This window comes from Ricinus communis, chromosome 10, assembly GCF_019578655.1.
Source record: "Ricinus communis isolate WT05 ecotype wild-type chromosome 10, ASM1957865v1, whole genome shotgun sequence".
Lineage (NCBI taxonomy): Eukaryota > Viridiplantae > Streptophyta > Magnoliopsida > Malpighiales > Euphorbiaceae > Ricinus > Ricinus communis.
The window spans coordinates 5,075,837-5,147,925 of record NC_063265.1 but is presented as its reverse complement, the minus strand read 5'-3'; the positions used below and the strand labels follow the sequence as shown (position 1 = coordinate 5,147,925).

Here is a 72,089-nt window from a genome sequence, read left to right as displayed (position 1 = left end):
CTTATAATTTTGAGACTGTCTATTGCCATGGATTATGACATGTGGATAATTTATTTCAATGGCATGACATTGTTGGTAAAGAGACCAACCTTGACTGCACCAAAATAGAACCAACTAAACCAAAGTGCTCTAGTTAGGTATTAAGTTGTCTCTTGTTCCAGTGCTACTTCATTATGATCACTGGGACAAGCTGCAATCACATTTGTAGCTAGTTTTGCAGCATAAATACTGCCCACAATAGAGGCTCCACTTCAGATGCTGTTCTGCCTTCTGGATTGATTGTGCTTGTGAGCATTGTTGGCAAGGTTGAGAAAAATCTTCTCCAGATAATGATCATTTGAGCTAGCTCCTTACGCAGAGACAGCGCAGAATGAAAAAGCTCTTTGTTTCAGACAGCTGCTGCCTCAGGTAAAGAGTGTTCTCTTATTGTGCTTAAGGCATCTGGAATCAGACCTGAAATTGGCATTACCATTTGTCAAGCTATGCAACGTTGCCAATCGTCCTGTGGGTTCAAGTACCGAGGTTAGTAGCATGCTTCCTAGTTTATGTAGTCCTCCTTCAATCTTCACAACCAATCTCTTCTTGATGACTTCACACTCAAGAACTTCATGGCTTTTGCAGCTTAGACACTTGCATAGGATTACACGGAAAACGGGTCAAACATGTAGCTAGTAGCAACCAGGTTGCTGGATAGTCTTCTATATTCAGGACAAGTTAGCAGCTTGAATGTATCTATCCTGAATGGTGAAAATTACATTAAGAATCTTAATCAGAACGTTTAACATATTTTTCCTTCAAATTTTGTTGTCCATCTCTCTTTCTTGGTAAAGCTAATGGATAACTTGCTAAGAATTTAAAGTTCTAAAAAAAAAAAAACCCTAATTGATTGAATATACGGTGTCAAATTGAAAATGGCAGAATAAAGTGGACCGTCCAAGATATGAATTCTATGGAACATCAAACATCAAGTTCATCTTTACGAAAAATGTGGCTGCAGAATCTTTGTCATTGGCTTAGAAATCTTCTTTAACGACCGGACCTTTAACGAACCTTTGAAAAGGTGTTGTCAAAGAAAACTGTGGATAACTGTGGGTCTCATTTCTGATAGGAACGAGAACAGGAATTTGACGTTAGGGCGAGGATAAGAAACAGACAAGACAGCTAAAAGACGAAACAGTTGGACACATTGCAAGATAATTTATGATACTGGTCCACAACCCACTACGGGTCTCTAGCCAGTTTCTGGTGCGTGGCCCTAAGATGAGGTTAACAATGATGAGAAGGGAGAGAGTTAAGAGCTTTCAGGGATATTCATCTGCTGCTCGAGAACCAGAATGTTTACTTTGAAAATATCATCTTCATTGATGAATTTCATGTACATTCTTTGGCCCTGTCACAGGAAAACAAGTCTCTATTGAAGCATTAGATCGTCAGGGAATTGAATCGAGTATATAAGAGAAGATCTAAATATGAAAAGTCCAACCAAAGTTTTGGGTGTCGCAAGTTCATAATTTACAGTAGAAGTAAGAGAATGCATATGAAATATCCATTCAGGGTGCCTCCTAAAGAGAATATCACTTATGTTACAAAAAAAAAGTTCATCATCCTTTACAATATAATAAAAAGAAAAGGAAGAAGCAGAGAGTTGATACATGTTATGATATATAGAAATATATCTTTAGCTGGAGGATATAACAATAACCAGCCATCTGACTGCCACTTCCCATCTTACACAAAACAAAAGGTAAATTTTTAGGTGCTACTGCTGCCCTATGTTATATACGTGCCTGCAAATGATAGATGGAAAAACATCACTAAACACAAAACCGACAAGTAGTTAAAGGAGCATAGGACGGAAGAGCAACTACATGAATCTAACAGAAAAATAAGGAAAGCAACAAAGGCAGACAACAGATTATTGGGTGTTCAATCTTCTGTTACTGCTCCAAATAACTTTTATTTTTTCTATCTGTCAATAATCTTCAATTCCTCATTCATACAGCATTTCTACGATTCAGGAGAAACACAGAGTATTAAAGTTACAAGGCATGGCATTGCCAGTGTTCATCACACCTCATTTACCAAACTCAATGCAGAAACTAGGAAAGTCTGATCTCCAAATAAGTTGAGAAATCACTATATGCTTAATCATCAGTTTAAGAAGTAAAAGAATCACTCATGTTATTTAAACTATATGATCTCACTAACTAAATTATGCCAAGCAAAGAGGTAACAGTTTCATAATATGTATAAAGCTGGAGCAAAATTTTACCTTTATGCATAAATTTAAAGGAAAAACTGTTATGTAAAATATATCTATTCCAGTAGGTCCCTTTTAGAGATAAGTACCTAGCTGAGTATGTGTCATGGCAGATGAGATCTCAGTAATACAGAGACCCTGCAGAAAAAAAATATTAGGAACACATTAACAAAGATGTCAGAACCATAATAGTAGTTTCCTTGCTGGCCAATCAAATATAGTGCTGTGCATAGAATCTTACCCTGCCACCAGTTTCCTCTTGAAGCACTTCCAGAATCGTCTTCTGTCCCTTCTTTCTTGAACTGAATGAGTTAATAGAACATGTCAGAAGTTCCTCAATTTGATCATGAGGCATGAGCCAATTTACAAGATGATGCTGAGAAAACCAGCCATGATACTGCAGCCAATATTCTCTCTTTTAAAGAAATGCATGAAACACGCAAGATAATTCCTTTAACTAGCCTGATCCTAAACTAATCCACACACTTAGTAACAATATGATAGTTGAGCTCTCTGCTAGAAGAGAATCGTGCATCATAATTTATATGTTAAAAAGGAAAAAAAGTATCAAGCTGTAATTTCATTTTAAAGTACATCCAAAGGCAAATCCATTGTGGATCCCGAGTTAAAGCCATTTTATTGAAATGCATTGTTCATAGAGAAGCTTCCAGAAAAACAAGGTATTGCTTCATGATAATGTAAACAGTTAAATTTTGCTGGTTTATACTAACCATTGAGTGACTAGAGCTCTGGCTATTCTGGGGATGATGATAAATGTCTTGACCACCATAATAGATTGATGAACTGAGATGGCATGGTTGCACTTTCTGATCCTGATAAAAGGAACCTGTATCTCTACTTGGAATGTTCTGACCTTCACTCTCGTTGCTTTTAGAAGTTTCGGCTAAATAAACATAAAGATTAATCAGATTCACTATTTCAGGTACTACATGGGGAATCCTAAAATATAGATTTGGGGAACAAAAGCCCTCTGCAATTTAATAGCTTTTTCTCAAATATTTTTGAAATTGGAGGAAATAGTTAAGAAAATGAATAAAATAATCAAGCACGATGGTCAGCATTGCTGGTTAAACACTCCTCATCCCTATTAGTCGAATATACTAGCAATTGATTCTATCTCTGTTACGAAAATAAGGAAATGAAGAAGGCTTCAACATGGCAGGCTTTCAGAAGCATGTTAAATTTGATTCTTAACAGGAAAATTTCCCCTTCACAATAATGGGGTAGAAGAAATAAATTTCCTCTTGGGCCCAGCTCAAGGTTTAACTCAATAGAGACCAGTAAACTGCTGAATAAAACAGTTTGCAGTATATAATCCTGTAATGGGTTTTTCTTTTTACCTTTCTAATAATTATAAGGGGATTATTAAATACGAGAATTACAAGGTAGCATAACTATAATCCCATAAATATTAGTGAACTACCAACCTACAAGCTTAAACTTTTATTTAAGTCCAAGACCCAGTTCAAATGTTCTGTGACATGCTTTAAGCCCTTCGTACCAGAATCTAATCTTTCTTTTATAATTTCTACTAAGAGCACACTCATCACCTTGATGCTAATCCATGCAAAATAATTCAACTACAAACGATAAGGTGGCAAAAAGGGACACCATATTGGTGAGCCATAAAACCTTAAAGCTTAAAATTGCAAGTTAGAACATAAGAATAAGTTACCATAGGAAGAACAATATGGTTTAACTGAATGAGACAGCAAAAGCATATACAAAATACAAAAAGAGAAGAAAAACAAAATTAAATGTACAAGTGCATAAATCATTTAACCTGGAGGTCCAGGTATGGTGTTCCAAGAACCATTAGCAGAATCCTGCTTCTTGCCAACCATCTCAGATCGTAGTGACCCTCTCCCCAACACCTGAAGCAACCACCATAAGCAATAGACTCGAGAATAATAATCCATAAAAAATTTAGCACAAAGGTAAATGAAATAACATAAAAGAGCAGCCAAATACAACAAAAAGAGGATATAAACAACGCGATGAAGGGTAAAGTTATCCATTCTTAGCACCTATTAGAAGCATGTCAGGTCCCCTTGTCAGACTTGGTCTTCCTGTTTGTTTCTTAATTTAGCTCTACCTTAAAAAAGAAATTGCCCTTCAATGCTCTCTATCAGTCGTCCTCAACCAACTAGACAAACCTCGAGACTTCATAGTTAATGAAACTTTTGAAATCCTAATTGCCTTAAACCCCAAAAGAGGACATGAGATTTTATATATATCCATAAAAAAGAATTAATAGTAATGGAATGTAGAAAATCCAACTAACATCAAATGAAAATCAGAAATTAATAACAAGAATAATAATTAAAAAAAAGTCCAAGAGGTGAATTATTTACCTTAGGAGGAGGTGCAAAAATAGAGCCAAAAATCCCAGAGGAAGAAGAAGAAGAATCTTTAGAACCAAACAGTTCAGAAGTAAATGATGAAGAAGAGGAAGAACCCAATTGCTGCTTCTTTCCTTCCATATCTAATCTAAAGCCTTTTTCTTTAAACCTCTGTGTAATTCTTTCTCTATTGGTATTACTGACTCGCACTTTATTTTTGCCTACGTGCTAGCTTGTTATCTATCAAAGACCACCGTCAAATATTACAAAGAAAACAAGAAAGACGGTGATAAGTTTTGCAAGAAACGAAGCCGAAGGCGCAGAAGAAGAAAAAAGAAGAAGAAAATAGACGCAAACGAAAAAAAGCGAGAGATAGACACGTGAAGATCCAAGCGTTAGTTTGTTGCTGGTGCAGAGGGAAAAAAGAAACCGTCGCTCGCCAATTTATAAGGCAATATAATTTTTTCTTTTATTATTTATTTATTTTTTTGAAAAAAAAGGAACTTTTATTTGTTCAAATAACTAAATATATAAATAAGATATTGTGATTTGTGTTTGTTGTCGCCAAAGATCTCTCTTTCTTTTCCTTTTCCTTTTCCTTTTCCGTTTCTGTTTCAGTTTCTGTTTCTCTCCTCTCCTGTTGACAGAATGGCAGATTTGTGCCACGTGGAACTATCAGTAGCCCCGCGTGGGTCCTACTTTCTTTCCCAACCTTTTACTGCCACGAGTACCTTAGTGGATGATAACAAGCCTAACATCCTCAGCCCCCTTCTTTCACTTCCATCCTCTTTTATGCTCCTTCCTGCTTAAAGTCATATTTCCCATAATAAATAATTGGATTATCTAATATATATATATAATAACATTAATTTTTAAAATTTAAATCTTTTCCACAATGCATGTTTAATTTTATTATATAAAATTTTTATTTTTAATATATAAAATTTAATTTATATATAATTTTTATAATTTTTTATTAATTTATTAATTCATAAATTATATTCATAACTGATTTTAACATTCAAAATAACATATTAGGTATATTTTAATATTATATTAACTAATAAATTAATTTTATGATTAAATAATATATTAATTTTAAAAAATAATATTTTTAATATTATATTTAATATATATTTTTAATTATAAAAATAATAATTTTAATTATATTGATATATTAATTTATATAATATTAAAATTAATTAATAGATAATTTTGTATTATTATATTAAAAAATTTAAAAATTTTAAAAAATAAAAACATTTAAAAATATTTAGTTTACTATTATCTTTTAAAATTTTATAAATTAATATTAAATATTACAAATTTAGTTTAACTTATTACTTGATTTTATAATTAAAATAATAATAATTGTTGTATAATGCATGGATAAACGATTAATACATATTAATATTTAAGACTCACTATTTTTTGAGATATACTTTTTTATATATAAAATTTTTATTTTGATAAATATATATTTTTTATTTTTTAACATAAAATTCAAATTTATAAATAATTTTATAATTTTTCTATTAGTTTATTAATTAATAAGTTATATTTCTAATTAGATACTAATTTTTAATTAAATAATAATTATCTATTGAATATATTTTAATATTATATTTATTAATAAATTTAATTTTTAATTAAATAATATTTAAAAAATAATATTTTAGATATTATATTTATTAATAAATTAATTTTAATTTTATGGTAATTCTTAGTTCAGAAAGTAGTAAAACTAACGATATTGATAATACTAATTTATATAATTTAAAATTAATTAATAAATATTTTTAAATAACTTATATTAATATATTAATAAAATTTAAGATTTTAAAATAGTAAAAATTAAAAATAATTAAATTTACTGTTATTTTTAAAATATAATAAATATTAAAATAAAAAATTATTAAATTTTTATTAATTTTATAATTATTAAATAATAATGTCTCTAAAATTTTTATCAAATTTAATTTGAAAAATATTTATAAAATCAAATATAGTTAGATCAGGCGAATCATGATTAAGCAAGCTTTAGTATAAATTAATTAAAAATCATTATCAAATATGAATACCAATCCAGTTACCATAATTAATTCGATATATTTCATATATATTTTATGTTCCGTTTATAGTTTGAACTTGACTTTTAAATTTATGTTAGTTTGAATTGTTCTCTGACTTGAGTTTCATCATCTTATCTTGTCGATCTCTCTTTAATTTTTTTAACAATAAGGGAGCTCACAAGAATCACCGTTTTATGCTAATTTCATTTCCTCAAAACTAAACTTTTTATCTTTTCTTTTTTTTAAAGAAAACATCGTATACCTTCCCATTCACAAACGTTTATAATTACACATTCTAATATATATATATAAATTTATAAAATATAAATTATTTTTAATATATATATTTAATTTATATCGTATAAAACAATTTGTTTTGAGATGTGTATTTACTTTTAACACATAAAATTTAAATTTATATATAATGTTGTGATTTTTTATATTAATTTATTGATTAATAAATTACATTCCTAATTAAACACTCATTATAATTTTAAGAAATAATAAATTAATTTTAACAGTTTATTTTAAACAGATTATAGTTTTCGAATACTATATTAAAAGTTTTGAAAAGAGGAAAAAAAAAAAGGCTATTCTAACAAACATATAATTTTTATTTTCAAAAATAAATAACAGACACCTCCTAAGATATTAATACATAAACGGACGACTGCCATCAATAATCAATGGTGACCAAATAGTAAAATATAAAAATTATAAGAAAAAACAAAATATTCGATAGAGATACTAAAGGAGAGAAGAGGAAGAAAAAGGAAATTTGTGATTTTTCCTTTTAACTACCAAAAGAATGTTTAACTGCCAAGTAAGGTTAATGTTGTTTCCTTACATAGTATAACATATATTTGTAAAGTTATATATATAAATTTTACTATATAGAAGAGTATTTTCTTAAAACGGGACTTAAAAAATTTATAACTTATTAGACTAAAGAGTTTATTCTTATTTATAACTAGTTCAAATTGAGATTGTACTTTTTATCGTTATATAGAGATTATCCTTATATAGAGTATCACTGTAGAAAAGTTTTATTATATTAGAAATTTACTTACAAAAGAGACTTAAAAATATTTCAAATTACTATAATTTCTAAAATATAATAAATAATTATAAAATATTAGAAATTCTATTAAATTTCATTTTTAAATTTTTCTTATATTTTTCTATAGCTAAAATAATAATAGCAATCATGCAACGTACAAGTAAATTATCAATTTAAAACATACACACGCACACAATTATATATAAGAGTGGGCTGAGTTTAATCACAATTCAATTAAGATAATGAATGTCAATTAGTAGATTACAAAATCTCCATTGCTGGGAATTCAAATTTAATATCCTCCCATACTTCACAAGCAGCAGCTAATTCAAGACTCCATTTGCCAGCTTCGCGGATAATTTCATTACCTTCGCAAGCAAGATCACACCCCTCATTACGAGCTTGTACATATGCTTCTAGAGCTACTCGATTAGCTACGACACCGGGTTCCTCAAGGATGCCCTAAAGTTCCTCCACCGAATTGTAGTACGGAATCATTTTTGAAGATCTCAGTCAGAGCATGCATATTCCAAACGTGAATACCCCCTGAAGCTGCCAGTAATCTCTATACTCTTTTTTCTATTAGTCTTTATTTAGCAGGCTGCTGTAGTTTTTAATGAGATTTTTAATGTTGTCCTAAAATAATTCATGATTTATTCGAGAAAAAAAGTTATAGCAATTGATAATATCATATAAGTCTTATAGCATAAAATATAAACTCTTAATTAAAATATTGAAGTTATTGTATAAATATAAATGTCAGAGTTATGGATCACCCTATTTCCTTTTCATTCTAAACTTTTTTTCTATTGCAGGTTCTTTTAGAATCCTTTTTGTAGTTATAACAAAAATATCTAATTTTCAATATGAAACAAAAACTTTAGCAATTAAAAATTTGACTTTTATTATAAATGAATTTTAAATTTAGAAAAATCATTTTCTATTTCTAAAAAACGCTCGAAGGAAAATTTTTCAACAATAATTTATCTATTCTCTAATGTTACTGTGTTAATTTTCAATTTTTGCTTATTGAGATTTATGGATGATAAGGATTAATATTTAAGGATCGGTATTATATTTCTTTCGTCTCCCCAAGTCATAAAGGTCATTGTTGTTGAACTTTTATTTAATTATTCCATATGTGGGAATTAAATGAACACCGCTAAATCTCATCAAAGCCAAATCTTTGGATAAGAGCTATCATAACTAACTAATACTCTATATTTAGTTAATTTAGTAAAAAATTTATTTTATTTAAAAAAAATAAAATATATATAAAATAGAAATGATAAAATTAAAAAAGATATTTTAATATTTAGAATATATTAAAAAAATAATGTAAATTTTATTTGAAAAATCTATCTATTTTATTAGAATTTAAATTTAAAATTTAATTTAGCTCTAATCATTTACATACATATTTGATTATGTAGAACATTCACTTCATTCAAAGTATATAAACTCTGAATTTTTTCAAATAAATTTCATAAATTTTATAGATTTCAACCAAACAAAATATCTAATTTTACCCTTGAACTAATTTAAATAATCTCTAGCCCTCCAAATCTTTATATTTATCTATTACACACTTTAGTTTCTACTATTTTTGCCCTTTTGCATCTTTATACTCTTATTTTAACCTATTGTATAACTTTCTTTTGTGTTTCTCAATCTGATCTATTTCCTTGTCTTGTGAATTTCAAATTTTGTTATATAGCATCAGAATAAAATAAAAAAAAATAGAGAGAGCTGAATGAAAATAGACTAGAAATTGTTTTTAAAGAAATAAAGAGATAAAAGAAAAGCGCGTGAAATGAAAGACATTAAAAGAGTTTAATTAAATATAAAAAATATAAAGATTTTTTAGATATTAGAAAAATAGAAAAATACAAAAGTAAAAAAAAGTCAAAATAATTATCTTTATAGAAAAGAGAATTGGCAACTCATATAGCTGGAATAAATATTATTCTAATTTAAAAGAAAAATTAAGGAGCCAAAGAACAATACTAGGAATCAATGATTTTCATTATAATCTTTACTCTATTTTCTCACGAACTAGATGAGTCCTAAGTGTAATTCAAACAAAAGCGAAAAGAATGGAGTTTTGTTTTTGAATCTTTTGTAATTGATAGTAGAGAAGAGAAGACAGGTGCCGACATGGCATGGTAGCAAAATGACAAAAATAAAGAGGGGGGGAGGGGACCCAAGTGGGAAAATGTGGAGTCACTGATTAGCCACTGTGGGTCGCCGCAAGACGTGGGTGTGTCCATTTTGATGCCACATGGGGTGTCGACGTCCCATTAATTTCACTCACCTCTTCTGTCCCTTTCTTTCTTGCTTGCCTCTTTTCTCCTTTTCATCCAACCTTAACTTGTAAAATTGAGGCTCCTATTCAAAGGATTTCCTTTCCTTTCCTTTCTTTTTGTTTATTGATGGCAATTTTGATATGTCTAAACATCCTTATATTTATTTTCTTTTACTCTACGCCATCAGAAGAGCTGTTAAAATGATAAATATGTAGAACAAATACAAACTTAGTTGAGGGGTAAAAGCAAACTTTCACTAAATAAGCTAAAAGAAGTGATAAATAGTTGATATGTAAACACTAAGCTAAGCTAAAAATGTAAAGTATTTGTTAAAAAAATTAAGAGATTTTAGATTCAAAAACAAAATGATACCAAATCTTAAGGCCAAGCTCAAATATAAAGAAATTATTTAAAAAAAAAAAAAAAGAATTCTTTGAAGGTTGAAAGGCCTTAGAACTAAACTTTAGGGCAATCACAAAAACACTCGTAAAAGTATAAATTCTTTGAGAGGCTGGGGGCCGTGGCCCCTACTAGCCCTCCTCCCTTTGCCACTGACTATAGGGTGGAAATAGAATAGTTTTATATCTCTTATTTAGCATGCATGAAAATGGGACATTGGTGAAAATTGGCTCATTACCCTTGTTGCCATTCCTAAGACTTATTTTTTTTTTATAATTTATTTATTTTTTCTTTAAAAAATGTTATAGCAACGTTTTGTCTTGTTAGCGGATATATCATTCATTTTCCTGACCTCTTGCAATAATCTAATTTGCTGACTATACAGCCTCTAACTAGGGGGAGGAGTGATTTTAAGAATCTAATTTCTTTTGTCTATTTTATATTTTATGAAAAATGAATTTTGTAAAAAATGAAAAGAAATTTTAAATTCGAGACCTCTATCTCTAAAAGCCATTACCAATCTAACTAGATCCGAATTGATTATAAACTATGAATTAAACAGTAAAGAAAAAGGTATAAACATTAACAAAATGTGTAGCAAAGGAGTTAAAAAGGAAATCTAAAAGTCTTTAGGCATGAGAGGAATTATCGTAACCAAAAAATGCTCTCGAGCAACAACAAAAAAAGGGTCAAAGTTTCTATGATGAGAAAAGTATGGACAAGTTCCATTTCAGCACGATAAGGCATCCACACAAACCACCCATTTCTTCTTCTGTGCTATCAATTCCTGAATTGATTAATCTTTTTCCATTTCACTTCATCTTCCCCTTCTCCTCTTTCAGTGGTTTCTATTTCAGGTTTGAGTCCACAGGACTTTCCATAAAAAGAATGAATTTGTCATCAATATATTTATAGGAAAGGTCCACCCCACCATCTATGTATACGTGGTCAAACTCAAAATCCATCAATATGTTTTCCTCCTCATCATAATCTTTTAAAAGTTCAGTCCAAATGTCCAAGTAACATAATCTTCAGTACTTCATTGATGGCATTGTAAATGGTGCGAGGAGCAAACAGAAGTGGAGAGAGTTTAGTCCTTTCTTGTCAGTACTTATTAATGATTGAAAGGAGAATCCATCAAATTTTATACTGACATTTCTTCAGAGGAGAAGATCAATTATTAAAGGGCAAATTAAAATTTTTTCCAACGAGTTCTGATAACATTAACAGTAATTTATCATTTATAATATAATTATTTACTAACTAATCCTAAATTTATTCTTTTTCTATTCACAGGCCCACACTTTCTCTAACCGACACTTTTTCTTTTCTGTCATCCAACACCCACACTCAAATACCGCAGCCACCACTCACTAGTGCACCACCGCCACCAACACCACCACTAGCTAGTCAGCCACCATTCTCTTTCATGCCTAACTGTCGTTGCTGTGCTCTATGTTCCAGTTAGCAAAAAGTAAAGCCATCTTTTCAGAACCACCAAGACGGTTTCTCTTTTTCAGTTGTTGTAATTCTTTTTTTTTTGTTATTTCTTTTATTTGATGTCTATTTTAAAGTTATCAATAATTGATTGAATATATATGATCGTACATGTTTGTTTTAAGACAAAAGAATTATGATTACAACCAAACGTATCTTAAAACAAAAGAATCTAATTGTGTAAAACTGATAAGATTATTTTCTTAATTTAAGATTATTTAATATTAATTATTATTTTAAAGAAGTTAAAATATGGTATATTCTTAACCCAAAACCCTAAACTGAACCGATATATTCCAAATTAATTAAGGTTTTTTAAATGTAAAGGATTCTTTTTTGGTATTGGGCAGATAATATTGAACCTGATACATAAAGAAAAGTTAGATTAATATTATAGCTGAGAAAGAGGCCATGTTGATAATATAACAGAGGACTGAAAATGAACAGAAGAGAAGGGATGGATTTTGGCGGTTCGATCTCTATAACTTGGTGCATGAATCTATTTCTGAAATTGATACGTGCATGCAACTGCTTATGCAAAAGCAACAAAAAGAAAGTCGTATAAAATGCGAAACTTCAAACAACGCAGTCGCAAAACGGCAAGCCACTTGAATACATTCACATTTTCTTTAATGTATTTCTATGGTACCTATAAGGTTTCTGTAAAAATACTGCTATAAATAATTATAAAACCCCCCAAACATTCTTAAATTAAAGTTCGCCCCTTTTTATTCAGTACAAATAAATGTAGTGAAAAAGCAATAACTAATTTAACGGATAAAAAATTAAGAGCTAGTTTGATTCGGTCCATAATAAATTAAATTATTTGGTAAGATTTTATTAAAAATTATTTTTATTAATATTAAATGATCACTAAAAATATAATCTATTATTAAATATATTATATTATATAATATTATATTTAATGGTATAAATTAATAAAAATAATTTATAAGAATTAAAAATATAATAGTTAATTTTTTTGTTCAATTGTATGTATTGTCAAAAATATTTATAAAAGTTATTTTAAAAGTAGAAATTTAAATTTAAATTTATTAATAAAAACTAAATTTAAATTTAAATTTATTAATAAAAATTTCTAATTTCAAATATTATAATTATTTAACTATTAAAAATAATTTTAAAATAATAATAATTTATTATAAAATATAAAATATAATTATATGAGATCAACTTAAAATAAAATATTATTAATAAATTTTAGTAAGGATAATAGTGTCTAAATAAATAAATAAATAAACAAATCAGATATTATCTAATAAAAAAAAACTTTAAAATAAAACTGATAAAATCATAGGCTGATCGAGACTAAATCAGCTATCAGCTGTTATTTCTTAAGTCTTGATCAAACAAATTAAATGAGAAACAGTTATCAGCTTATTGAATCTCTAAACTAAATATCTTTTGACAATAAAATTAGACTTTATAACAAATGTCTAATGAGTAGTTTGTAGGTGGTTAAACATTTTAGCAGGAGTTATCAAAAAGAAAATAAGGGAGTTATTATTAATAAAAATATAAATTTTTTTTTGTTCTCTAAATTTTTATTCTTCATTCTTTTAGAAAGAAAGAAGCTTAAAAGAATACTGATTGATCTTTGATTGAGAGCCATTTTTTTATTTTATTTATATTTTAATAATAATATTAAATTTTTAGATCTAGTTTAGTTTTTAAGTCTTATTATTATGATATTGATTTTTTATTAAGTGAATTTTGTAGGTGTCATTTTTTTATGAGAATTTTATTATTTTTCATTGTGGGAGTTCTATCGTCTTTTTCCATGAAAATTTTATTGTCTTTTTCAATAGAAATTTGAATGAAAAATTCTATTACAATTCTTCTTTATAAATATAGAAATTTCATTTAGTTGATCGCATACAAAGGAAAAATATTTCAAAATTTTGTTAATGCGATCGAAAATTCTTAGTGGAATTTTTTTTTAATACTTTTTTACCATTCTTTTGTAATATAATTCTATATCAAAATGTAAATATTTATTTTTATGAATAAGAAATATGATCTCTTTAATAAAAAATATTAAAAACTATTTCTTTTATACTTTTTGAGTTTGACAATAAGTTTTATAATTAATTTAATCCTAAAAAGAACTTCTTTGAGATACCCGCTGATTAAACTGTGTAGATCTGTTTCCTTTTACTTTAATTCTTGCCGTTATCTTCAAAACAAAATAATCATTGAACTCCACGAAGCATCGATTACCAATGGAGGGCCCAATATAAAAGTCTAATTAGAGAAGCAAAATAGTTGTGGAGATTTTGGAGGCCGATAGCATTCAAATGAAAGAAAAATTTATAAAAGAAATATTTAATTTATTTATATTTTTAATTAACACTTTAAACTAACTATTTTTAAATATTAATTCTTTTTATGTGCATACAGTGTAGGTGACTTCTAATATTATATTAAATTTACTAAAAATTATAGTTACAGTGACCCCTTTATTCAACTATTTCAATCATTTTTTGAACATCTCATAGTATTTTCAGGACCTTTGAAGCTTCTATCATTTATGCATATACATATTAATTACTTGTGTTAGTTATTACATTATATATTAATATATATTATATAAATATATACTTATATTTATTAATCTTTGATTTTTTTTTAGAATTTATAGAGCATCTAATATAATAATAATATTTTTATTGTTATAGAATAAGAAGCTTTCGTATTTTAATATCGATATAGTGGAATTTTATTACTTTTATAGTGAGTCCAAAAAATAATTATTATAAAAATAACTAAAAGATGATAAATTATAATATTTTTATATAAAAATATATACAAAATAGTATATCTTATAATAAAATAGAATATATTTTTAAAAATATTATGAATCATAAATAATATATTACAAATTGATTTTATATCATGTTGAATTTATTAAGAATATAATTTATTTTACATATATATAAATTATATTTTAAAAAAATTAAAAAATAATCATAATTTTTTTATAAATGTACAATAGAAAATATATATTAGGTATATGTTTATTATATTTTAATCAAAATTTAAATTTTAAATTTTTTTCCAATAGCAATAGATATAATACAAGTGTTTATTCAACACGGTGGAATATATTCAATTTGCTTTAATATATGTTATTTATATATAATATACTTACTATATTTATATCTTTAAGATAATAACAACAAAGATTACAGTAAGCGATATATATTTTACAGATTTATGTATATATTTTATATATTTTTGGCATATAATTAGTATATAATTTATTTTAAATATACAGTAAAAGGTATATATTAAATATATATTTATAATTGTATAGTATATATATTAGCATTTTGATATATAGTTAGTATGTATCTCGCTTTTATACACAAATTAGAATTTTTTTTGAAAATATTATGAATAATTAATGTTAAGTTATAAATTGAATTTATATCATTTACTTGGAATATAATTTATTTTATATATATGTCGATTATGTTTAAAATTATTATATATATATATATATATGTAATTTCTATTTAAAAAATTAGATATAATTAGAAAGAGAATTTTTTTTCAATAAATAAATAGTAAAAATAAATGTTAGTTATATATTTAGTATATGTTATGTAAAACTTCTATTTGTTTAGTTAATATATTTTAATGTTAAAAATCATTTTTCAATTGAAATAGATATAATATCAATTTTAATTGATTGATTTAGTTAAGGTTTGTTTATAACAACATTAACTATTATTAGAAATTAAAAGTTTAATTATAACAATTATGTTATTATTCTATATTTTTATAAAATTATTAAATATTTTATTCTCTTACAACATAATATAATAAAGAATGATAAAAGCAAATGGAATTTATTCGACAAAATATGAAATATATATTTAGTATCTCAACTAATATTTAGATATATATATATATATATATATATAATTATATATTTGAAATATAGAAAACTAAAAAGATAAATTCTTAAAAAATTGGTATATATAACACTAATTTAGTATCTATCGAACATATTTATAATATTTATAATATACTTTAATATTTACACCTTTAAAAAAGTCAAAAGTAGTAGCAAATAGTATACGCTCGATAAAATATAGTATATATTAAATATATATTTCGTATCTGCAACTATTCTAATTTATATAGATTGTAAATTTATAAAAAAAATCTTAAAAAATAGTATATATTGCACTTATTTTATTATATATTGGATATAAAATGTATATGCTAGCTATAGATTATGTATATATTTAGTAACTCTTAATCAAAATTTCAATTTGTTTAACTTATTTTATTCTGAAATTTGTTTCTTAGTAGCAAGGGATATAATACCAATCATTTAATATAATTGAATTCATTTAATTTTTTTTTGATATATGTTTCTTATATATAAAGTACTTACTATATCTATATCTTTATAAAAACACAAAAAAAATTATAGTAAATGGTATACGTTTCACAAATTTTGGTATATATTTCATATACATTTAGTATATATATATATATAGTATATAAATGGTATTTAAAATTGTTTTTTGGTCTATTGGTAAATGCTTACATGTAAGGTTAACAATATTTAAAAGGTGTTGCTAATTTCTTAGAACAAACATATTATCAAACATCATTAAAATATAATCTCATTTAATACAATTTATTACCCAATTCAAATAATCTTATCATTGTTTGTCCATACATAGATAGCAACATTACAATAAAAAAAATCTAATTAAATAGAATAACTAGCTAGCAAGTCTGGAATTAATGCTTCATATCATTTCATTTCTTTGCTAGTTATATAATAATCCACACTCTTCATTTAATCGTCCTATAAATGCATTTTTCTCATTCTCTTTATTTACTATATATTTCTATATAAAAATGAAAAGGAAACAAAAATATCCGCATATAACACATACAAATTTATAGTATATCAAAATAATAAAGTTACAAATAATTTTTTTTCCTTTTTAAATTTGTATGAAAAGATAGTTACTGTATTTGTTTGTAAATATACAAAATATTTATATTTTTTAAATATAATATCAATCTAATCAACAGTGTGCACGTTAAAACCATCACCAAAAGCAAAAAAAAAAAAAAAGAAAGCAAAAGAAAGATATTGTTCGAAATAAATTCATTAAACATATTAGATGCGTGTTTAAATATTATCATTCATTTCTCTATAGATAACAGGTATTTAATAATTTAATAACATTTTTGTGTATAAAAATAGTTTATGGACCAATATGCTCTTGGAATGCACCTTTTCCCTGTAATAGTATTTATTTTTAACAAAAGATATTTTGCATTTGTTATTTTTTTCACGCTAAAAATAATAGAAAACACGGTAATTAGATGTCAACAGTAAAGAAAATACTTCATGCTAAAACAATAACCAGATGTGGGCAATAAAAAATTTTAAAAAAAAAGGTTTGCAAGAATTTTTATAGATAAAAAGTATAAAAATGTCTTTAAACTTATTAAAAAAGTCCAATTAAGTTTTTATTTTATTTTAAATCAATTAAATCAATTAACTTTTATAAAAGGTCCAATTAGGTTTCCATTCTAATTTTTAGCTTAATTAAACCCATTAACTTTTATAAAATGTGTAATTAACTCATAATACTAATAGCGTCTAAAATGTAGCTAAGTGCAAGGGTCTCATTATTTTGAGAGCGTGAATAATAATTGTTCTGAATATTTTAAAGTCACGCCTATATCAAGTAAGGGAGAGAAAACCACTTTTTCTTTTGTATAGTTAGTATTTATAAACCCTAATTTACAAAAAAGAATAGTGATTTCTTTCCTCACTTGAAATGGCAGTAACATTTTCGTCTTCTTCACCACACTCATTTGTAAGTAGAGAGTGAGTGCAAATTATTGAGTTAGATTATATCCTGCCACTTCTAATAATTTTTGCAATAAAACCACAAAGATGTACACTTTATAAAAAAAGATCAATCCTGAAAGGAGGTTCCACGGTTGTAGGAGCGATGATGTAAATTAAACAAAGAATTAGTGACTTTCTATCCCTTACGTGATATATGCTGACTTTAAAATATTTGGAGTGGTTATTATTTGCACTCTCAAAAATAATAAGACTCTTGCACTTAACGTCATTTTGGATGTTGTTAGCATTAAGAGTTAATTAGATTTTTTATAAAAGTTAACGAGTTTAATTAGTAGAAAAAAGATGAAAACTTAATTAGAATTTTTATAAAAGTTAATGAGTTTAATTAAATTAAAAACTCAATTAGACTTTTCTAATAAGTTGAAGCACATTTTTGTATCTTTTACCATCCATCTAATAGACAGCAATATTAACTAGATATGAGCAATAACCGAAATTTGTACCCTTAATAAGATAAATACCAATTGCTTATTGGCCTGAGTGTTTCCTTTTCTTTTATTTTATTATATATATATATATAATTGTTATGAGGTAGATTCATATAATGATTTGAGCAACCATTTTCCTTTTTAATCCAATATCATTGTCTTGTTTAAGTTAATGACTATTAATTTTTATCTAGAATTGTTATTAAGCATTAAAAAGGTAGATTGAAAAAAATATAAATAATTAAATAAAGATTCCGCTATTTTTTAAATCTAGTTATTAATTAAATGATGAATTTTACAGATTTTAATAATTTTATTTAATTATTTTAAAAATTTAAAATAAATAATTATATTTTTAATTTATTTTTTAATTTTTTAATAATAATTTAAAAAATAGTGTGAAAAATTAATTTTATTTACTAAAATAATAATAATTATAAATCAGTAAAGATAATTTATTTTAAATTCAATAATATGATCATTAAAAGTTTACAACGCATCGGTGCAATAAATTTTTACGAGTTCATTTATTTTTTATTTTAATAAATAAAAATGATTTGCTATATTATTTTTTAATTATAAAATTTTAAAAATTAATATTAAAAGATATTTTTAGAAAATTTAGAAATATAAATATTTATTTTAAAATTTTAAAATAATAAAATTATTAAAAAGTATAAAAATTATGATTAAATAAATAATTAACCTCTTATTTTAGAAGACGAGCCCACTATTTTAAGCAGTGGGAATCATTCCACAATGCAACCTGATGCCGGAAGTTCCTCGGTATTTCAGTCTCTCAGGAGGACTGATACGAACCTGGACAGGATTGTATGAAGCCTAGTAACGCACTAAAACCTCAACTGAAACTTAGACCATTCTTGAAGATTTAAGGCCCTTTATTCACAACCATCTTCCTGAGGTTAGGACATATTTATAAGTTCAACTCTTACTTTTCAAAAAGTGAATATTCTTCCCCTTTTCTATTGGTTAATTTTACTACTCTAAAAGTATCATCTTAACCCAATCAAAATATTATATAAAATTATTAGGAAAAAGTATGCAGTTTCACTTTTTAATAAGTTTTTTAAATTTTAGATAAAAGAGATATATGATTAAGAATTGTGATAAAAGTATGTATTTTACTATTCATAAATTCCGGTCGGTAAGTATTCAACCACTTTTACCTCCAATCAATTATCATTATCATATTTTCTATGTATTTAATAACTCTTAATTTTGTTATTTGATTGTCATATCCTAACAAAAAGTTAATGATTGGATGAGATCGAGCTGACAAACAACAACGTTAAATATTATTAAACTTTAAACTCATGTTATCAAATAAGAGCAATATAATAATATTGACTAATTAGGGCAAAGAAGGTCGAATTCTTGCGAGTCAAAATTTTTTAACAGTGAGATATATATTTTTATTACGTTTGTAACTACAATTTTTTTCAAAAAAAAAAAAAAATGAAATTATCAAAGTGAAACAACAAAATACTATTTTGAGTGTTACAAAATCCATAAAATAAAAAATTTAACATAAATCAAATATCATAAAATACAACTCCAATCAACTTTTAAAGTAAGATGATGAGAACAATAAAAAAATATATCTATTTTATTTAATCACTATATTAAAAATGTGTTTGGGTGGCATTTTATTTTAATCTATAAATTTTAGAAATTGCTCTTACAGAAATTAATAAATTAATATTTTTCACAAAATAAATTTGAGAAGTAATTTATAAAAAATTAATATATAAAAATTAAAAAGAATCTTAAATATATTTTTCCAACAACAAATGGTGATACCAAATACACTGATAATTGTGCGTCTTTATGGAAGTCTTCAGCGAATGACCAAATTGGTAGAGAATTAAGACACAAAGACCTGTAGAAGGGGTGACCTTGTAATTACAAAATGGTCGGCAAAGCTTACTCAGTTGTTATGCATCACACAGCTTTCCTTTTTGCTTCATTAATAACAATAAATTTAGCTCTCTCATACAAAGCAATGCTCTTCTGCAATTCCCAGCCACAATTCGCATCAACAGACACATGGCAATGCCGGAGCCGTTGGTTCATAAGTTTTATAGTCAATCTATAAATCAACACAGCTTCCTGTTTCCGTACTGAATTGAATTACACATTATAGAAATTCACAGCTCAGTTTTCATGGGAAATCAGCCATTTAAAACCGTATTATTTAATTAATTTTCTTGATAAATACTAAAATTAAATTGAAGGTGGAAATTTTTTTTATTACGTTAACAGTTTGATAATTGATAATAAATTTAATGGCAAAATTAAATATTTTTCTTTTGTATTAAATTAATTAACATTACAAGTAGAAAAATATTTTAATTGAATATATTATATAAGCTGCTCAATTGATTAGATATTTATAATTATAATTAATTTTTTTATGTATTATCAATATCTTTAAATTTAATTAATTGAAATACAAAAGTCTTTTTTGTTCATTTATATTCAGAAAGCTGTCAGAATAAATTGGACAAATATCTTTTTTTTTTTTTTTTTGTTTATCATTTGAATTAATGAAGTAGATGGAATAGTGGAGAGGATTATAATAATTCGTTGAACCAGAATGATGTTTTGTAGTTAAAACTCGAGGGTTATAACGATGTTTTTGTATATTTGTTCCATTTCTTATATCATTGTGAAGCTAATTGTTAACGAACTTAATATGTAAGCCTTTTGTGTAAGTATTAGGTGAATGACCTGTTGATATTTGAGGAGCATTTTCTCTCACATTGCTAAATTAACAATGTGGAGGTACTTTCCAAGCCTATATAATAGAGGCCTCACCTTGTTATTAAAATATCCCAAAATAAGAGAAAAATATTAGAGAGTTAAGCAATTATTTTTCTCCTATTATAAAGAGAGAATTTTAATGTTTTCTCCTTTATAAATAGAGAGTTTGTAACTCCTATTATTTTTTCTTATAGTAAAATTCTTCTATCCTTGCCCGTGGTTTTTTACCCTAATTTGTTTAGGGGTTTTCCACGTATATCTGTGTGTTCTATTGTGTATTTTGTCTTTCTTTATCTTTATTTTCTCAAATTATTAGCTGTGATTTTGCTCTATCAGGTTCATATTTTTCTACAATTGGTATCGAGCTCCTGGTTGGTAAGAAATTCCTTAAAATTCGTGATTGCACACCGATCTTTCACGGGGAGTTTGAGGTTTTCTTTAGTGCAAAAGAGCTTGTGTGGAGTAGTAAGAATACTTACAATCTAGGGAAGGTTCATCTAAGGAGATTGGTATTTAAGAGGTCCGCTTGTGACCCTCCAGTCTTTCCTGGGAACTTACCTAGTGAGTTGTGTTCATTACTGCGGTTCATTTTACAAGCTAAAACGCTCCGTTTGTGATAGAAGCAATGGCGGCAAAATTTGAGATTGAAAAGTTCAACGGGAGTAATTTCTCACCGTGGAAATTAAAGATAAAGGCCGTATTGAAAAAGACAATTGTCTTGCGGCTATCGATGAACGTGACAACACTCACAGATGATAATAAGTGGAACGAGATGGATGGGAATGCTATTGCAAACCTTCATCTAGCACTTGCAGATGGGATCTTGTCCAGCATAGAAGAAAAGAAAACGGCAAAGGAGATTTGGGACCACCTCACTAGGCGAGGCCAAGTCATTACAAAACAAAATTTTCCTTAAGAGGAAACTTTACACCTTAAGAATGTCGGGAATCTACTTGATGTGAGCATCTTAATGTCTTAATACTCTATTTTCTCAACTCACATCGTTGGGCTATAAAATAGAGTCACAAGAACGTGCGAACTTCTACTCCAAAGTCTACCTGATTCGTATGATCAACTCATCATCAGTTTGACAAATAATGTCATTATCGAAATTCTAGTCTTTGATGATATAGCGGTAGCTATTCTTGAAGAAGAAAATCGGCCGAAGAAACAAGGAAGACAAGCAGGCAAGTTCACAACAAGTGGAAGCCTTGATGGTGATGAGAGGGAGATCAATGAGCGTGGTCCAAGTGGGAGTCACAATCATGGTAGATCAAAATCAAAGAGTAAGAAGAATTATAAATGCTACAATTGTGGTAAGAAAGGTCACCTGAAGAAGGATTGTTGGAGTTTAAAGAATTCCAATCCTCAAGGGAATGTGGCATGCACTTCGGATGATGGAAATGTATTATCCTGTGAAGCAGCAATATCAACTGAAAGCAAGAAGAGATTTGGCGATGTATGGCTTCTTGACTCGGGGAGCAACTTATCACATGACCTCTCAAGAGAGTGGTTCCATCATTATGAACCTATCTTAGGAGGATCTGTGTATAGTTGTGAAGATAATGCCTTAAAGATTATAGCCATTGGAACTATCAGGTTGAAGATGCATGTCGGTACAGTCCGCACTATTCAAGGAGTGCGACATGTGGAAGGTCTGAAGAAGAATTTGTTATCTCTGGGACAGTGGATGATCTTAATTGCATTATCAAAGTTCGGAAAGGAATCATGAAGATTAGCCAGAGAGCGCTTGTAATTATGAAAGGAGAAAAAATTCACGCTAATTTGTATATGTTTTGGGAGAGCGTGCATGAAGCGAAGCATCTGTTGCTTCAAGTAGTTCAAGCGAGAGATCTGCAATGGTGTGGCATCAGAAGCTTGGACATATGTCTGAACAAAGCATGAAGATTCTTGCTGAGAAAAATCTACTTCCTGGTCTCACAAAGGTGTCATTACCCTTTTGTGAGCATTGCATAACAAGCAAGCGTATTCAATACATCCAATTCTAGAAGCAAGGATGTTCTAGAATTAGTCCACTCTGATGTATGGCAAGCACCGGTTTCATCACTAGGAGGAGCTAAGTACTTTGTGTCCTTTATCGATGATTACTCAAGGAGATGTTGGGTGTATCCAATCAAGAGCAAGGGAGATGTATTTGTAATTTTCAAAACTTACAAAGCGCGGGTTGAACTTGATTCAGGCAATAAGATCAAGTGTTTAAGGACAGATAATGGAGGAGAATACACATGTCATGAATTTAATAGCTTTTGCAAGCAAGAAGGCATCGAGGCGATTCACTACGGCATACACTCCTCAACAAAATGGAGTGGCAGAGCGGATGAACAGAACTCTGTTAGAAAGAACTAGAGCATTGTTGGGAGCTGCAGGCCTAAATAAGGCATTCTGGGCTGAGGCAGTTAACACCGCCTGTTATGTGATTAACCGGTCTCCATCTACAGCAATTGATCAAAAGACACCGATGGAGATGTGGACTGGGAAACTAGTTGATTATTCAAACCTCCATATATTTGGAAGTCCTGTGTATGTGATGTATAATATCCAAGAAACTACAAAGCTGGATCCAAAATCCAGGAAGTGTTTGTTCTTGGGATATCTTCGATGGTGTGAAGGGTATCGCTGTGGGATCCCACTGCCCACAAGGTTATAATCAGCAGGGATGTAATCTTCCTAGAAGATAAATTGAAGGGAGAAGATGATAGCACTTCAAAAGAAAATTCAGAGACTACAACTATACAGGTGGAAAGAAAGTCTACAGAAGAAGATTCTTCTGAAGTAGCACCAGAGCACGAAGAGGAAGAACCAGTCGAGTTTGAAGAGCCAGCCGAAGTTGAAGAGTCAGAACTTGGAAAGGAAAAACGTATAAAATTTACACCAACCTGGCATAAAGATTATGATATAGGCAGCAATGTCGCATACTGTCTTCTAACTGAGGAAGGAGAGCCATCAACTCTCCAAGAAGCAATGAGCAGTTCAGATGCATCTCAGTGGATGGCAGCAATGCAAGAAGAGATGGAAGCTCTACATAAGAATAAGACTTGGGAGCTTGTGCCACTACCACAAGGAAGAAAGGCCATTGGCAACAAATGGGTCTTTAAGATCAAAAGAAATAGTGATGATCAAGTGGAGCGGTTTCGTGCAAGAATGGTGGTGAAAGGATATGCTCAGAAGGAGGGGATTGACTTCAACGAAATATTTTCCCCTGTGGTTCGATTAACAACTGTTCGAGTAGTCTTGGCGATGTGTGCTACATTTGACTTACATCTAGAGCAGCTAGATGTGAAAAATTTTCTCCATGGAGATCTTAAGGAAGAAATTTATATGCTCCGTGAAGGTTTTGAAGAAAAGGAAAGCGGAACTTGGTTTGTAGGTTGAACAAATCTCTATACGGTTTAAAGCGGTATGAGGTGTTGGTATAAGAGATTTGATTCCTTCATCATGAGCCTTGGATACAACAGGACTTAATCTGAGACCCTTGTGCATATTTCCAAGAGGTTTGGTAAAAGTGATTTTATTATCTTACTTGTTGTATGTAGATGACATGTTGGTAGCAGGCCCCAACAAAGATCATATTGAAGAACTAAAGGCACAGTTGGCTAGGGAATTTGAAATGAAGGACTTGGGACCAGCAAACAAGATTCTAGGGATGCAAATTCAAGAGCCGAAACAATAGGAAGATTTGGCTTTCTCGGAAAATTATTTGAAGAAGGTCTTGCGACGCTTCAATATGCAAGATTGTAAGTCAATTTCTACCCCACTTCCTGTTAGTTTCAAATTATCCTCCAGTATGAGTCCTAGCAGTGAAGAAGGAAGGATGGAAATGTCTCGAGTACCGTATGCATCAGTAGTGGGGAGTTTAATGTTCGCGATGATTTGTACACGACTAGACATTGCACATGCAGTGGGAGTAGTAAGTCGGTACATGGCGAATCCTGGTAGAGAGCATTGGAATCTTGTAAAGAGGATTCTAAGATATGTTAAGGGAACCTCGGATGTTGCATTATGTTATGGAGGATCGGACTTTATTATCGGGAGGATATGTTGACTCGGATTATGCAGTGATCTTGATAAAAGCAAATCTACTACAGGGTATGTGTTCACACTGTGAGTGGTATCAAAGCTGCGGTCGGTTGTGGCGACATCAACAAGGCGGAATATGTAGCAGTACACAAGCTAGTAAGGAAGCGGTATGGTTGAAAATGATGATGGAGGAACTCGGGCACGAACAAGAGCATATTCCTGCGGTCAGTGCCTTGCATCTCGCAAGGAATCCGACTTTTCATTCAAAGTCAAAGCACATACGAGTCCAAGTATCACTTCGTTCGTGAAAAGTGGAAGAGGCAACTTTGTGGATATGCAGAAAATTCATACTAAAGACAACCTAGCAGATTTTTTGACGAAGGCAGTTAACACTGACAAATTTATTTGGTGTCAATCCTCTAGTGGCCTGATAAAAGTATAAGCAGCATGGAAAGGCAAGGAAGAAAGAACGGTGTGAAGATCTGATTGATCCTCAATCAAATCTTCAAGTGAGAGATTGTTGATATTTGAGGAGCATTTTCTCCCACATTGCTAAGTTAACAATGTGGAGGTACTTTCCAAGCCTATATAATAGAGGCCTCACCTTGTTATTAAAGTATCCCAAAATAAGAGAAAAATATTAGAGAGTTAAGCAATTATTTTTCTCCTATTATAAAGAGAGAATTTTAATGTTTTCTCCTTTATAAATAGAGAGTTTGTAACTCCTATTATTTTTTCTTATAGTAAAATTCTTCTATCCTTGCCCGTGGTTTTTTACCCTAATTTGTTTAGGAGTTTTCCACGTATATCTGTATGTTCTATTGTGTATTTTGTCTTTCTTTATCTTTATTTTCTCAAATTATTAACTGTGATTTTGCTCTATCAGGTTCATATTTTTCTACATGACCAAATTGCTATAGAATTAAGACATAAAGATCTATTCCGCTCTAGAATTTTAATTGCAAAATGGTCAACAAAAAGCTTACCCAGTTGTTATTCCTCACACAAGTTAGTTTCCTTTTTTGCTATAATGATGATAGCCAATGTTATTCCTGTCACAGAAAGCAATGGTCTTTTACAATTTCCAACCACAATAGATATGTCAATTCCTACACCACTGGTTAATAACTTTCAAAATTTAATGTATATATGTGCTTAAATATTTTTAATATTAATATATAAACCGTAATGTTCCTTAACAATTAAATGTATTTATCAATCACAAGATATTAATTAATTTAATTTATTTGACTGATAATAAGAATGAACCCAGAGTACTAATGTAATGACCAAATCCACATGATTCAATAGCATAATATATTCAACTTCAAGAGGTAAATAGTAATAGCATATGAAGGGTAAAATCGTCTTTTATGCTTTTTAACAACTATTTCTGAAGTAAGAAGTAATCGTCAATAAGACCAAATCACAAGTACAATATTGAAAATGTAGATTGATTCGCATATTATATCAATTGTTATGGAATAAATCATACATTATTTTATTTTTTCTATTCCTCTTTTAATTAGAGATAGCAAAATATGAACTGTCACACTCCCAACAATACGTCCATCCCATATTTGTTATAAGACAAAAAGTTTAGTTCTACTCATCAATCAAGTTAAACTGGTAGCTGATGACCGATAAATTAAACTATTTATCAAAATTTTATTAGTGGTTGTTGGTAGTATAATTTATCATTAAATGTATTTTATTTTATTATATTATATTCAATGATACAAATTAATAAAAATAAATTAATAATAATTAAGAATATAATAATTTATTTTTGTATCTCAATTGTATTTATTATTTAAAATATTTATAAAATTTATTTTAAAAGTAGAAATTAAATTTAAATTCTACTAATAAAAATTTATAATTTTAAATACCATAATTATAAATATTATAATTATTTAACTGTTAAAAATAATTTTAAATAACATTATTTATTAAAAAATATAAAAATATAATTATATGATATCAACTTAAATAAGCTATTATTAATAAATTTAATGAGTAAAAAAATCGAATCAACAATCAGCTCATAAGAAAAAGCTTTAAAATAGAGCTGATATAATCAACAACTGATTGAGATTAAGTCAGCTCTCAAATATTATTTCTTAAATTTGTACCAAACACTTTAATATATTTGATCAGTAAGAAACAATTCAAAATTCCAAACATCCCTATAATCAACTATATATATAATATTGCTTCATTTAAAAGTGTTTTATTAAGTATAAAATTTTATTATTCATTTAAATATCAATTAATGATATATAAAATTTGTTACAAATATATATATAATAAATTACTAAAATATTTAAATATTTGTTTTTTAATATTTGATATTTTATAATATTAAGAAGCATAAGAGAATCTACATCTTTGTCCCACGCCCATTATTCTAAAGATTGTTTACTCCAATCCGTCCACTTTTAATTCTTTATAAAGAGGGAATAAGAAAACTAGTGTAACCCCTAGAGTTTTGATCAAACTCCTTCAACATTGGACTAGTCGACTAATATATTTATGAATATGTTTCCTCTTCATCAACTGTTAAAATTATTTTTCAAATAATACAAATTTTATTTTACTGCTATTTAATTTTAATGTATTGTAAAAGCTTTTTTAGTATTTTGTATTTTTGAAATAGTAACCCAAATATCTTAGCTACTCTTTTTTCTTATCTTCTCCTTATTTTTTATTTTATTATTGATTTACTGTTTTTTTTTTTACTAAGAGAAAGTCTGTCAATATAATTAATGTTACACATGACTGTTCTTATAACTCATTTTTCTAAAACAAAAATGTAGAAATTTTATTTTGTTAATTAATGATAAAAGAAATGTTCTAATTAATTAATTTCCTTGGTAGATGTTAAAGGTAAATTGTGTTAAGGATAAAAATTTCCTAATTTGATAAAATTTATTTTTCAACAAGTTTAATAACCAATAATAAGTACAAAGAAAAAATTAATCTTTTTTCTTGCTAATAATTATGTTGACTAAATTGACTACCATAAAAAGCTAATATAGAAATATTTTAATTAGACATATTCAATCTGCTGCTTGATCAATTAGTTATTTAATTCCATTAACTCATTGTATTTTATCTATATAAAATCTTTTCATATTTTTATGCTTAGAAAGAAGTTAAAATCAATTGGCTAAATATCTTCACCTCTTTTATTCATCATTTGGGTTAATGAAGAATTGAATAGTGAAGGATGTTATAGTAATTCATTAAACCACAAGGATGTGATAGTAGTTTTGGTCAAAACTTGGAGGAGCTAAAGTAATAATTAACCCATTATCTTAAGAATTAAGATGTGACGCATGAAAACCTACAAGGCCGGCCCATGTTTCTGTATCAGACATTGGAATACCAAAAACTTTACAGAAATGTTCTCTGAACTGAGTTTCACTATCAATATGAATTGGTAGGATCCTCAGTCTTATAAGTCTTTCTGGGAATTGAAAATGGCAAAACTTTGAACTTCCCTGAAAATATGGCTATATATATATATATATATATATACACACAAGCACTGCAAAGAAGAATTCGTCTATCAATTTTATAGCTATACTAGCCTATCTTCCAAGGAAGGCATTGAAGCTTACGGCAAGTTCCCTTCCATGTACTTGTGCATTCACCCTGCAGGTTTCCATCACAGCACTTGCAAACAATTCCAAGCGTTGCAAAAATCTTTGATTTGCCTGCAGAATTACATTTTTCACAAGGTAAGTAAAGAGAAGAAACAATAGTATTCAAGACTCATTCAGTAATTAAAAGATAATAATCAAGGGTATTACTTACTTTGCTCAGGAAGGAAAGAAAGGGTTCTTGCTTCTGTAATAATGGATTTTTGGGATAAAGAAACTGTAAGTACAAGCAGAAGCAGCAAAAGCAGAGAAGAAGACTTAGAAGACACAGTCATGTTTCTTTTATTTCCAGTAAGCATGTGGTTTTAAGAGATATATAATTTTTGCCAATCTAGGGAAAGATCAAGGCAAGTGGAGAGGCTTTTGGAGGTATATATAACACAATCATTCTATACAGATAATATAAAGGAAATCTTGATTGGTTAAATATAATATTAGAGAAAAATAATATGGTTATAATAAAATAAAATAAAAAATCTAGAAGGGTTGGCTCTTTCTGCTTGAATTCTTTGTGCTTATTAATTTGATTATATATAAAGTAGGCTTCTAGAGCCGACAAAAGGGTCGTGACACACGTTGCCCACTTGGTTACGTTTCTAATGGGTTGGAAGGTTCCTATCAGGATTCATGAACTGAAATTAACGTATGATAAAGAAAGCTACATCTACATGGGCTGTTTTGGCTTTAAAGTCGTTTGCTTAAGTTGGCATTTTGTGTCTTTAGTCTTTGCCTTAAATGAAACTTTTCTGCATAGACTTGAGCCTCAGGATTTAATTGTAAACTGGGCTAACAGAAGCATTTGGTTGTTTAGCTAAGACTTACCATACAAATGCACATACTGTTACACCTGAAATATATAACATTTTGTCTAATGATTGGATTTGAAAAAAATAAAATTAAGTCGGATATGCTATTTATCTCACACTTCTTACTGTATAATTTCCTGATAATTAAATAGTGACTTTTATATGAGCATCTAATATCTTTCAATGGTAGTTTGCACTTTAGGATTTGCATATAGACAAAGTTGCAAGCAATTGTGGTGGACAAATAACCTTTTTCCGACGATTAAATGGAAAATAAATACTAAAAGTCAGATGGGTATCCCTATCCATGGCGGGGCCAATCCTCTTTAATTTAGCATAACTTCCTATATTAGCATTTATTTCTTCTTTTTATCCTACACAATATAGATATCTACCTTTTTATACTCTTTATGAAAGCAAACTTGTATTTATCACTTTATATTTGTCATAACCAAAAAAATCTACTAGTGAGAAGATGAAAATTTAAATTTTTTTATCTTTTAAAAACAAACGCTTTTGCCACTATTTTTATTAGCATTTTATTTATAAATGACGTAGCAATTACTCACAATTAGAAAGATTACAAAAGAAAAGTAATAATAATAATAATAGATGGATTAGTTGAGTACAAGATTTTAATATGCATGTAGTGAAATTTAAGGCAAACTTACAATGATTTGTCTAGGGTAAATGTCTACGAGGGAGCTAAAGAAAGAATGGTGAAGTTGCTTATAAGTATGAATGAAGACAAAAGGTTACCTCAATGTATAATTTGCTATCTAATGTTTAATTTGTCTCATTTAAACTTTAAATATTTTTAAAACAGTTCAATTGAAATATAGTTTTCCTATTTACTCTTAGCCTATAGGGCATGGAGTCCATGCATCGCTTTTCTAATAGAGTTGACAATCAATGTTGATGTCCAAATTAATTCATTTTGTTGTGAGGTGTTGAATAGTGGTCTAACTTTATCTAAATGTCTCATTAATTATCAGATGTGAAATCTTAAAATTATTGTTTTCCTTTTTTCTTTCATTCACATCGTTCGTTTATAATATAGCGTGTATAGTCGATCTTTCCATATTACTGCAGAACCGCTCATTTTTTTAACGTTATTCGTGTACTTTATAATGCTTTAATAGTTGGTCAATGGTAGTTGCAAGTGTTAGAATTGAATTTGGGTTTAATTAAAATTGTTTTAAAAATTATAGGACAAGGTAGTTAATACGAATACTACTTTGAGGTAAAACTCAAGAGCTTATTCTGCTCTTTGATTGTGAATATATACGACTCTTTTACTTAAGAAAGCCTTGTAGACAGGAGTGTTCATGGATGAGTTTGGTACAATTTTGATATGACACTCAATCCACTTGTTATTTACACATTGAAAATTTATCAATATATATACTAATTTAATACAATTCATTAAATCAATAATTTTTTAAACTACAATTGAATAATTAAACAATAAAATTAAGAGTTGTTAACTTTTAAATTCGTATTATCACATACGAACAATAAATTAATATTAGCTGATTTAAGTGAATTCAAATTTTTAATGATGAGATAATTTTTTAATCACGGTTCATAACTACATATTTCTTTTTGTCGAAATAAATTACATATTTAAAGTTGTAAACTTGTAAATTATCTCTAAATTTTTATATTTGATGTTAAATAATAATTATGGAATCTATTTCAAATAAATTAAAAATATTATGTAAAAATAATTACAATAAGAAAAAAATATATAATGAGAGATGACCTATAAAAAAAAATGAGATGGTAAAATTGAAAGGATATTTTAGTATTATAAAATATATTGATTTATTAAAGTGGAATTTATTTAAAAATTCTATTTATTTTGTTAAAATTTAACTTAGTTATAACTAATTTTATAAATTTAATTATGTAAAATTTAAATAATTTTTAATATAACTAAACAAATAAAATTTAAATTTATAAATAATTTACATAAAATATTATGAAATTGATTTGACAAAACACAATATAATAATAGATAATTCCAATTCCTTTACCAAAATCCAATTTCAATAGAAAAATAATAAGAATAAAAATAGATGTAAGGGGTAAAGTAAATTAATTACGGATTGTTGCGGTTTAATTCGGATTAGATTAATTATCTTTTTTGGTAGAAGAATAAAGAAAATAGACTTCAAAAATGCGTAGGGGTGCTTAGACTTTTAACCTCCTTTTGATTTAGAAAATGAAAAGAAGAAAATCACATATATTTGGACTGGAATAGTTTGTGCATAAATATGTTTAATACATAATTGGACGCATAAAATATGGTTATCTAACTCATAAAGAGGAAAGGAAAAATGAAAAGCGGTTTAGTTTGTTTTATAACTGAAAAAGCGTGAGCGGCAGGATTCGAACCTGCGCGGGCAGAGCCCACATGATTTCTAGTCATGCCCGATAACCACTCCGGCACGCCCACTTGCTCGTTTGAGCTTTGGAAGTTAAACTCAAAAACCATTTTAGCTTCTACATGGAAAACACGGACTAACCGGCAGTCCAATAACTAATGGAAATAAACAGATTAGTAAAAAAGAAAGAAAGAGAAGAACAAATACACATGCGGAAAATAAAGAGAAAGAGGCCACTGAAACGCTGCGACAGCCATGTCTTCAGCTCATCAACGGAGAACTGGAGAAATGGATTACTCCCAACACTATATACTAATGTTTGTTTAATATTTAAATTTAACCAAAGTTAAAGTTGGAATATCTCCATAACATTTCCTAGTAAGTCTATATTTCCGAGAATCTGTTAGATATATATTTTAATTAATTGTTAACAATTGTAAATTATTTTCATGTTTAAATTATGTCTAAGTTGACCAGAAAATCTCTTCTTTTTTTAACAAGTTATATTCATTCAATTGACTGAAGTTTTAAATAAAAAATAAAATTGGAAAGGATCTAGAACCATAGGAGTTAAATGTCAAAAAAGTACATATAGATTAAATAAAAAATAGGTAATAAACTCGTTTTTAAAATTTCATATACTTGATTATTAATAAATAAAGCTCTAGAATTAAATTAGGTTTTCTAGATAAAATGATTGATTTGATAGACTTTAAACAATTAATAACTGAGCTTTCATAGATGATCAATCACTAATATAAAAGTTAAATTTTATTGTTTTGATAAATCCAACCAAAGAGAATCTCCCTTCTAGTCCTTTTAAATCTAATTTTAATTATAAGAAGAATCTCCCTCCTAGGAACTAATTATTAGTGTTTTAATCAAGATTTTAGTGTTTTGATTAAAATAAAAATTAATTTAAAACTTTACATAATTATAGTTAAATTAAATTTTAATAGAATAAATAAAATTTTTAGATAAATTTAATAATAATAATAATAACATCAAAATACTTTTTTTTTTAATTTTTAATAATTCAATTTTTACTTTTTCTTGCACATTTTCTTTCTTAAATAGAACGGTGAAATACGTGGAATGCCAATTACTAGTATAGTGTTTTATGAATGAACATCATAATCAAACATAACCAATAAATAAATAAATACTGGTATATTATCCTAAGCAAAGCATGAAAAGTAAATGCACCTCCAACAGTCATAGAATGCAGAAACAGAAGTCCCAAGGGTCTAGAATGACAGACAGACTGCCAAAAGGCAGCAAGTTCTAGAATAAACAAGACTAGTAATCCAACAATAAATGCCATGCAGATAAGGCCTGTGCATGAGTTTGTACTTCTGTACAATCGGAATGTTGAAGTTTCCATTTGAATAGTCCACCAAGGCATGCTTCACTTTTAGGCAGAATCCGGTCCACCAATGCTTGAAGAAAATGGTAGAGAAAATTGCTTTCACCAATACCCAGATCTCACTTTATTTTGGCAACATAGACAAACAGCCTGTTTTCTTGGTGTCCCATTTAATCAGGAAACTATTAAACGGTCATTAAAGATTATTGGTAAATCATGCTAAACAAGCGTAGGCAATTTCATGCAAATAAAGCTATTGAGAACGACATTTGCACAAAGTTAAAACCGTTAGTATGATATTCCAAAACTCCTATTGTATATACAATGTCTTCTAATATAGCACCGACGTTGAGAAGTATAACAGCCAAAAGCTCTATAAGTTCCGTACGTTTTTCCACAAGATTAAACTTCAAGCAACAAACTAAATGAAATCCGAACCACCCCCAAAATGCTCGAGATCTGGATGAGTGCCCCGACCAGGCCTTGGTCGGTTTCTGCAACAAAAAGACAAGGAGAACAGTGACATATGGCCAGTGTTTCATGTCACATCAAAGTAACTATTTTCAGCATGAGATGCATAATTACACAAATATATGTTCCATCAATCCAGCATCCTGAATGCGAAAATCTAGAAATATCTCTTTATACATATTTACATCCATGCACTATGCAGATGATGATTAAACTGATGAGGATATTGTCAAGCCAACAACCAACTTTATACACTTCATTTATGAAAACAAACATAAAATAGAACAAACCAGGGTCAGTCATTTTAAACATTCATCAAGTTCAAATTACCTAGCATTCACCCTCGTAAACTTAACTAAAGCCTAATTCCTGACAAGCCAAACTCAATCCCATCATCAGTTTACTTGAACAACAATAATTATGTCAGCAGCAACATAATTATGAGAAACTAAGATGCAAAAGAACTTCCATCAATAACACAAACACCATACAACATGGAATAAATGAAAGCATAATACCAGTTCCCAACAACCAATGATACAATGACAGCACTTTGGACAAATAAAACATTACAGTGGACAAAACAAAGATTTCAACCAGCAATTTGGATAAATAAGAATTTAATAACAAATTTAGTATGAAACTGAAATTTGTAAGAAGCTAATTGGATGAAGCAATATTAATACCAGCAGTCCATGATAATTCTATGCTGAGCTCATCAAGGTCACCACCTCTCAGAAGCTCACTTAAGAATGGCAAACACTTGAAATTGGTCTTTCAGATTATTCAGTTGCAGAACAGACCATAATGATCATTCAGCAGGTCCCCAACTGGACATAATAAAAACCCCACACCTACACACTTCACATCACCCCTCCCCTCCCCACTCCTTTTTTTCTATTTTGTCATTTTATGCCAACTATATCAGACCTTGTTATATACCTAAGGTTGCACATGGTTTGAATCATTTCATCTATATACTCGATCTATTAGCATTTATGCCCTCTGAAAGGTCAGACCAAGAATGATCACCAATCATCACTTTAGCTTCAGCTAAAGCTCAGATGTACAAATAGAAAGGAGCTTGAAGAAAAAATAGAACACACGCAGACATATATGCATAATATGAGGGAAAAAAGGTATGCTGGCTTCACTAACTTCATGTATAGTGAAAGAGGGGGCAAAGATACTCCATATCAACTAGGAAGATTAATTCAAATCTAAGAATAAGAAATCCATTTACCTGGCAAATCGGTTAGGCTCAAAGCCAGGGACCCCAGGTGGACCATAGGGATCAAAACGAGATCCTGGAGGAACACCCCTGCTAAAGAAAGTTTTTCATTATTAGTATCATGGAGGAAATAGTAACATAACAGACATACACACAGAGAGAACAGGACTCACGGTAGTCCACCAGGGAAATTTGGATTTCCACCAGGGAAATTTGGATCTCCACCAAACCATCGAGGATCATTAGGCCCTGTTTGCAGATTGAAAAAAGTCAGTGATGCCAAAAGAACTGTATGTGCTTTTGCCTCCTTTCTGTTTCTTCCTTCCATTTGATTTTCTCCCCAAATTTTCCAAAATATATCAGAAAGTTATGAATACTTATTTGCATTTTTTAGAAAAGAATACCTATAAGCATGCTCCCATCACCGACAAAGCCCCCCCTGGAAGAAAATTACAATTAAACATTATGTTTCATAGTGAACTGCAATTATTGAATAGAGTATGAATTACTAAAAAGCAATTCTTTCGGAAGTACCTTGTTGGATACATTCCAGCACCAGGACCAGGGAAAATATCGCTACCACGATTGGGATTAATAGGAGGAATTACAATTCTAAAAAGAAAGACCGGGAAACAGAGTGAGTATACACAACCTGAATGAACTGAATTTCCATATGCCAGATCAGACAGCTTAGCCATGGCAGGACCAGACCAGAGGAAACAACATAATCATGCAAGAAGGGTAAAGAAAAGGTTGTAAAACCTAAACATCAGAGATTTTCAAAGACAAACACAACTTCTGTCATCTCTATTTTCCCAAACATATAGAGTGATTTAGACAAATTTCTTATAATTCATATTCTTCCGGCAGATCATACTGCTTCTGTCATATTGTATGACTATCATGAGCATGAAGATTAATGAACTGTGCGAGGAATGTCTGTGGGATGCATTTTAAAAATCCTGGTTAAACACAAGAGAAATTCACATTTTTTTGGTGACCATCAACTTGTGTCCATGGATATTACCGATGCAAGTGTAGCAACATAGAAGATTTACAAAGATTGAGCAGCTACATTGTATCATAATAGATGCATGTTCAAACTAATGGTGAAAATACTAAAATGGAACAGAGGAAAAGGCGAGTTCACCTGAACAAAGAGTAAACTATTGGCAGATAAATTAGCAATACAACATGAAAGGGCAACATTTTCTACAATCAGCTAAAAAACCCAGAAGTAAGCATACCCTGAAGGAAGAATTTGAGAACCTATTGATTCAGGTCCAACACCAGGCTCATTTATGCCACACTTTGATCCATCACTTGTTCCTGACCTACAAAATTAATAGAAAGAACATGAGCTGATTATTACCGTACTTACCCTATGCGAAACTACATCTCAAAGGTGCTTTATGAGTGGTTAACAATATTGTATATGTAATTCAAATCAAACAACAGATTAATTGATTTGAGAACTTCTACCAAATTTGTTCCATCATCATACATATAGTATGGGACTCAAGTTTCAGTTTTGTTTAGTTTTCCCTTTCCCTTACATAACATACTATCTTAGATATGATTCTGTGTTCAACTCATAAAATTGAGTGAGTTAAATTCCATGAAATTAGCATCTAAAATATATAGATAACAAATGAAACATAAAAATAGTTACCCTGATTGATTGCTCGAGGAAGTTGGCCTCAAAGAAGAAGAAGAATCATCCAATTTAGACAAAAGGTCAGCATCTATAGACCGAACAAGCTCATCCAAATTCTTAAACTGATCTGAAATATTTGTTCCTCCATTTTCCCTGACAAACTCCCCAATCCTGCCAAACAAATCAATCAAATTCCCCAGCTTACCAAAATCCCGTTTCCATTCCATTAAAGTTAATTATTCTTTTTTTTTTTTTAAGGAAAAAAAGAAAAAAGAAAAGAAAAGCCTACCTGATTTCGAGATGAGCCGGGTCAGGCACGCCATCAGCCAAAGCATCAAGAAGCAAATTATCATTAATAACCAAACACTTGAGCAAAACTTTCTTTCCTCCTTTGTCAGGGTTTGCATAAACAAAAGCATATTCGTTTTCTGAATCATTCCATGTTTCAATCCCTACCTCTTCTACACAAAATTAAGAGTAAGATCAAACTTAATCAAAGCAGATAAAAAATTTAGTAATTTATAAGGAACTACGCAACAATAACAATAATAATAGTAATAATAATAATAATAATAAAGAGTTACCAGTAGAGGAAGTGTAAAAGGCGGAATCGGAGAAAGCAGAGGGACCAGTGGCGATTAGAACGTAACCGGCAGCGAGAAAAGAGGCGTGAACAGCAAACACAACTTTGTCGGGATTGTTTTTGAAACATGGCCTTGCGGCTCTAATTACTGCTATTACGGATTTCTCGTTAGTCATGATTTGTTTTCTGTGCGTGTGTTGAACTGATTTTGCTTCCAACTCAACGGGTACGGGTCGGGGTCGGGGTCGGGGTCGGGGTCGGTGTCGGTGTCGGTGACGGTGGTGGAGTTTTTTTGTTGTCGCGTTGGAGAGAATTTATAAGTTTGTATTGTTTGCGAGGAACAGTAATCTGAAATAGAGATACTTATTCCGTCGCGTTTTGGAAATGAACCTTTTCCTTCTCAGGTATCAGTAGCACTAGCGAGAGTTGGATTTCATAGAAATCTTGGGCCTGTCTGAACAATTTCCCTTTTTTAGGCTTTTCTTTTTCTTTTAAAAGGTTTTACCGAACAAAAAAGGAAAAAAAACAAATCTAGAGAACTGTAATTTTCATTCATAAAGAAATAATCTATAATTTAACTTTTTAATCTTTTTACTATTTTGTAAATTGATATATTTTTATAATTTAATATGAATATAATATTTAATTCTCAATAATAAAATTACTTTACAGGTAATTTACCATTCAATTAATTATCATAATACTTCTAAATATATTATAATCTTATTTTAAAAATTATTTTATTTATTGCTAATAAAATTAAAAAAATATATATTAATCTTATTTACCATGAATTCAATATAATTAATTAGATGCCAAATCACTTAATATGTGATTCTATTATTAAAAATAAATAATATTTTAATATTAAATTATAAAAATTTAAAATTTTTAGCTTATAAAATAGTAAAAATATAAGAAAACTAAATTACAGAATAATTCTTTGTCACGAGAAAAACACAGTTCCTTAAGTGCAGAAGCGCTAAATCATAAGACAGTTTTTTGTATTTGTCTAAAAAATGGACTTCAAAATTTTATCTTTATGATCTAATCTTTTTATTTTTGTAATCTAAAATTTAAAAAGTTTTTATTTATATGATTCTTTTTAGAACTGTATTATGGTATCCTTTTATTATTATGTTTATATTTTTTAAATATTTTTTTAAATAATAATTTATGACAATATTATGTTTATTCTTATTTCTATCTATTTTTTCATTGTCGTAAATATCTAAATAGTTGTTATAAATATGAAACTGCTATCCTTCTCGACGTCCTTAAATGAGTTTTTTTAATTTTATTTTAATTTTATCTTCATGTATTATTAGCTTTTTGGTATGTTATAGTAAATTTTTTGAAACGTATCTTTTCATTGTCATTAAAACATATTATTTACTTAAAAAATATGTAATATCCTTCAATTATGGACACTAAACATAAAGATACAAAATGAAAATGATAAATCTCTATCACTTGGTTGGTTGATGCAAGTTTTTATTACTTTTAATATTTTTGTCATAAGTCTAAATAATGAAAAACTATATAAATAAAAAAAATTAAAAATCATAAAAATAAAATTTTAAAAAAGTCATTAAAATATTTTTTTTTAAAAAATACTCGTATACCATAGATTTCCTTAAAAAATATGAAAAAGAACTAATGCTTTAATATCTCTTGCAAATATATTCTCTTAAAAAATTATAGAAATATGTCATATTCTCTAATTTTTCTATTTTATTTCGTGATTGATTCCAAAACTATTTAATAATATTCAACAACAATAAAATAAAATCTAAACTAAAAATTAAATAAATTTCTCAACTAAAAACAAGTCATAAAATAATAATATGTTTATAATTATCAATATTTGAGATCTAAATCGCAACAGCTTGTTGTATAAGATCTATGAGTTGAGAAACAAATAAGATATGGTAACAAAATTTGTATAAATTAATTTCATATATCCTTTTAGATTTTTGTACAACTTCTTTTTTGTTAATGTTGCTTTCATATGAATGCTTGATATATTTACAATAACATGTAACTATTATTTGAAATGCTAGTTTATAAAAGAAAGTTCTTGATAATGTATTTGATATTGAATGTCAATTTGAAAATTTGATAAACATTAATTTTTCGTATTTAGTTTTTGTTAAATTTTTCTTCTGCTTAAGTTTCTGCTTAATTCATGTTTGATTTCTACTGAGGTTATATTTTATTTCAGTTGAGTTCTTATTTGATTTATGTTGAGTTTTTTTTTTTTTTAATTTATGTTGAATTTTAGTTTATTTTATGTTTTGTTTATATTGAATTTATGTTTGGTTTATGTTAACTTATTTTATAGGTAAAATAAGCAAATAATGATTTATTTATTGTATTGAAAATTGATAAATTATATAGTAAACATTAAAGAAAGGATATGCACATGCAACATATTTTAAATAGATCAATTGTCATGCCATTTCGGTTATAATTAACAATGAGAAAAAGCTAAAAAAGAAGAGAATGATGGCTGTAAAGAAAGAGGAGCATTGAGGAATGAGAGAGAACTTACAATTTTTTAATGGCTGATGGTATTTAAAAAATTTAAAATATTGGTCATATGAAATGAAAAAATTGACTTAGCATAGATATTACAGAAATAATTACATCATCCTCCATCTAACTTATTTTTTACTAAAAGAGTAGTTGGACAAAGTAGTGAAATTAGACCTTAATCTAAGTAAATATACTATTAATTAGTGTGTACACCCACATTTAACATTGATTCAAGTCCAGTAAATTTGTCAAGCCCATAAAAAGCCTATTTAATTTGTATCTAAATTCTAAAGTTCATAGATTTTGGCTCGATCCATATTTTTGATCTATGAGTAAATTCTCAATCCACTAGCTAGTTGGTCTAATAATCCTTACGGATTATTCACATGTAAAGAATGAGGAAACAAGGAGGTAGAAAGTCAATTATAGAAACTTTTGGAAGCTAGAAGTTTGAGCAAAAGCAAAAAGTAAAGTAAAATGAGGTTAGGAAGTTAAGAAGAGTAAGAAAGTGGCATAAGAAAGTTACATCTTTATCATATATGTACAATGTGAAAGACAATAGTACATGCTCTCAAGGTGGGGAGTTAATTGAGAATTAAGCCAAGAATAAAGAATACTCCTTAATTATTCTACAGGCCATGAAAGTCTATAAATAGGTAAGTACCCCTTAGTTAGTAAAATTCAACCATTCAAATATCGAAATAAAACAGACTTAGAGTCAATAAACTTTATCTTTATCTTTATCCTTAGATTAGTTAAATAATCTTTAGTCAACTATCTTTATTTGTTAATTACCGTACGTCTAAAGCTTTCAAGTATTCTTGAACGATTAATTACTCTTGTAAGTCTTTTACCAATTGGAAAATTACTTGTATTAAATAGAGCTAAAAGCCTAATACAGTATAAAATGTCTATGTTTTTCATACAAAGCTGGCCTAGCTATAAAACAATGTAACAAATCGATATTCCAAATTTCATACATCATTAAGAGATTAATAAATCTAGGTGTTTTGAACCAAGCCATGGGCTTGAAGCCCATAATAACATCGGCTAAAGGTCTACAAGCAATAGAACATTACTAAAAAGCCTTTGAGATATCATCTTCCACATCCATATGGAGACTTCCATCGGTACTCCATCAAACAACTTTGCTCCGATCAAGGGCCATGGTGTTAGGCCAAAAACAGACAGCATGCACTGTAGGTTTTTAAACTTATACCATCAATATAATGGATAAAGAAGTTTCTAGCACAAATGATAGGAATATACTAAAGTCATTCCACTCAATTTCTAATCCTCAAAAAAGTATTTTCCCATCACAAGTGGTATAGAGTTGGGTGAGATTAGTAGTATTTTTCAAGATTCACCACCACTGTAGCTTTATCCATCTCACCAGCACCCTTTCCTTAACTCTTCTAGTCACCATTGATTGACGACATTTCATAGGATTAAAACAACAGGGATTCAGAATGTTACTGTACTAGAGTCCTTCCACCCAATTTTCCAACCCATAAAAAAGTATTTTCTCATCACAGGTGGTGTAGAGTCGGGCGAGATTAGCACTGTTCTTCAAGATATACCACCACTGTAGTTTATCCATCTCATTGGTAGCCTTTCTTAACCCCTATAGCCACCATTGATTTACGACATTCCATAGGATTAAAGACAGTAGAGATTCGGGATGTCACCCTATAAGATTGAGCCCAAACTGATGTAATCACAAAATGGATGACTAGCATATCAAAATATAGAAAACTGGCTAAAGAGAAACTACACGGTATATAAACATAATAAACACAAAAATACTGAAAAGAAAGAAGTGACGGGGTAGGCTTCTGGTGGCTAAAACCGTCCGAAGCTACCCTTTAATGAAAACCTCAAGGAATAGTCTTCAAAATTTTATTTTTACAATCTAATTTTTTTGTAATTTAAAATTTAATTTTTTTTTTACTTGTACGTCTTTTTTTTTCCAGCTGTATTGTGGTATCTTTTTGATATCATGTAGATATTTTTTTTAATATTATTTTTCTCAAAAAATTTATGACAGCATCTTCATTCTTATTCCTATCTATTTTTTCATTGTCTTAAAAATCTAAATAGTTATTTATAAACACAAAACTTAGAGAGAGAGAAAACTAGAATAAATCGTAAATATTTTTTACTTTATACAATAAAATTTCTAAAATTTTCTGGTTACTGTTTCAACATTATATTTATTATACTTTTTTCCTAAATTTATATGATTACATAATCGCTTTTAGCTTATAGTACTTTAGCTATTAATTTTATTCCTTAAACTCATTTTTACATTTATAGCTTATTACTGCATATTCACAACTTATTTTTTTACATCCTTAACTCATTAATTAGCTTTATATAGTAATTTAACAAAATTATATTAGCTTATAATTAACAACTTAAGATAATTTATATCCCTTTACCTGCATAATCATATTAGATTAGAAATCAAACGGTCGCATATTTTATATTTATTGCATCCATTGCAACAATTAGACATATCAATATTGTTTAGTTTGGCTATTATACACAGTATATTAGATTTACGGAGAAGAATTGCATTAAAAAAAAAGATCCGATAAGCGTATGGGTAGTTTATTCAGTACGATAATTTGTTGCATTGTTATGGGTCTGTGAGTTGTGATGAATCGGGGAAGAAGCATCTTAAATTATTAGAAATACAACTAAAAATCCAATTCTAGGGAACAACATCTCTATTGGGTTTATCTGTTTAGTTGTAATCTCGTTTCTTTTGTTATATAATGTTAGTTTTTGACTTAAGCGAAGTTAAATAACTAATTTCAGGCTCTTGAACAAGAATTTGGTAAGCTGTTTAATCAATATTTATGGGAGCCCTCTCAAGAACATTGTTAAATAATTACAAGAGAAAATCCCTAGCTGAGCCCCCCCCCCCCCCCCCCCCCCCCCCCCAAAAAAAAAAAAAAAAAATCATTATTTCTGAAGCTTTAACTAATAATCTATACGTATGTTTGAAAATTATGAATTACATAAATTTTCTTGGGATGTTCATTTATTTACAATTGAAATGTCATGGAGCTCAAATAAGAATAATAATTGTTTCTTTGGGGTTTTTTATGTAGAAAAATATGAACCTGATAGAGCAAAATCACAGCTAATAATTTGAGAAAATAAAGATAAAGAAAGACAAAATACACAATAGAACACACAGATTTACGTAGAAAATCCCTAAACAAATTAGGGTAAAAACCACGGGTAAGAATAAAAGAATTTTACTATAAGAGAATAATAGGAGTTACAAACTCTCTATTTATAAAGGAGAAAACATTAAAATTCTCTCTTTATAATAGGAGAAAAATAATTGCTTAACTCTCTAATATTTTTTTCTTATTTTTATAGAATAACAAGGTGAGGCCTCTATTATATAGGCTTGGAAGGTACCTCAACATTGTTAACTTAGCAATGTGGGAGAAATACTCCTCAAAAATTAATAACTTAACAATGTGGGAGAGATACAAATCCCTAAATATCAACAATCTCCCATTTGAAGATTTGATTGAGGATCAGTCAGATCTTCACACCGTTCTTTCTTCCTTACCTTTCCATGCTGCTTATACTTTTATCAGGCCACTAGAGGATTGACACCAAATAAATTTATCAGTGTTAACTGTCTTCGTCAAAAAATCTACTAGGTTGTCTTTAGTATGAATTTTTTTCATATCCACAGTGCCCTCTTCCACTTTTTCACGAACGAAGTGATACTGGACTCGTATGTACTTTGACTTTGAATGAAAAGCTGGATTCCTTACGAGATGCAAGGCACTCTGACTGTCACAGAACAGAGGAATATGCTCTTGTTCGTGCCCGAGTTCCTCCATCATCATTTTCAACCATACTGCTTCCTTACTAGCTTGTGTAGCTGCTACATATTCTACTTCTGTTGTTGATGTCGCCATAACTGACTGCAGTTTTGATACCCAGCTCACAGCTCCGCTAATAAGTGTGAACACATACCCTGTAGTAGATTTACTTTTATCAAGATCACCTGCATAATCTGAGTCAACATATCCTCTAATAATAAAGTCTGATCCTCCATAACACAATGCAACATCTGAGGTTCCCTTAACATATCTTAGGATCCTCTTTACAGCATTCCAATGCTCTCTGCCAGGATTCACCATGTACTGACTTACTACTCCCACTGCATGTGCAATGTGTGGTCGTGTACAAATCATCACGAATATTAAACTCCCCACTACTGATGCATACGGTACTCGAGACATTTTCATCCTTCCTTCTTCACTGCTAGGACTCATACTGGAGGATAATTTGAAACTAACAGGAAGTGGGGTAGAAATTGACTTACAATCTTGCATATTGAAGTGTCGCAAGACCTTCTTCAAATAATTTTTCTAAGAAAGCCAAATTTTCCTATTGTTTTTGTCTCGGTGAATTTGCATCCCTAGAATCTTGTTTGCTGGTCCCAAGTCCTTCATTTCAAATTCCCTAGCCAACTGTGCCTTTAGTTCTTCAATATGATCTTTGTTGGGGCCTGCTACCAACATGTCATCTACATACAATAGTAAGATAATAAAATCACTTTTACCAAACCTCTTGAAATATGCACAAGGGTCTGCATTAAGTCTGTTGTATCCAAGGCTCATGATGAAGGAATCAAATCTCTTATACCAACACCTCGGCGCCTGCTTTAAACCGTATAAAGATTTGTTCAATCTATAAACCAAGTTCCGCTTTCCTTTTTCTTCAAAACCTTCTGGCTGGAGCATATAAATTTCTTCCTTAAGATCTCCATGAAGAAAAGCTGTTTTCACATCTAGCTGCTCTAGATGTAAGTCAAATGTAGCACACATCGCCAAGACTACTCGAACAATTGTTAATCGAACCACAGGGGAAAATATTTCGTTGAAGTCAATCCCCTCCTTCTGAGCATATCCTTTCACCACCATTCTTGCATGAAACTGCTCCACTTGATCATCACTATTTCTTTTGATCTTAAAGACCCATTTGTTGCCAATGGCCTTTCTTCCTTGTGGTAGTGGCACAAGCTCCCAAGTCTTGTTCTTATGTAGAGCTTCCATCTCTTCTTGCATTACTGCAATCCACTGAGATGCATCTGAACTGCTCATTGCTTCTTGGAGAGTTGATGGCTCCCCTTCCTCAGTTAGAAGACAGTATGCGACATTGCTGCCTATATCATAATCTTTCTGCTCTCAGTTGATATTGCTGCTTTACAGCACAATACATTTCCATCATCCGAAGTGTATGCCACATTCCCTTGAGGATTGGAATTCTTCAAACTCCAACAATCCTTCTTCAGGTGACCTTTCTTACCACAATGGTAGCATTTATAATTCTTCTTACTCTTTGATTTTGGTCTACCAAGATTATGACTCCCATTTGGGCCACGTTCTGTTGATCTCCCTCTCATCACCATCAAGGCTTCCACTTGTTGTGAACCTGCCTTCTTGTCTTCCTTATTCTTTCGCCGATTTTCTTCTTCAAGAATAGCAGCTGCTATATCATCAAAGACTAGAATTTCGGTAACAACATTATTTGTCAAACTGATGATGAGTTGATCATACGAATCAGGTAGACTTTAGAGTAGAAGTTCTGTACGTTCTTGTGACTCTATTTTATAGCCCAAAGATGTGAGTTGAGAAAATAGAGTATTCAAGACATTAATGTGTAAAGTTTCCTCTTAAGAAAAATTTTGTTGTGTAATGACTTGGCTTCGTACAGTCTAGTGAGGTGGTCCCAAATCTCCTTTGTCGTTTTCTTTTCTTCTATGCTGGACAAGATCCCATCTGCAAGTGCCAGATGAAGATTTGCAATAGCATTCCCATCCATCTCGTTCCACTTATTATCATCTGTGAGTGTTGTCGATCGTTCACTGATAGCCGCAAGATAATTGTCTTTTCTCAATACAGCCTTTATTTTTAATTTCCTCCGTGAGAAATTACTCCCGTTGTAAAATAAACCGCAGTAATAAACAAAACTCACTAGGTAAGTTCCCAGGAAAGACTGGAGGGTCACAAGCGGACCTCTTAAATACCAATCTCCTTAGACAGAATCTTCCCTAAATTGTAAGTATTCTTACTACTCCACACAAGCTCTTTTGCACCAAAGAAACTTCAAAAAACCCTCTTCTGATGTGAAAGATCAGACTGAGCTGCAACCACCGAATTTTAAGAAATTTCTTGCCAACCAAGCTCTGATACCAATTGTAGAAAAATATGAACCTGATAGAGCAAAATCACAGCTAATAATTTGAGAAAATAAAGATAAAGAAAAACAAAATACACAATAGAACACACAGATTTACGTGAAAAACTCTTAAACAAATTAGGGTAAAAACCACGGGCAAGGATAGAAGAATTTTACTATAAGAAAATAATATGAGTTACAAACTCTCTATTTATAAAGCAGAAAACATTAAAATTCTCTCTTTATAATAAGAGAAAAATAATTGCTTAACTCTCTAATATTTTTTTCTTATTTTTAGGATGATAGAATAACAAAGTGAGGACTTTATTATATAGGCTTGGAAGGTACCTCAACATTGTTAACTTAGCAATGTGGGAGAAATACTCCTCAAAAATTAATAACTTAACAATGTGGGAGAGATACAAATCTCTAAATATCAACATTTTACAGTACCAACATGGTACAATTACCACTTATCAGAAGAAAAAAAACCATTTATGTTGTCTAATTAAATTTTAAATTGTTACTCATATCAGGTACGAAGAAACCTCCTCTTTTAGTGTTATTCATTCTCATGGCACTAATATTTTATGATCTTGCTCATAATAATTCAATTAAGCAAATGGAAACGACACATTACAACTAATATTTTCGTTACATTACAGTTTCACTAATTTAACAATGAAACGAAACTCTAATAACCATTCTTTACAGTGTTTAACAGAGACGGCTGATCGATCCAGATCGTCATCTACCTAAGTAATTATATATACGTTCAAAAACACTAATTAGTAATCTCAGTCTCAGCTTTGTGTCTTCTAGTAGCTCTAATGTAACAGAAAATCGCCACCAAAAAGGTGGTAGCAAGGCTGCCGATAATCACACCACCACCGGCGACCGACTTATCTATTGAATGATGATGGCCTCTAAGGTGAATCACCTGCCCTTCTAAGCTAACATTCTCTCCATTAATAAGATCAGATGGAGCTGTACCTATTTTATCTAAAGACCTGCTTTCTTCCGCAGTAGAATGCACAGTCTTTGCCGCTTGCGGGGCAATCGATGAATGCTTCCCAAGTTTCCTCGGCGGCTGACTGCTATAAGATGGACCGGGTGATGGGGCATTGGCATGAAACTCATCACTAGCCATGGCAGGACCCGTAAATGCATTTACCAGAAGAAAGCAAAGAAAAATAATTTGAGCCATTATTAGATGATTGTGGTAGTCGCTGCCTTACTGGGAAATGCTTGAAATCTCTGAGGGTATTGTGATGATCAAGAAAAAGGGTTCTGGGTATTATATATATAGAGAGAAGAAGTAATTGCATTAAAAGAAGATCCTATAACCGTGTGGGTTGTCTCATGTCTGATGGAAATTTCGTTTTTGTTAGAATCCAGGGAGGGATTTCTTTTTTCCTTTTTTAAAATTTAATATGATAATGTGTTAAACTGTAGGGTTGTCTGTTGAGCAGGGGAAAGAGAACAAGATACACATGGAAGGGTCGTAGAATATTAGAAATACAACTAAGAATTCAGTTAAGGGAACATCATCTATATTATGTTTATTTGTAGAGTTGCAATCTGTTAATTTGCATTTGTTAATACAGTTGGTTTCAAGAAATAATTCAGGCACTAGTTCCTATAAATCTTGTAAGAAGAAAAAAAGAAAGAATTTGGTAAGAAGTTTCTTAATCTCTATTATTGGGAGGTGGAGCCGTCCCAAGAATTGGTTGAATTACAAGTGAAAATCACCGTTTCTCAAAAAATAAAATTTTTTGAGCATTATTTTGATTTTCTTTTGATAATTTAGTGAGATTTAATCCTGTAAACAAAAGTGAATATTTATATTAAAAAACGTTGAGATGTACATACCTCCAAATAAATATATAAAAATAAATATTATTTTAATTTTAATAATTTATTGTTAACATAATTAAATATTAGATTAGTTAATTATATATAGTATTTAGTTATGGATCAATTAAACATGTTATTTTTTATTTATTAAATATTTTTATATATTTTTAAAATTTAATCAATAATACTTGATAATTATGAGATTCACCTATATAATTTTACGTTAAATACATATTTATACTCATGAACTTGTATCGATTAATAAGTTTAACACTTCAACTTTCAATTTAACATAATAAATATCTGAATTTTAATTTTTTTAATATTTAAACACATATAACTTTTAATTTAACATGCACATAAATTTTATTTTTTGGTAATATTAAAACACCTTTTATAAAGTACATATTAATGTAGTGAATAAAGACATATATCAAAAAGTATTTAAATATCACAAAAAAATAAATTTAGATATTTGTTAGGTTAAAACGAGAGTTAAAATATTAAACTGACTAAATGACAAAAATTTAGAAACATAAATATATATTTGACCTTAATTTTAATTTGTACAAATAATTAAAAATTATATATATATATTCATCGGTGATATAAATTAATAAAAATATATATACAAAACTAATAAATTATTCAAAATAATATCAATTGATCATCGATAATTAAAAAAAAAAAAGACTTTATAATAGAATAGTAATACAATGGTAGTCTACTAAAATTCCAAAATAAATTTAGTTTAAGCAATAAAATAATCAAAGTAAAACCCAAAACTTTTTTAACTTGATGAGAAAAAAATTAAAATTACATATTTGACGATGTCTGGTCCGTGTCTTCTTTGTAAAGGGAGTTGCAATTGTTTCATACCAATAGGTTAAAACAAACAGACACAAAAACATGTACAAGGTATCCGTTTCATGCGACTCTTTTAGTGTTTCTATATGCTTTTCTTCTGATTAATCTCTAGTCATTATTATTGTAGAATGTAATGAACAACAAAAACAAAAGTCCAATAGCTTGATAGTCTTAAATGAATTTGGATAATTCTACAATGCAACTGGTTTATTTTTTAATTTTTGAGTGGGAGATAATATTTTCTTCGTTTTATGTTTTTCTGATATTTCTAGATTTAATTATATAAATGAAAAATATAGTTAATATTTAGAATTAAAAAATTATTTATATAATCAAAAATTAATTCATTATTAAATATAATTTAAAATGTTATTTTCTAGAATTAGAATTATCATCTAATTATAAAATTAAATTATTATTTAATATAATATTAAAATATAATTAATAATACTATTTTTTAGAATAATCATTATTTGATCAGAAAACTAACCATTATCTAATTAGAAAATTAACTATTAGTAATATGTTATTTCTTAGAATTAGAATGAGTGTTTAATTATAAATGTAACTTATTAATCATTAAATTAATAAAAGAAGTTACAAAATTACACGCAAGCTTGAATTTTATGGGTCAAATATAGTACACATGTCAAAATAAAAATCTTACGTAATTTAAATTCCAGAAATTAATATATATAGATAACACTAATCGGTGTACAATCGAATTATCGAAGAACTAATTTCATATTTAAAGTATTTGAAGTGAAATGATGTTTTTATCCTTGATTATGATGTTTATTTTTTTTTTAGCCTGCCTTTAGATAAACTATATGCAAAAGTTTTATTTTTTTACTCTAACTAATTAAAGTTGATATTGTAGGTTGAGAAAGAAAAAAATTTAAGAAAACAGTTTTTCTTTTTCTATCTTTAGTCTTTTTTAGTCAAAAATATTCTTTAAAAAACTAATTTTACGTGCTCAACAGGTTAAAGGTTAATTTCTTTAAATTAAATAACTATTTGAACAGATTATAGTTATTTTATTTATCAGCCAAGATTAAGAATAATTAAGAATATTAAATTTATGTAGAAACTAGAGAAAGATCCAATAAATTCATGTTGGGATTCTCCAACTTGGTAATAAGAGAGGCATAATACAAAATTCAAAGAAAGAAAAGAAAAGGGTTACGTGGTGTTGACTTCAACGGCAAGAAGGATGGCTTGTTGGCAAAATGCCTAAGGATAAAGTTAAAAGTAGTGGACAAAAGATTTTTATGCTAATAACATGCCTCACAAATTTTATGGATTTTGTTCATATGTATTATCGCAATCCAATTTATTAGGGTTTGGTGCATTGACACTGGACTTTAGCTTCCCATATAACGATCCAGTTGTCTCTGCAAATCATGATTGGACCATCTTTTCTTTCATTTTTTATTTTCCTTGCTTTATCATAATGAATAAATGATTCTCTTCTCTTCGAAAACAAGGATTGCAACCAAACAGTTCCTTTCTTTTTTCTTTTTTTTTTTAAAGAGAAAAATCAAGAAATTGCAGCATTTTAAGTATTCATTTGATTAAAAGAGTTAATAATGCATTTTAGTTTCAATTTATATATAAAAATTAGTCTTAGATATTCGTCGCGGAAATTAAATTTTAAATGGATATACGTAAGAATCAAACTAATTTACATATGTATATAATATTATTTATGATTTATGCAGTAATGTATTTATTTTATTTATTGATTATGTATTTGCTGAATACCAATCCCATATATATATATATATATAGTTGATTTTTTCATAGTTCATAATTATATTAATTAATATATTCTTAATAAACTAACTTTGTTCCCTCCTTGAATAATTATTAATTAATAAAATTTAAAAATTAATTTCTCTAATTATTAATTATTAAAAATAAGATTAAAAATATTAATTATTTATATATTATTTTTTTCATATTTTTTTAATTGAAATGAATAATTTTATAGAATATATTTCAATATCTGAAATTTAAGTGCTTGATTTAAAAGAAAGTTCACTTAAAATTCTATTAAATCTAATAAATTTATTATAATTAAACTAAATTCTAATAGAATAGATAAAATTCTAAAATAAATATAATATTAATAAAATAAATATCTGAAATTAATTTTATTTATTTTTTATTTATTTATTTTTCATATTTTCAATTTCTACGAACTTTTTATACTATAAATGATTGAAAATACAAATATAATTTTATTTAAAGTGAATCTAATTATTATTTCATGCACAAAATATATGAAATCACTTACAAATAAAATATATTTGTCAATAAATTTTATATAAGCATAGTGTCAGTACTTGTTATTTTTAATAATTATTATTAGTAATAAATCTAAAATTTTAAAAGTTACCAAATATAATTTTTTTAAAAATGCTACTAGAAAACGAATAAGGTAGTGAGAATTATATCTTCAGTTAAAAGAAAATACAATTATTAGAAAATTATTTTAGAATATGACCTGTTTTATGCTAATCATTTATTGAAATAAAAACTGTATATTTAGGTTTTACTTTTATAATAAAATTTGATAGTTTTATATAATTTATTGATATTAAGTTTATGTATATAATTTACTTTTAATACATTTATTTTATTTTATTTTGTTGTGAAGTTAATAAATTAAATATTTTTATTTATTGAATATATTAATTATAAGACAATAAATCCTAGCGAGTGGTTTGGACACTCAATGATATAACATTGAAATTCTTAGTTGTTTCTCTGCCGCCTTTTGAACTGCATCCGTTCCGTAATTGGGAAGAAAGAAAAAGGAATGGGAATAGAATAATAACGGGGTGCCCACCGGAGAGGGAGCAAGAAAAGGACTTGGAAAACTAAGCAGAGGTGATACTAATAAGAAGAAGAAGAAGAAGAAGAAGAAGGTGGATGTGTCAGTTTCTTGTCTCTGTGTATTAAAGAGAGATTTGTATTAATGTAAATAAATCAGATTCTGTAGGGATCCTTTGCCTTGCCAACTCATGAATTGGTGATTATCTCAAGACATGTTTGTGCTGTTTTCACATGCCCAGCTGATTGCCTCCGCCTTCCATGCTTATGCTGGCTGCTCCTTCGGGGACTTTATTTCTTTATTTTTCTAATAATATAAAATATATTTGCCAATTATTTTTCAGGAGACTCCACTTGTTACATATTCTAAAGTCACCTTAGATATAGAATTTCCAATAAAAAAAATTATTGTGATATTAAATGTACTATGTTATTAGTTAAATACTAATTAAATAAAGTAATCCTTTAAAAAAAGTTTAAATAAAAATAATAATATTAAATGTTTTTAGAATAAAATAATAGCTAATATAATCAAAGAAACTAAATACTAACACTATATTAAACTTACCATATATCCATTATATTCTTTTAATTAACTCTTTAATAAACATTAAATTTCAAAACTATTAAAAAAAATTTAAACTAGGGAAAATATAAATTAAACCTATAAATAAAAAGATATATAGACAAATATATCCTATAGTTTTCTTAATTAATCTTGCTATGCAAATATGATTAATTCAAATTCATTAAAACAAATTACGATTCAAAAATATTTTTCTAAATTTATTAAAATAATTATTTTTTAGTATATATATTATATACCCAATTCATGCCTTTTAAATTCACTTTTAATTTTGTTAAGGTTTTTAATTCAATATTACGATTTTCATCCTTACTAAAGAGACCACATGTACAATGTTATTGCAGTACATGAAAATAATGCTAGTTATAAATATATATTAGTGGTTTATTCGTAAATATAGGGTTATTATTATTATTTTGATTATAAAATCAAGTTGATAGATATAATTTAATAAAATTTCTAATATCTAATATTAATTTATAAAATTTTAAAAATAATAAAAAAATTAAATATTTATTATTGAATAGAATATATGTCTTTAATTTTTTAAAATTTTAAAATGTCTTTAATTTTATAAAATTTTAAAATTTTATTAATGCACTAATATAAAAATTATTTATTAATTAATTTTAATATTATATAAATTAATATATCATTGATATTACTATTTTTTATGATTAAAAATTTATTATATAACTAAAAAATTATTTATTATTGAATACAATATATGTCAAAAAATTTAAATTTCAAAAATTAAATATATATTTATATATATTTAAATTAAAAATACATTTATCAATACTAAATCTACATGAAGTGATAAATAGCATTTACTTTTAAAAATTAAAAAATTAAAGTTCAAATCCTCACTTTTATACTAAATAAACCATGAATATCACATCTCATATTCCTTTTCTAAAATTCGTATAAAAATATGCTCAAAAATTATTTTTTTTTGCATTTTTACCTTAGTTGTTTTCCTATTTTCTCATTTTTACGTTATTTTTTATATTAAAATTTTTATGCTTTGCTCTCAAATAATTATTTTTTTTATGATATTTCTTTTAAACATAAAATAAAAGCTAAAATAAACTAACTAAAACCAAACAAAAATAAGCAGAAACTAATTAGAAATTAATTTATTTATCATATAATATTTTAATAACTTTGAATTTGAATATAAAATAATAAATGATGAAGAGTTATATTATGGCGTTCTTATTTTAAAAGAAAATCTATCTATGAATTTTTCTAGAGATTATAATACTTTAATAACTTTGAATTTGAATATAAAATAATAAATGATGAAGAGTTATATTGTGGCGTTCTTATTTTAAAAGAAAATCTATCTATGAATTTTTCTAGAGATTTATAAAAGTTATTTTCTATTTAGATGTTTTTTATTTTTGTTTGTTTCTTTTGTTTTGGCATTTTTGAAATTATATTTTTTAGAAAGTGAACATAAACTTAATAGAAATTAAACAAATCAATTGAAACTAAACATAAACAAAAAATAGACTAAACAGAAACCCAATAAAAAATAATTAAAATTAAATATAATTTACAGTTAATAGAAAATTTTATACACTAATTTTTGTTTTGGTGTTTCTGAAATTGTGTTATTCTAGAAATTGAACATATGCCTAATAAAAATCAAAAGAAAAAACAAAAACTAACATATATTTAATAGAACTAATAGAAAACAAAAAAAAAAAAAACCAAAAATAAATTAAACAGAAATTCAATAAAAACAAACTAAAGCAAAAAATATTTTATGTCAAACTTCATATAAAGATTGGTTTAGTTGTTAATTTTTATTTCATTTTCTGTTTTTTATATTCTCAAAATTGTTTTTGTTTCATTTTATATATATTTTAAATTGAATATAGATTTAACAAAAAAAAAAAACTAAAACTAAATATAAATAATTAACTTAATAGGAACTAACCAAAACTAGGGCTGAGTGCGGGATTCGAAGATCCCAAATCATACTGAAAGTATTCAAAACTAAAAATATTTGTTAATCATTTATTTTTTTCTGAGTTGAATTATACTGAATGTATTTTTGGTACGATTATGGATCTTATTAGTTCTCCTTACCGAGTACCATACTGAACCATCTTGTACTGTCCGAACTAAAGAACCGAAACTAGAACCAACTTAAATTTATTTATTTATTTATTTATATAATTATTTTTATAATAAATAAGTTCAAATATTAAGCTCAAACTTAAAATTAAATATAAATCTATCAATTCTATTCAAATAAAATTCAAATTTATTGATCCAAATATAAAATAGAAGCACTAAATTTTATATTTTATTACAATATTAATTAATCACTAAGTTTATCTCTATTTATAGCAAAGTTATAAGTTTATATGGTTATCATCCTAGTTTTTTTAAAAAAATTTAATAATAAAAATTTATTCTCCTATAAAACATATTAATTTATCAATTTATGATAATATAATACTAATATGACACCAATCATATTTATAAAATAATTATTACTGATTATGTGTCTCATAATAAAACAACACTATATTGCATTAGAATGATCATATGAAATGTGTTTATCAGTTGGATAATATATGTAAATATTGGGCTTGGTGGATTGGAACTATTAAATATATATTTATTTAATATGCAATTTTTTATTAGCTTGATGGATTGAAATAAACTTGTCTATTATATAATTATTGAATTTCTATAATATAATTATAGTAATTTTATTTTTTGTTGTATAATTTAAATTAATTTTAGTCCAATTGATTTAAGTAAAAAATATTTTTAATTATTTAAAAATAAAAAACTCCCAAATTTCCATTATTCTATATCATATTCTACCGTATCGAACCAAATCGTTCCACTAAATTCAGATTTTCGTACCGAACTGTCCCGAAAAATTTATATAGTTCATGATAGAAATTTTCTATTATAATATAGTTTTGCTGATCTAATTTTAAAATTCTTAATTCTTAGTATGATTTTAGAGATTTTCAAATCACATAATCTCCATGAAGCTCTGCTAACGACAGTAATTAAAAAATCAACAAAAACTAATTCAATATATTTTTATAATTTTACAAAAACTAATAATAACCAACCAAAACTAGTCAAAAAATCAATAAAACTAATCCAATGTAGTTTTGTAATTTTACATAATCAAACAGAAAACTAATAGATTGAACATAAACCAATCTAACGTAGTTTTATAATTTTTTCTTAAAATAATAATATATTTCTAAAATTTAAAAATAGGCGACATAATATCTTAATTATTTTTATATTAAGATCATTATTACCCATTAAGAATTTTTTCTAGCATATGAGCTTAATAAAAAAGAATTCTAGAAAACAAATATTTATCGAATTTGACTCGAATTGCCTGTGTTGTATTTCACTTTTGTTTTGCTTTTCTTATTCTTTTAATTTATTTGAAAACGTCGAACAGTAGATGCACCATAGATAATTATAAAATCCAAGAGGAAATAAGAAAAAACGTAAATTAAAAGAATTCAGAAAAACGCTGCACCAGCCGGGAATCGAACCCGGGTCTGTACCGTGGCAGGGTACTATTCTACCACTAGACCACTGGTGCTTCTTGTGATAGATCCTTCAGAGACACTAAAATTCTTTCAGATATCTACCGCCATTTAAAACCCCAAGACTCCACTGATTGCTTCGCTTTAGTTTGGCCGCAATTTTCTTCACCTGTGGCTGTAGACTGTAGTAAACTCAAGAATCGCCTCAATTTAAATTCAATGTCTCTCTCAATGTCAATCTCAATCCCAACAACCCAATTCTCCTTCTCAAAAACCTTAACATCCCAAAACCCGTTTCTCCTCTCTCTCAAGACCCCACCAATTCCACGCAAAACCACCGTAATTCGAATGGGCGGCGGCCCCAGAACTTACCCAGGCGGAGTATCCAAATGGCAGTGGAAAAGAATGCAAGCAAAGAAAGCTAAACAACTTCTAAAAGCTAGACTCTGCCGCGAAAGACAAATTTACGAAATGAGAAAAAGAGCTGAACTCAAAGCGGCGGTTTCGGAGCTTGAAAGACCTTGGGAAGTTGTTGAGCGAGCACCCAATTTGTTTTCTGTTAAAGCTGATGAACAAGTTAAAGTCTTGGCTGACCGCTTTCAGAAACCAGGTGGGTTTGATTTGTGGTCCGAGAATGATGGGCCCCAGTTGTTTCAGAGTCCTGATGGTTTACCCTCTGCTAGATTTTTCCCTAAAGGTGTTGTTCATAGTGTTAAACCTTATGGTTTGATTTCTGGGGATATTGGTGAAGTGGGTTTTGATAATGAAAGTGATAATGATAATAAAGATGGATATTTAAGGGATACTAAGAATGACGGTGTGGAATTGTTGGGTTCGGATTCGGATAGTGGATATGATGATAATTTAGATGGAAAATGGGGGATGGATAAGAGTAATAGAAGGAAAAATGGCGGGGAAATGTGGAAGCAGAGGAGAAGTAGAGTTGGGAGTGGTTTAGGTTCATCGGATTCAAGAAAGGAAAGAGGAGATGATGCATTGATGCAACTTGGTGAGACTAAGAATAATAGGGGTCAAAATGATGTCAGTACTAGTCGGAAGGGTGGTTTAAGGAATTCCAGATATTACAAATCTGGAGCTGGTGCATTGATGCAGCGTGGTAAAACTGACACTAATAGGACTGAAAATAATGGTAGGATTAGTCGGAATGGCCGTCTAAATAATTCTAGATATTCCGGACCTGGAGATGATGCATTGATGCAACATGGTGAAGGTAAGACTAACAGAAGTACAAATTATGGCAGGATTAGTCGCAGAGGTGGTTTCAGAAATTCTAGGTATAATTCTCAAAATGGAGATGGTGCACTGATGCAGCATGGTGAACCTAAGACTTATAGGAGTAGAAATGATGGCAGGATTAGTCGGCATGGGGGTTTAAGAAATTCTAAATTTTCTTACGAATCTGAAGTGTTTGATATGAATTTACAACAGGATGGGAGTAATGGATTCCAAGCAAAAAACAGGCGGTTTGAGTCTAGTTCTCGGGCCCCAAAGGCATACGAGTCATTCTAGCTTGAAATGTGACAAGTGCTGTGTTGGGAAATTGGATCTGCTGCATTAAGTATCATTTGCGGCTGCTAGTTATGCCTAATGTTGCAATGAGAATACTGTATTTTCATTACATACGATCACAGAGTTCTGCTTCTTCATGCAAAGCAGAAGTAGTAATGATTATAGATGATTTCATATTCTATACATGATGTCAAATATATTTCAAGAATTGAATTCTTATCAGGTAACATTTGTCAATTTGTCAAGAATAAACCAATGTAAAATCTGCATGTACTATCTGTTGTTTTTAGTTTCATAAAGCTGTAGATTGAGTTGATCAAATGATTAAGTGGTAGCATAATTACAACATTTGCAAATTTATATGATTTATTTATGTACTTATCTGGTTGATTACATGATGAAGTAGTATATACCTGAACATGAATATGTATATGCGATTTTTGATCTGCCATATTCTCCGAAGATCAAGACTAAAAATAAGAAAATAATGTTTTCTTGTTAAGAATTGGGCAGGTCTTAACATGACTGTAAAAGAATACTGGCACTATGAGTGCCACTTTCTTTGCTGTGAACTGAAAATAATTATCCTAGACTTGCACGGATTATTTTGCTGACTTAACAGTTGTTTGCATTGAGTAGGCTAGGTAAAGAAGACTTAACAGACTAAGGACAGAAAAAGCATGTAAATGGATGTAACCCTGATCTAAGATCTCATGATCTGATAGTCTATATTGTCCTTTTATGGGCATAGTATATGTAATCAACGATTAAAAGTGAATGAAAGAAATTTATGAGATAACACTCTAATGTTGAGGGCTGAGCCAGGGGTGAACTTTCTTTTTTTTTTTTTTCCTCCGTTGAGACAAATGCTGTTGCCTGGACTTGGGTGGGACTGTCAAGTAGGCAGGAGACATGTTTCTGGGGTTTTTCAAGTGGCATATAGTGGATAACCTATATATTTTTCTCAAATGGAAAATTAAATATTGAACGTTGAAGTGCATTGGAAGGTAGAACTTCTAATTGGTTTATATTTTTCAAGTGCATTGGTACAAGCAGATAGATTAGATGTGCTGTTGAAGTAACTGAAGTTATGTGTTATTCACAATCAGGTCTTTTCAATAAGAAACAACAAACATTAACCATAGGTAGCCCTAAACATAAAATTGAACATGGAACTTTAGGAAGAAATGGTGGTTGCCTTATATATAGGTAATTGGTGTTTGTACTAATGACCATAGAAATCATTTGGGCATTACAGAAGAGTGAATAACCCTGCTGAGGTTCTGATTGTTGATGCATATGCTCAAAGGCTATAAGGCAGATTTTGAAATGGCATTGTGTTTAGAAATTGTGAATACCACCTATAGTTTAAGACTGTCAACACTTCAAATGATTGACAGAATACTGCCAACACTTTAAGCTAGCCAACACTTTTTCTTCTACCTCCTATGCTGATTGACTACATCACCCTCAACTCCATCTCCACTTCAATTGGCCTGCTCTTACTATGTATCATCTTCTCTCATCACAAGCTGCATTTTGATCCCAGTAACTCTACCTAAAAGCTCTCTAGGTTAGATTTCCCCAATTTAAGTTTTTAGGATTGTTACAGCTGTTGTATAAAATAGGAATGTATATTTAGAGTAATTATAGGAATTAAGATTTGATTAGGAATCATAAATTGATTCCTATCTAGACTAGGACTGAATTTTGTGTATATTTATATATATGTGTGTGTAAAGACTATTATTGAAATACATCAGAATTTCTTTCTTTAATTTGACTTCATGACCCTCTTGATTAGTTGAGACTAGCTTTTAATGTTTATCTTCCACGTAGCAAGTTTGGAAGGTCTTCACCTGGTGATCCAGCTTTTTCCTATGCTTAATTGGGTAACTATGCTTGCTAGACTCTGCAAGTTGAATACCCTTTTTTAAGTTGTGATTGGATGTTGTGCTGTGTTTCGTGGATCATTGCATTTTTTTTTTTCCTTATATGAGACTTTCTTATAAGAGACCAAGGTACAAATTTTCTTATATGAGATTCTTGGAACTCCATTTTATCTTTGAGATTGAAAGCTAGATTTGGACGTATGAGGAAAACCTTTGCGGTTTAAACCCAACTGCAGTAGTAATGCCAGGATCATAATAATAAAGGCACTCGTTCTTATCACTAATGTTAAAAAGGTTAGATGCTACCTAATGGATCTTAAGTTGACCCTTTTTGTTGTGAAATTACATGTTCTACTTCCTTTAGTCTTGTGATTGCTTCTTCTATTTCTTTTGCAATTATTTAAACTGATTTGTGGTTAATTTTTACATTTGAATTTTTCTTTGCTATAGGGCCGAAACTTCTGAATCGTATGGAAAATATGTATGGAATGCATTTGAGGTTGGTAGCTACAAAAGGTGTGAGGCTTTGCGGAGGAATTTCCTCATGTATTCTGTTGGTTAGGATAATGTTTCAAATTTATCAGGTTATTCTACAGCATGCATCAGTAATTTGTGATCTGTTACTTGGATAGAAAGGCATACATTTGGGTGTTGTATGTTCTATTGCATACAATGAAACCCATAAAAGCTTTACTTAATACTAAAAAAAAGAAAAACTTTGAGTTCTGTACAAGATTTTGTACACTACAGATGTAAGGATAAAGGATATGTAATCAAGGCTTCATTTAGTAAATCAAACTAACTGGTCCCCTTCAGTTAACTTTTCTAATATTAGTTAGAGCTTTGAGTTTTGTTCTCTGTACTTAATATGCTATTTCATTCTTCTCTTTTCATGTCCTCATCTGGGTTTTCACTTGCACATTGGTTAGTGAAAAAAATCTGAATTGCGAAAAGGTGGCCTTGGCTTATTAGTCTCAGCAGCTGCAGAGAAATTATGAAGTTTGTTCCTTTGTAGGAGGTTCAGGTTAGTTCCTTTGATTTTCACTTACAAAACTCAAATCTTTTCACTTTTAATCTGTTCTTATTTTGTGGGCACATATAAAAATGTGTTGGTACAGTTGCTAACTTTACTGGGTTGAGTTCAATGAGACTATTTGGTTTAGTTGAAGCAATTTCCCTTTTCTGTACTTAGGATTTTTTTTCTCATTTCCTAATTGGAAAAAGTGACAAAAATGGGAGATTTTCAACTTTTGCTGCTTTTCATGGATTGATAGACTTGCTCTGCCATATTCTTATTAATTGTTTGGTACAGTTATTCAGGGGAAAAATGGGTTACTTGCTAGCTTAGCAATTGGTAGGAAATTTGGATTTCTACTCTTAACTTTTGCTTTTGAGTGATTTCTGAAGTGTGGCAATATGGTAAAGTACTTCAGGATTAGATTAGACTCTTGCCAGAATATTAGGTGCTCTTGGTTTCTTTTTAGTTATAAATTGTTAGGGAAGAAATTTTCTTTTTTTCTCTCCCTTTCTCTTTGTTCTTTTGATTCTAGCATACCTGCTGCCTTTTCCATTGCCAATACTGGTTCATTTGAGGATTTTTACTTTAGATTTCTCAGAATTTTAATGAGTTTCTGAGCTTGGGTTGTCAGAAGAAAGTTTTGATCTACTAAGCTCTTTGTAGAAGATCAACAATTTATTTTCCTGCTGTTTTGCCTGCAAGAGTGTGACTGCTTGTCTTCTGGTTTTGTTATTGCCATTCCTGCAGGACAAGGGATTGTAAGTGCAAGTGTCTTAAGGGTACAGTGATGGCTTCAACTTCCTCTGCAGATGCATCAAACTATGATGAGGTTTCTATGCAGCAGAACTTGCTCTTCTCTGACATAAGGTGCCATTTCTTAACTTTTGTGTTGGTCCCCTGTCTGAAGAGAAAATTTAAAATTTTGAATTTCATCATGAAAGAGTGGAATATTCAAATGTGGGCATGGTACGGCATATTGCTAGTCTAAGCAGCAAGTTATTCCCATTGATTTCCATTCTCTCAAACTTTCTGCACCAGTAAAAACATTTCCTGCTTTGCAGGCATTTAAATTAGTTTATTCTTTGTCCGACATAATTTTTAGTTATCTCATCTGGAGTCGAGTGTTTATATCTTAGGATTTATTTTAAAATGGAATGTAGCCATGGATAATGCTAGTTGACGTTTATGCATAATGCTTGGGAAGTTTACATTAGTCCATTCTACTTATGAATTCGATATTCTTTATCCTTGATATTAATCCCAATAAAGTAACTAATTACTGATTGTTATGTTATACAGGACAGTTGAAAGCTGTACAAGTGAAACAATCCCAAGGCAGAAAAAAGATATACAACAGCAAATATAGTCACCATTTCCAACGCCATCAAGGTGGTTTAGGTCGCTAAATAGTGATGGAAACAGCCAAATGGGGACACAACAACCTGAGCGCGTCACTATCCGGTGATGGCACAGGTTAGAACATGGCCATCTGGCAACACAAAAAGCTGAGAGCGTCGCCAGCGTGATGTTACTAATGATCTAAGAACAAAAGCTTTTATTCTTTTAACATTCAATATATGCAGCGACAATTCAGGAGAGTTGCTAATGAGAGCCTTGGCAACGTACACTGCTGTTAGCAATGCCATTCTTATCTTAATGGCGCATTGTCATTTGTGTTGTCTTTATTGTTCGGGAGGAGGGTTTAGCAAGTGAATGCGCATGCCTTAATATTTTAGCAATGCAAATAAGCATCGCTAAATGGCATGTGAGCGTCGCCAAAAAGCTGTTGTTTTTATATAAAATTTCTTATAGCTGCTAGGGTGGAAACTTTTTTTTTAAAAAAGAAAACAGATATTTCCAGGAAAATTGAAGTTTAAACTTTGAAGGGCTTGGAGAAAAGCCACTGTAATGCAATGTTGAAATTGGGAATTAATTCAAGTAATAAACAAGGTTCCTTGGAAATTAATTTCAAAATTATTCTAAAATTACGAAAAAAATATATGTTTTATTGTGTAAATTTTTTTTTCAAATAATACTCTTTTTATTTTTATTTAAATTTATGGTTTGGTTGTTTTTTAGTTATTTTATTCAAAAGCAATTAGAGAAAAATAAAAAAAACAACTTTGGAAAACATTAAAAAATTATATTTTTAATATTTTAACACAGTAAATATAAATTTGATAAAGAGAAATATAGATATTTCTTTCAGTTTTTTTTTAAGGTGTCATTTCTTTTTATTATTCTTTTGTCTATTTCTTTCACTAATTTTAATCGTTTTTTGTATTTTTATATATTAATCATAATTTATCAAATGCTTTTTATTTTTATTTTTTCATTTTTAATGTATTTTGCATTTTCAAATTAAAAATAAAAAGTTTATAAGTTTATAAATATAAACTATAAATTTATTACATGTATATTTCAGATTTATTGATTATAGTTTAAAATTTAATAAATTTAACTGATGACTTTATAGTTTATAAATGATAAATCTATAACGAATGTATAAACATTACTTAATAATTTTATTGCATGTATATATATATATATATGTGTGTGTGTAAAAATAAAAATTTAATATTATATATAAAAAATAAATATAGAATTTTATAAAAATGTTTACATTTTAGAACTCATGGCACATGTTAAATGACCCAATATGGACCTTGGTTCATGGTTTAGTTCGGCTGATCATTTTAGTTGTAGTGTCATGTCAACATATGAACATAAAAATCAAGCTGACGATTAAGCAAACGGGTCAGAACGTATAACCCTAATGACATTTTATTGTACGTCCCATCATAATTAGCAAAAAAGTTGTGTTTTGTGAATGAGTTATAACTTCTACCACGTTTTAACTTAATAGGTAAAGTTTGGCCATTATATATTTAACAAATTCTAGCTCTCTTAGGCTTAACTTTAGCGATAAAAATGTAGTACTTGCAGTACAATAAATCAGAAGAAGAACTGTATTACAAAAGAAGAAGAAAGCAGTGAAAGAAAAGAAAGGCTGCTGTAATTTTCTTATTTCTGGTTTTTCACACAACTTCAATAATGCTTTAGTATCCTTTTATATAGATACCAGAACCATAACAGAATTGACAGTAAAATAGCTACCTATCATGCTTATTTAAAGGAACTGATATCCTATAATCTTGCCATTTACAACTAGATACTTGACTAATTCAGTAAACAAAATTAATAATCCAATAAAAAAGCCTTTATTTTGAAAACTGAAAAGTTTTGATTTCAAATTCTCTCTTTTGTATTATATAAACTTTTATTTTTATACCAAATATATAATGTAAAGATATGATTATATTATTAATCTTCCTATTATATAGTTCAACAATCATATGCCATAAATAGCGTCTATTCTGTTTGGTTGTTAACTTGCTTTGAAGCAGCAAGCATGTGTGTCGATATATCAATATTTTGATTGACATTATTATATTATTATTATCTAAATTTCCATTAAATAAGTATTATCTCAAGCTTTATCATTTGCATTTATGAAATGATTTCAAATAAACAAGATGCATCATTGCTTATTAGGGAATCTGGCTTGGCAGGCTTAGGACAAATAAATAGTATCTTAAATTTTCATTACTGCATTACATTACTACTACACTCAGCTAGTTATCACTGAAAATAAACATTTTTAAATATTGCTAATTTCTCTCCCGTGTGTTGATCTCTTTGACGCCATCTACTCTATCTAGTGATGCCATAATTATAAGAGAAAGACACTGACCGTTGTACAAACTAAACCACCTAATAACTCCCTCATCTATAATATCTTAATTGTAGTCGAGAGCTGCTCATTTTAATGATTCTCATACTGTAAACTCAAGGCAAGATAAATCCTTAAGCTAAGACCGTATAGAGGCCCCTTTGCCATGAGAGGTCTTTGTGCTCTTTTGGATTCTTATAGCCGAGTTAGTCCTTTTGAATCATAGAAGAACAGATCGTGCAAGCAAATAGCTTATAGCCAATGGATCGAGAGGAAAAGATGAAGAATTTAGAAAGCCATGAGAAGAATATTATATTGATAGATGAAAGAAAAACTTACTTACTTCCATTACTCACGACTTCTCTTTATATAGAGGAGCCTAAATACAACAAGACAGAAAAGATAAGGTGGGAATCTTATCTTTTACATATGTCTTCCTAAGAAGAAAAAATGAGATTTCCCACTTACAAAAGGATAAGACCTATCTTCTAATAATACACTTACATATCACATGCAGAAAAGCAGAAAAATAATACATCTAATAAGACGAAAAAGATGAGATTGGAATATCATCTTTTTACATTTTGAATTATTGAGGAGAGAGATAGTCTTTATTGCCAGCTCACGAACCACTATCATCGTCCATGGGTTGAGAATCTTGCATAATGGTATCTTTCTGTTCAGTGGTCAGACTTGGATCATCTAGTGGGGTCGGTAGTATAGGTAAAGTGGATTGTTCTATAATGGAGTGTTCAGTCCATAAATGTCCATTGTAAGTGCAGACAAGTGGTGTAGAAACATTGGTCCTTCCTAAATCATTTCTTAGTTGTAGAGTAAGCTTCAAATCCCTTGTTATTGGTGGAGGAGCAAGATGTAAGGGCATTTCAATTGTTCTCCAATAATGACAGATGTTTTGGGTGGCATAAGTGTCTTCTGAGAGCTTAAAGTAAGGCCTGTGAAGAATATAGATGGCATGATATCCTGAAGCCTTAAAGTCATTATCTGTGAACAATTTATTTTCATAAATGATTTTGAGGAGATCCTTTTTCCATTGGTATGGGGTTTTGAACCAAGTGAGATATTTTCATAGATATGTTTCTGCATTTATTTCAATATTGAAGAAGTATAGGAGGTCCATGACTGGTACTTCTATAGCATGATAACAAATTGTGAAAAGGCACCATAGAAACCATAATTCACTTTCAATTTGTGGATGGGTAGGAGAAAGGTGGTAGATTAAGCACCAAGGGTAATCTGGATAAAAGAAATTGGGTTGGATGGGTAGTGAGAAAGTTTGTTGAATGGTTGCCAAATAATGAAACATCATATTTTTGGCAAAATTGTTGACCTATTTGGTTGTGAGATTTGTGGGAAGGTCTGGTGGTGAGGGAGGATGCAAAGGGTTTTTTGAGGACGAAGAGGCCATGAAGATTATAGGAAGATTAACTGTTGAGGTGAAGAGGACAATAGGTTGGTGTTTTGGTTGTGGCTTTGACAGTCTGGATAAGAAATCTGGGATGAGGTTTCTCATTCCTTTTATATGCTGAATTTCAAAATCATATATGCTAAACCATGATTTTAATCTCAATAATTGAGGTTCTGGTAAGGTCTTTTGGTTGGACTCAAGGATTTTTGGAAATGAAGAATTACCCATTCGAACCAAGAAGTATTGACTAATAAGGAAAAACTCAAACTTTTTTATCCCGTATTTGACTGCCAGAATCTCTTTATATGTTGAATGGTAATGCTTTTCTGATGGAGAAAATCGTCCTAATGCATAACCACACAATTGTTCCTTGTTATTGAGATTTTCAAGAAGAATGGCCCCCACGCATGATCAGATGCGTCTTTTTGTAGGATAAGATTTCCTGTAGATGGAATGGTGAGGGGTGGAGGCTTGTGAGCCAATTCTTTTAGTCTATTGACAGCTGTAGTCTGTTCTGTTCCCCAATGGGGAGGGTCCTTTTTGAGCATTTTGGAAAGATGACATGTGTAACTGGATAGGTGTGGTATGGCTTCCCTGATATAAGGTATTGAAAATGTGAATGAGATTCTGGACAAAAAGGAAGGAATTTTTCTTTGTATTGCAGGAATGGTGGTTCTGTGTCTGCTATAGTGAACAGATTAGATGTATCTGTGTATGGACGAAACTGCCTCTTGAACTTTATTCCATTGGGAAGAATTTGAAGCTTTTGAGCTTGATGATAAACATCAAAACCTATTGAGAGGTCTTTGTTTGGGAGATATGAGCCAATGATGTGCGTCCATACCACACAATCAGGAAAAAACTGTATCCCGATTTTTTATTTTGTGATCAATGTAGTCTTGAAAGTTTGGCCATTTGCTGCTCTGAAAAACTGAATATGAGATTTCCAGTATTCAGATGAGAGGACTTCAGGATTCATCATGCTTCTTTGAGTTCCAGTGTTAAAGAAAGCTATAACTGGAATAGGTTTTGCATATCTTGAAGGTAAGACTTGTATAGGAACATAAGGAACTGGAGGAATATTAGTAGCAAGTTGAGATAACTCAGGAACTGGAGATGGAGAAAAAGGATATTGTATCACATTTGTCAGAATGTCCTTCTCTTTTTTTGAGGACAGACTGATCATCAGAATTGAAATTTCATTATCATCAGAATCTAAAGAGGACTCTTCTAAAGACTCAGTAGAGTCTGAATATTATTCTTCTATTCCAAAGGGACTCTCTGGAGTAAGATCGTCTTGTTCTGATAAAAGAAACTCTATATCTTCTTCAAATGAACTTGGTAGAGACATGGACATGCTAACTTGCTGGACCATCCTTGCTGATTTTTCTGAATTTTGAGGGCAATCTTTAGCCTAATGCTCTTTCTTTCGACAGATGTAGCATCTGTCTGATTTGTGACCTTGATTCCTCTTTTTCCGGAAGTATCTGAATCTTTTTATATGTGGCCTTTTTTCTTTGAATTCTGTGCTTTTGCTGCGAGGGTATTTTTAGAAATGGTGTTTGATTTTCTTCTTGTGATTGGAGCAGACACAATTGGAGGCCTTACATTTAATCTTGAGGTGGCTTTTGTTATAAACCTTTTGAACAATCAAATCTCATTGAGACAGTCTTCTGAACAATTCTTGCTGGTCACATAATCTTTTGATAGAGGAGAGAGTGAACTGCGAGATCTCTCTAAGAGTAATGGAGGTGATTGGCTTCTTTGTTGCGGCGATCATGTTGTTGACTTCTGGTTGTATCTCATCTGGTAATGAGGTGATGAAAGTATATTTTAATGTATCATCGCTGTCGTGCCCTCCAATGACATAAGCAGAATAATGTCTTTCTAGATCCTTGATCTTCAACGAACAACATTTTCGATCAAAGTATTCCTATTTTTGTTGTCGTATAATTAGATCATAACTTCCAAGGAACTGATTATGGAGGACTGTGACTGCAGCTGATGGAGATGGCAAAGTCACAAATTGGAGTCTGGTATACTCAGGCTGTGACTGGAACCAATCCCTTAAACTGCCTGTGAATCTCGTAACAAATTCAGCAAGAACCTTTTTAAGTGTGGCACTATCAAAAGTCATTTGAAGATCAATCCATGCCAAAAATTCAGAAAGCTTATCTCTCAATTTTGATGGAGGCAAATCATCAAAGGTGAACCAAGGTCCCGTGCCAGTTGTTGGTTTTGACCTTGGGTATGAAGCTCCAGTAGGAACAAAATATGACTGTGCATCCTCTGTGCCATCTTCAGGCTCCACTACTTCTGGATTGGGTTCAGTAGTAGAGATGTTCATGAGAATTTATGTGATATCAGCCATCTCAGAGGTATTTGAAGAAGAATCAGAATCATAAGGGTTGATTAGTGATTGGTTTGACAATTTATTTTCTTTAGAGACTGGAGGATGAGTTATTTTCTTTTGTTGGGTTATGGAGCCTTTTGGGTAGAGATGTGAGAAAGCACCAAAGGGTTGATAAAGAGTTCCTTCTTGTTCTGGCTGTGGGAGGAAAGGAAATGCAGAATAGTATGAGGGAGCAATTGCAGAAGATGTAGAGGCTGCTGATGTAAAGGAAGGGATTGTAGAAGACTGATCTTTTCTAAGGTCATGTTCAATTTGATCAATCTACCTTTTGAGCCTTGTAATTTCTTTTTCCTTTTGGATGAAAGCTGGTGTAATCGGTTGAGGAACTCGAAGCTCTCTATCTAATGCTTGATATTTGGCGGTTAGAGAAGAATATAGTTGGAGTACTTCTTGAGAGAAGGTGTCCAACTTCTGGTCCAATTTGTGAGCCAAATGGAGAGCCTGATCCAATTTTCCATCTATCTTCTTTAGATAAGAATTCTGAACTATGGAATTAGAGGTCTGCCAATTTAGGACTTCTTCTGGTGGAGTGAGAAGCTCTATAGATCATGATGGAGTAATCCTTAAGGGGAGGATCTCCGATCTTTTATTTTCGGACTTCTCTAGGGGAGGAAAATCTTGAAATTTGGAACATGAAACGACTTTAGATTGCACAGGGTGGTTGAAACTGGCGGTAAATCGGAATGAATCTCTTTCTGCAAGTAGTAGAACACGCCAAAACAATTCCCTTTTGAGCCAAAAGTACCTTCATCTCATCAAAGGTGATGTCAAGGACAGTCTTTCCTTCTTTTGCAAGAAGTTCTAAGGCTTCCTTATACATAGGAAGAGGAGGTTTATCATGTTTTTCTTTTTATTTTTTGTGGATGCCAATCCAAGGACCGTCTGGATTTCGGTCATCTGGCCTTGGTTCTGTGACTGAACACGGAGTTTCTGGAGACATGACTCTTGGAGTTTTCTTAGAGTGTTGAAAACATGGTTCAGCAAAATCGAGATCATCTCTGCAGGTGCATCCTGATTTACACATTCCTGGGTCAACATCCCAAATGAAGTGTCCTTTAATCCTGACAGTATAGATATGATGTCCAGAGGACTGAAAAGAATGAATAGGGATCTTTTCTCTAGGTCCGGACACAGGCTGTATCATCGATGCCTGAAAGATAGAAGGAGCAGCATAAGATTCTTCTATTTTTGTGAAAAGCGTTTTAGAAGAATGAATATGCTTCTATAATATATTAGAAGCATAAAGGGGTGACTAAAATATCTTTATATAATCATTAATTTTATCTTATTCTAATTTTATATGTAATTAATTTAATTTTCTAAGTTTAATATAATTAATTAGTGATTAATCTCATAATCTTAATAGAATTAAAGTAATTAATCCAATCCAATCCTAATTTTATCATAATTTTATACACATTTCTAATTCTAAAAAAAATTGATGAATTACTCACATTATATTTATATTTATAATAAAATTCAAAATATAAATTTTCGCAAAAATTGAAGATAAGAAGTCAAAAGATAAAAATATATGATACTTTTAGTCTTATTTTATTGATATATTAATTTATATGTTTATTGTTATTATAATACTTTATTCGTAGAATTATTATAAGTGAATTACTTCATGTGGTTAAAATATTTTTATATATTTTCATGAGTTTCTATTAAATTATAAAATAATTAAAAAATTTTAATAAATATTATAGTGTATATTAATTTATCAAATATTTTTATGGTTTATTTTTATTATAATAATTTACACACATAATGCGGTTTACTAATAAAATATAAACATTGCCAAATTCAAAGTCTCCGGATTATATGTTATTTCAGATTATACGCTTTTTTTGTCTTTATCTAAAATGAAAGGAAATGACGTATATATGCAAAATTCAAAAATTTGAAGAATAGGATATTTACATTGTGTTTCTTTAAAATTTATTAGGCATTTTTATTATTTATAAATGAATTTTTATATTTGATGCATTATAGTATTCATTGCAAGGAAAATTAATATTAAATAAAAATAAATTATAATAGAACTTTATAGAAAAAAATATGAGAAAAAAAGTAAAATAAAACGATAAAATTAAAAGATGTATTTTGATATCATAAAATATATTAACTTACTAACATTAAAATTTATTTAATTAAGTTATTTATTCATAAATTGAATCATATAAAGTTTTAAATGGATTTTTGTTTTAATTAAATACAAAATAACTTAATTTTTTAGATAGAGTATGTAAAATTTATTTCAACCAAATACAACGGTAGATTGCAATAATTTGTCTAGAAAGTCATATTAGTCAAAACCAGATTGAGATTTCCTTTTTCCTAATCTCTTCATAGGTTACATTAAACATAATTTGTGTGAAGAAATATTAGTACTACGGATTTCAATTCCAGTAAGGTTCTCCAGTCGTGGCTAAGCAAGCATCTAATTGTTCTAGTGTGGCCATTTTGGCCGGACCTACCATGTCTTTTTAAAGTGTAATAGTATTTTATATTCTAAAATTAAGTAATTATCACATAATTAATTATTGAAAATTAAAAATATGTGGTAATTATCTATTCATGGATGGATAAAGATATAGGCCCGACAATAATTTTTCAAAACTTTCCAGAAGGTAAAGAAAATCTTCCACTTATCTAGATTAAGCTGCGAATCGATATTCCTTGTTGTCCGAGGAAGGCGTGATGCAATTGTCCAAAGACCAAGTTTCAGCCTTTTCTTTCCCAACCATAGGGCTCTGCTGCTTTCTGTTTAGAACAGTAGTGTGCCGACAAGGCTCGTGTAAGGTGTCAGTAAATGACTCTTGTAATTGAGTCAAGAAAAAGAAAGCACTCGGTTTTTCAGCAAGGACTATATGGTGGCTTTCTTAGCCATGATTAATTAGTTTGACAGTTTGCACTCTCTTTTGCAAGCTTAGTAAGTTTGTTAGGTTTATTGACAGACACAAGATGTGATATTAATGCAATAATTTTGTTTACACCTATTATTTTTAGATGATTAGAACTTGTAAATGTGTACCTTTTTTCTGCATCTGTATCTCTTTTTGCACACATACAGACACAGACACAGGGAAGGCACATGCATCCATGTGCATATATATGTATGTATGGTCGCAAGCTTATTGCCCTTTTCATGCTGGTAGGAATGCGATTCTTGTTTTCTTTTAGCCATTTCTGAAGAAATAAGGAATCGCTGTTTGTTCGTCAGCTCCATTCTACCCTACCATTTCTTTGCGTGGGAATGTTATGTAATCTTCTTAATCTGGAAAATGCTAATACTAGGACAGATCCTACCACCAGAAGCTATAGCTAGCATCCTCTACAAGATACCAGGGTGTATCTTCCATCCGAAAAACTCATCTTTTGGGGATTATTTAGTTTTACCTCCACTTGTGGAAGAGTCATATATATGATCTCATTTTGAGACCTAATGTCTTCCTCTAGTTCTTAAGCTAGGGGAATCATAAGTGAAATCCTGTGAGATCTTCATCCCACTTTTTGTTTGTTAAATGTCAACACTGTAAAGTGTAAACTAATGTCAACACTCTTTTACCTCCACAACTTCTCTTCCTAAAGCAATGAGAGATTTAGTGGCCTGTTGACTCATCTTCGCCAGCCCACTCATGCCCATGTTAGTGGATCCACTTTCTGTCTACAGAATTCCTGTCATAAATTATCTACAAAATTGGACTTCCTTTACATGGGAGTATTTGAGCATTATCACTCTGATTTTTAGTTTTTGGGATATGGATGACCTGTTTAGACTACGTTTGGATAGGTGGAAAGTGGGAGGAAGGAAAGTGAAAAAAGGGTCCTTCCTTTTCCTTTGTTTGGGATATAAAGGAAAAGGGAAAGAAAATGAAGTCAGGATGAAAAGCGGCAAACAAGCTTGTTTGCCTCCAACTCCAAGTTAGGAGGAAAGTGAAGGAGTGATGGAAGAAATAATCTGCATACTCGTTGAACACAAAAAGTACAAGACAAGAGTATAGTTTCACTTATGATAGGATAATTTTCTACCCTCGTCCTAAAATACTTTGTCCAAATAAGTGAAAAGAAAATAATCTTTGTTCCCTTAGCACATTTGCTTCAATTTTCTCTCCCCTCACTATCTTTATTGCTTGTGTAAACTGTCAAGTGAGAGCTGATCACATCATATATATGCTACTTTTTCCTTCGTGCTGAGATGAACTCTAGACGCTTTCACTTATTCTTTAATCCACTCTCCTAAATGTATGCAGATGTTCCCATTGGTTTTAATCGTTATGGTGACTGGAATAACAGAA

At 29.5% G+C, this 72,089-nt stretch overlaps 5 protein-coding genes and 2 non-coding genes across 15 annotated transcripts; 1 reads left to right on the top strand and 6 right to left on the bottom strand.

The window, feature by feature from the left end:
- Positions 1-1,524: 1,524 nt before the first annotated feature.
- LOC8278133 lies at positions 1,525-5,057 on the bottom strand. Of its 5 annotated transcripts, XM_048369554.1 has the most exons (7): positions 4,636-4,777; positions 4,309-4,480; positions 4,065-4,155; positions 2,992-3,164; positions 2,502-2,657; positions 2,350-2,398; positions 1,525-1,787 (listed from the first exon to the last, which is right to left on the bottom strand). In XM_048369554.1, exons 3-7 carry the CDS (start codon positions 4,123-4,125, stop codon positions 1,771-1,773), a joined length of 456 nt encoding a protein of 151 aa, XP_048225511.1. In that variant the 5' UTR covers positions 4,126-4,155; positions 4,309-4,480; positions 4,636-4,777; the 3' UTR covers positions 1,525-1,770. The 5 variants fall into 5 exon arrangements, 3 of the variants coding, with proteins under 3 accessions (XP_048225511.1, XP_048225510.1, XP_015583823.1); XR_007214248.1 differs by lacking the exon at positions 4,309-4,480 and having other exon boundaries at positions 2,273-2,398; positions 4,636-5,057; XR_001536322.3 differs by lacking the exon at positions 4,309-4,480 and having other exon boundaries at positions 2,273-2,398; positions 2,502-2,562; positions 4,636-5,052.
- Positions 5,058-28,441: 23,384 nt separating this feature from the next.
- Positions 28,442-29,312, bottom strand: LOC8279737. Its single transcript, XM_015728898.3, has 2 exons — positions 28,970-29,312; positions 28,442-28,872 (listed from the first exon to the last, which is right to left on the bottom strand). The coding sequence occupies exons 1-2, from the start codon at positions 29,110-29,112 to the stop codon at positions 28,737-28,739; spliced, it is 279 nt and encodes a 92-aa protein (XP_015584384.1). The 5' UTR covers positions 29,113-29,312; the 3' UTR covers positions 28,442-28,736.
- A 2,686-nt stretch (positions 29,313-31,998) lies between these two features.
- On the bottom strand, positions 31,999-32,080 carry TRNAS-AGA. Its single transcript has one exon. It is a non-coding gene; the product is annotated as a tRNA-Ser (tRNA).
- A 1,080-nt stretch (positions 32,081-33,160) lies between these two features.
- On the bottom strand, positions 33,161-37,768 carry LOC8259340 (probable proteasome inhibitor). Of its 2 annotated transcripts, none has more exons than XM_015728501.3 (9): positions 37,319-37,768; positions 37,024-37,195; positions 36,750-36,905; positions 36,325-36,411; positions 35,612-35,689; positions 35,482-35,516; positions 35,251-35,326; positions 35,090-35,170; positions 33,161-33,869 (listed from the first exon to the last, which is right to left on the bottom strand). In XM_015728501.3, exons 1-9 carry the CDS (start codon positions 37,491-37,493, stop codon positions 33,797-33,799), a joined length of 933 nt encoding a protein of 310 aa, XP_015583987.1. In that variant the 5' UTR covers positions 37,494-37,768; the 3' UTR covers positions 33,161-33,796. The 2 variants fall into 2 exon arrangements, with proteins under 2 accessions (XP_015583987.1, XP_002534452.1); XM_002534406.4 differs by having other exon boundaries at positions 35,090-35,167; positions 37,319-37,767.
- An 8,895-nt stretch (positions 37,769-46,663) lies between these two features.
- On the bottom strand, positions 46,664-47,458 carry LOC8259338. The gene has a single exon (XM_002534405.4). The coding sequence runs from the start codon at positions 47,282-47,284 to the stop codon at positions 46,862-46,864; it is 423 nt and encodes a 140-aa protein (XP_002534451.3). The 5' UTR covers positions 47,285-47,458; the 3' UTR covers positions 46,664-46,861.
- Positions 47,459-55,758: 8,300 nt separating this feature from the next.
- On the bottom strand, positions 55,759-55,829 carry TRNAG-GCC. Its single transcript has one exon. It is a non-coding gene; the product is annotated as a tRNA-Gly (tRNA).
- A 70-nt stretch (positions 55,830-55,899) lies between these two features.
- On the top strand, positions 55,900-61,898 carry LOC8273261. Of its 4 annotated transcripts, none has more exons than XM_015728384.3 (5): positions 55,900-57,526; positions 59,646-59,694; positions 60,125-60,219; positions 60,961-61,080; positions 61,513-61,898. In XM_015728384.3, the coding sequence occupies exon 1, from the start codon at positions 55,993-55,995 to the stop codon at positions 57,301-57,303; it is 1,311 nt and encodes a 436-aa protein (XP_015583870.1). In that variant the 5' UTR covers positions 55,900-55,992; the 3' UTR covers positions 57,304-57,526; positions 59,646-59,694; positions 60,125-60,219; positions 60,961-61,080; positions 61,513-61,898. The 4 variants fall into 4 exon arrangements, with proteins under 4 accessions (XP_015583870.1, XP_002534216.1, XP_048225704.1 ...); XM_002534170.4 differs by having other exon boundaries at positions 59,646-59,711; XM_048369747.1 differs by having other exon boundaries at positions 59,646-59,752.
- The last annotated feature ends 10,191 nt before the right edge of the window (positions 61,899-72,089 follow it).

Excerpts from the sequence above, each read along its gene's own strand:
- LOC8278133 (XM_048369553.1), bottom strand. The coding sequence starts at position 4,764 with ATGGAAGGAAAGAAGCAGCAATTGGGTTCTTCCTCTTCTTCATCATTT. Across the intron at positions 4,156-4,635 it reads TTTTTGCACCTCCTCCTAAG|GTGTTGGGGAGAGGGTCACT; the intron begins GTAAATAATTCA and ends TGGTTGCTTCAG. Across the intron at positions 2,658-2,991 it reads AGAGCTCTAGTCACTCAATG|TATCATGGCTGGTTTTCTCA; the intron begins GTTAGTATAAAC and ends TATTGGCTGCAG.
- LOC8279737 (XM_015728898.3), bottom strand. The coding sequence starts at position 29,112 with ATGCTTACTGGAAATAAAAGAAACATGACTGTGTCTTCTAAGTCTTCT. Across the intron at positions 28,873-28,969 it reads CTTTCTTTCCTTCCTGAGCA|TGCAGGCAAATCAAAGATTT; the intron begins AAGTAAGTAATA and ends AAAATGTAATTC.
- LOC8259340 (XM_015728501.3), bottom strand. The coding sequence starts at position 37,493 with ATGACTAACGAGAAATCCGTAATAGCAGTAATTAGAGCCGCAAGGCCA. Across the intron at positions 36,906-37,023 it reads CCGGCTCATCTCGAAATCAG|GATTGGGGAGTTTGTCAGGG; the intron begins GTAGGCTTTTCT and ends TTTGTTTGGCAG. Across the intron at positions 35,517-35,611 it reads GCTGGAATGTATCCAACAAG|GGGGGGCTTTGTCGGTGATG; the intron begins GTACTTCCGAAA and ends ATTTTCTTCCAG.
- LOC8259338 (XM_002534405.4), bottom strand. The coding sequence starts at position 47,284 with ATGGCTCAAATTATTTTTCTTTGCTTTCTTCTGGTAAATGCATTTACG.
- LOC8273261 (XM_015728384.3), top strand. The coding sequence starts at position 55,993 with ATGTCTCTCTCAATGTCAATCTCAATCCCAACAACCCAATTCTCCTTC.